General features: G+C 39.7%; 3 protein-coding genes across 6 annotated transcripts; 2 read left to right on the top strand and 1 right to left on the bottom strand.

Annotated features, from left to right (window-relative positions):
- Positions 1-6,364: 6,364 nt before the first annotated feature.
- On the top strand, positions 6,365-39,479 carry BNIP2 (BCL2 interacting protein 2). 4 transcript variants are annotated; one of them, XM_028142021.2, is made up of 12 exons: positions 6,365-6,606; positions 10,978-11,084; positions 12,186-12,253; positions 12,675-12,851; positions 14,499-14,675; positions 17,947-18,049; positions 18,855-18,986; positions 20,116-20,202; positions 20,323-20,421; positions 21,464-21,499; positions 23,992-24,039; positions 39,416-39,479. In XM_028142021.2, the coding sequence occupies exons 2-12, from the start codon at positions 11,035-11,037 to the stop codon at positions 39,432-39,434; spliced, it is 996 nt and encodes a 331-aa protein (XP_027997822.2). In that variant the 5' UTR covers positions 6,365-6,606; positions 10,978-11,034; the 3' UTR covers positions 39,435-39,479. The 4 variants fall into 4 exon arrangements, with proteins under 4 accessions (XP_027997822.2, XP_054572166.1, XP_054572167.1 ...); XM_054716191.1 differs by lacking the exon at positions 39,416-39,479 and adding an exon at positions 20,551-20,683 and having other exon boundaries at positions 23,992-24,004; XM_054716192.1 differs by lacking the exon at positions 21,464-21,499.
- On the top strand, positions 39,446-44,764 carry GTF2A2 (general transcription factor IIA subunit 2). The gene is made up of 4 exons (XM_008139175.3): positions 39,446-39,533; positions 40,681-40,785; positions 41,696-41,822; positions 44,469-44,764. The coding sequence occupies exons 1-4, from the start codon at positions 39,462-39,464 to the stop codon at positions 44,492-44,494; spliced, it is 330 nt and encodes a 109-aa protein (XP_008137397.1). The 5' UTR covers positions 39,446-39,461; the 3' UTR covers positions 44,495-44,764.
- A 7,921-nt stretch (positions 44,765-52,685) lies between these two features.
- GCNT3 (glucosaminyl (N-acetyl) transferase 3, mucin type) lies at positions 52,686-54,393 on the bottom strand. The gene has a single exon (XM_008139263.3). It carries the CDS (start codon positions 54,391-54,393, stop codon positions 53,062-53,064), a length of 1,332 nt encoding a protein of 443 aa, XP_008137485.1. The 3' UTR covers positions 52,686-53,061.
- Positions 54,394-72,089: the final 17,696 nt, after the last annotated feature.

The following is a 72,089-nucleotide window of genomic DNA, read 5'->3' on the forward strand; positions in this document are numbered from 1 at the left end:
CTAATAAAAGTGTAATATGCAAATTGACTGTCACACCAACACACAAGATGGCTGCCCCTATGTGGTCAAAGATGGCTGCCCCCATGTGGACACAAGATGACTGCCACAAGATGGCCAGCAGGGGAGGGCAGTTGGGAGGGACCAGGCCTGCAGGGGAGGGCAGCTGGGGGTGACCAGGCCTGCAGGGGAGGGCAGTTAGGGGTGACCAGGCCTGCATGGGAGGGCAGTTAGGAGTAACCAGGCCTGCAGGGGTGGGCAGTTAGGGGTGACCAGGCCTGCAGGGGAGGGCAGTTAGGGGCAATCAGGAAGGCAGGCAGGCGAGCACTTGGGAGCCAGCAGTCCTGGATTGTGAGAGGGATGTCCGACTGCCCGTTTAGGCCCAATCCCAGTAGGATCAGGCCTAAATGGGCAGTCGGACATCCCTCGAGGGGTCCCAGATTGGAGAGGGTGCAGGCTGGGTTGAGGAACACCCCCCCCCATGCATGAATTTCGTGAACCGGGCCTCTAGTAGATAGAATAAACTTGCTTAATTAGACCTGCTTTCTGATGTAGCTAAACTTTTTCCAGCCCAGTAAAGAACCCTAACTTCTCTTTCAGATAATTGTCAGCAACACAGCAATAAATATCAACACGAAGCAGATTATTATTGTAGATCACGCAGGGAGAACAAAGGGTAAAATATTTAATTGCAGCAGTGTTTGACTATATTCTGTGCAGTGAGAAAACCTGAAGTCATTTTCAAGGTCCACCATTTCTTACTTCTTTTCAGTTGGTTCAAGTTTCTAAACTTTCTAAATCTCTGTTTTTCAGCTAATGAAAAGATTATAGGATTCCACTGAGTCTCCTATCTACCTACTCCAGGACTTCTGTGAGGATCAAATGAGATGAGGCATGGGAAAATGCTTCACAGACATTTGGTTAAAGTGTGAAATGTTTCCACCTAGCTATAAAGCAAGTTGTGTTCCTGGGTTGAAGAAACTCCAAGTAGGCTAGTCGCTAGGAAGAGGAAGCCGGGCATTGCTACGTGACATCATTACCCAGCGTCATTACCCGGCACCCACAGCCACCGTTTCTAGGCTGACCATGGGGTCTTGGCAGCATTGGCTGTGATTTTGTGGGCTGTTGCTCTGGGGTGGTGGTGGGGCCTGTGTCCCACTTGTGGAAAGCCAAGTGTTGCTTTGTCAGTGCCAGGTCCACACTGCTGTTTCTCTGTAAATGGCCAGTGCATGTCTTGGCAGCTCTTGCATTGAGCGTCTGCCCCCTGGTGGTCAATTTGTGTCATAGTGACCAGTCAGACGGTTGAGGGACACTTAGCATATTAGCCTTTTATATATATAGATTACTGGCCTTTCACACCCACTCATCCTCTCACTGTTTGTGCTCCAGGCATGATAAAATGTACAGTTCCTAGCAGACTCTTTGTATTTGTATATGCCATTCCCTTTGCTTGAAAGCTCCTCCTCTTATTACTAGAGATAACTTCCTTTAGAAAATCTTTTCTGACCCCACCTCCCATCCCCTCAATCTCTTTAACTACATTCTATTTAACTGCACCTTGGAAGTACCAAGGTCACCTCAATCCACCAAATTGTTGAGTGTCTTCATTTGCCCCTCTCCCTAACTAGTCAGTGAGCTCCCTGAAGGTAGACATTTTTTACTGTACCCTCAGGGCCCAACAGTATTGACTCACAAGTGTTATTCAATAAAGGTTTGTCCCGCCGAAACCGGTTTGGCTCAGTGGATAGAGCGTCGGCCTGTGGACTCAGGGGTCCCAGGTTTGATTCCGGTCAAGGGCACGTGCCTTAGTTGCCCAGTGGGGGGTGTGCAGGAGGCAGCTGATCGATGTTTCTCTCTCATCGATGTTTCTAATTCTCTATCCTTCTCCCTTCCTCTCTGTGGAAAATCAATAAAATATTAATATTAATAAAAAATAAAAATAAATAAAAATAAAGGTTTGTCCAGTGATGGCTTGTGAATGGAAATAAAGGTTTGTCATAAGATTTGTGAATAGGAATTTGAATGAAGTGGGTAAGTTAAGATAACTCTGAAGCAAACATTCATTTGATTGAGACCTAGTACAGTTCAAGAATTACTGAAATATTTAATAAATGCTATTGGCAAACTATTTAATCAGTTTAGTAAAATCAGATTCCCTACCTCATTCTAATAAGCATAGATACACAATTCCAATTGGATTTAATGTTCATATCTTGTAAAGATGAAACAAGAAACAACTATGACTAATTCTATAATTTTAGTGTGAGGAAGGCCTATTCTAAACATAATACCAAAGTCAGAAACCACAAAGCATAAGTTTAATGGTGGCTCTGAACTAATCTATCACTTTCCAAATGATACATACCTTCTACTTAGGGTATAAAAGCTATACTTTTTCCCTCTGAATTATTTTCCAAAATTTAAAAAGTCTAAATATCTGACTATTCAAGAAGATACATGGAAAAAATAAATGATTATTAAAAATACACTAAAGATTATCCAAAAATCTGGAAACACAGGGAAAATAATCTTTTTTACACTTTTATCAGATTACAGCTGGACCAGTTATTTAGAGGCATTTCACCTAAGTGTTGAAGGAAAATATATTGAGCATATTATTTGAAAATGTTAACTAGTATATTGTTTGAAATGTTAGTCCTATGTTTCTGACTTTTTAAATATCCTATTAAGTGTCATTTAACTGTAAAAAAATGGAGCAACCTAAATGTTCAATAAGGAATTATTAGTACATAAATTATCCATACTAAAAATTTTATTGAATTTTATATGACCTGAAAACAAGTTCATGATATACTAGTATTTTGAAATGAAAAGAAAAATTAAATTAATAACTATTTGTTACAAATTATTTCAATTTTATAAAAACACATATGTGCTATTTATGTAGAAATGTATACAAAAATCTGAAAGGATATACATAAATATATTTAATACTGAATATCTTGTTTGCTTTACTAGGTGTACCAGTTAAAAATGCGGATTTTTTTCAATACTGTAGACGGAGTTACACATATGTTGATATATATATGATTTGATATGTATGCTATTTTGTTGTATTAACAGCAGGCTTCAAAACGTCATATGTCAAATTTTCTGAAGGTGTTAACATCATAGATATATTTACACTTAAAAATGTCGAATTTCGTGCCAAAAAAAAGAGCATTTGTGGGAAGTTTTAATTCATTACTTTATTTTGAACAAAAGCACTGCTGAAAGTTATCGTATACTTTGGGAAGCTTATGGTGAACATGCTCCATCTCAAGATACTTGTGAACGCTGGTTTAAATGCTTTAAAAGTGATGATTTCGATGTGAAAGACAAAGAATGTCCAGGTCAACCGAAAAAGTTTAAAGACCAACAATTATAAGCATTATTGGATGAAGATGCATGTCAAACTCAAAAACAACTTGCAGAAAGATTAAACAGTGCTCAGCAAACAATTTCCGATTGTTTACAAGCAATGGGAGAGATTTTAAAGGAAGGAAAATGGGTGCCACATCAGCTGAAAGAAAGACAAATGGAAAACCAAAAAGTCATCAGTAAAATGTTGCTTCAACGGCACAAAAGGAAGTCTTCATCAAATTGTGACTGGCGATGAAAAATGGATTTATTTTGAGAATCCCAAACGCATAAAATCATGGTTGATCCAGGTCAACCATCAACATCGACTGAAAGGCCAAATTGCTTCGGAAAGAAGACAGTGCTCTGCGTTTGGTGGGGTCAGGAGGGTGTGGTCTATTATGAGCTTCTAAAACCAGGTGAAACCGTTAATACTAATCACTACCGACAACAAATAATCAATTTGAACGATGCTTTGAACGTAAAACGACCAGAATGTGACAGAAGACACGGCAAAGTGATTTTGCTTCATGATGACGCACCATCACACACTTCAAAATCAGTTAAAGACATGTTAAGAGATCTTGCCTGAGAAGTATTAACCCACCCGATGTATTCACCAGACCTTGCTCCTTCAGATTACCACTTGTTCTGATTGATGGCACACGCACTTTCTGAGCAGCACTTCAAAACGTACAAAATGGAAAATTGGGTCTCTGAATGGTTTGCCTCAAAACAAGGAAAGTTCTATTGGGACGGTATCCACAAATTACCTGAAAGATGGGGAAATGTGTAGCTAGCAATGGACATTACTTTGAATAAAGCACTTTTGATGTTTCTCTTGAAATTATCGTGTTTTCTTTGATTACAAAATTCGTATTATGAACCGGTTAATAACTAATATGCATTATTAACCGGTTAATAGCTAATTAATCCACATTATTAACCGGTTAATAGTTAATCCACACTATTAACCGGCTAATAATTAATCTACATTTTTAACCGATCAATAGTTAATTTACATATTTAACCAATTAATAATTAATCCGCATTATTAACCAGTTAATAGTTAGTCTGCACCATTAACTGGTTAATAATTAATCTGCATTTTTAATCGGTTAATAGTTAATCCACATTATTAACTTTGTAATCAAAGAAAACACGATAATTTTAAGAGAAACATCAAAAGTGCTTTATTCAAAGTAATGTCCGTCGCTAGCTACACATTTCCCCCATCTTTCAGGTAATTTGTGGATACTGTCCCAATAGAATTTTTCTTGTTTTGAGGCAAACCATTCAGAGACCCAATTTTCCACTTCTTCATACGTTTTGAATTGCTGCTCAGAAAGTGCATGTGCCATCAATCGGAACAAGTGGTAATTTGAAGGAGCAATACAACAAAATAGCATACATAACAAATCGCATATATATCAGCATATGTGTAACTCCATCTATTTAAAAAAAAATCCACATTATTAACAAGTACACCGAGTATTTGTAAGTTTCTAACGTTTCAACTATAAGTATAGGTAATTCATGAAATGGGGATAAGAAGACAAGAGTAGAAGGCCTTATTCAAAACCAAAGCCAACACTAATTAAGCTTATTAAACAATAAAGTTACTGAAATGAAAAATAAACTACAGATTGTGAAATCATTGTATATTATTTCAAATTATTTCCTGCCACCCTGTGGAGAATACTACTCATTGCAGGATTGAAATAAGCAAAATCTGGAACCATGAAAAGTCTGTAAACGCAGATGAAGTTACAGGAGCATGGCCCAAGAAGTTGTTTAGTTAAAACTGTTCATCATTTGATCAGTTTTGTTTTCTCTGCCAGCTATTTAACAAAATTTCTAGGAGGACGATAATAATACCTAATAATATATGATTGCAATATACCAAGTACTGTTCTCATATATAGGGTAGCTAAAGTTTACAGTTGTGAGTATGCAAGACAGTTTATTCTTGTATTATTTGCCATACAAACAACTGTAAACCTACTTTTGTTCACCCCTGTATATATATGACTTTATCTCACAAAAATCCTACTAAGTAGTCATTATCTCCCTCCTCCCCCCCCCCCCCCCCCCCCCATTTTATCAACAGAGAGTTTAACCACCTACCAACAGTGAGTAAATGTTAAAGCAGTGCAAACCCAAGAGCTGCATTTTGGATCAATGATTTAAATTTTTGAGCTTTTCAGTTACTCTATGCCCCACCACTCCCTAATGCTTTGCCCAAATAATAAGACTGCTGGGCCTTTGTAGGGATTTAGTGATTTTTCTGAGAGGGATTATGATGTTCTCCAAACTAATCCTATTTCCTTGAAGTTGTAGAGCAGGTTTGCTACTCAAAGAATGATCCACAGACCTGAACCCTTTAGAGAACTGTTTGTTACTTGGTCTGCGGCAAGAATAGTACAGAAATTGAGAGTAAGCTTTTAGAAACCTTTATGGAAATTAAACAGGTAATTGATGGGTACTGGCTCTAATGATAAAATGTTTATCTTATTTTTATCTTACCAAAGCATGGTCCACAACTAATTGAAAAATTTAAAAAAAGAATAAATTGATCGCTTCCTACATTCCAGTTTGAGAATTTACTGTTTCAAGGCTGTTCACCCTCGAATTTTACCAAACTCTGGATTCTTCTGAGGGCTAGTTCCCCAAAATGAGGCCTCAGATACTTTTCTTCCCTTCATTTTATCCACTTTATAATATACAGTTATTGTAGCGATCAGTAATGCCAACATAAAGAATATAAAAAATGGCTCTTTGAGATGCTAGCCGGCGTCCAGGCGCAGGTCAAGGTTGCGCCTACAGCCCGGAAGGGCCGCACAAAAGGTGCCCCGCCAGCCCGGCAGTAAGATTGGGCGGCCGCGCGGCGCATGCGCAGGGTTACTCCCTGAGGGCTGAGAGGGTAGGGGGCGGGACTCAGGGGTTTCAAGATAATGCCACGCCTGCGCCTGCGCCTCCGCCCGCGCCTGCGCCTCCGCCTCCCCCGGGTGCGGCGCCGGCAAGAAGGTCGGCAGGTAGTCACTTCCGCTGGGGCTGCCCTCTGCATCCGGGTCAGCTACGCCGCTACCGCTACAGCTGCATCTGTGGCCGGGGTCCTGGGCTCGAGTCTACACTGCGGTCCGAGGGGAGCGGGCTCCGCTCGGCGCTACCTTCTGCGACCTGGCCGTCAGCCCCACGTCGCCGGCCTGGAGGGGCGAAGAAGACGAGGGGGCCAAGGCTTCCTCCGGGGTGAGTTTGGCCCGGGAGGGCTGGGCATGGTGGGTCCGGGCTGGGAACACGCGTGGGGGCGAGCGTCCGAGGGTCGCGTGCCCCGGAGGGCCAAGGAGAGAAAGCCCGGAGGGCTACCCTTCGTGGGGGGTGCCAGAGAACCTGCCCGGTGGCGCTTCCCGGGTCCCGCCCAGCGTCGGCCCCCGCCCTTGGCTCGGCTCCTGTTTGCTTTTGCCATCCTTGCACCTCCACCCCCTTTTCCGTTTGTGGGGTTGTGCACCGGCTGGAACCTACGGTACCTCCTCCTAGGCCCCCCCCTGCACACACCCCGGTCTGAGTCTGGTGACTGGGCCACGTCGGTCCCCTATTTGTGACCAGCCTCGTCCCGGTGCAGAACAAAGAAACTTAGACTTCTGATGTGCCTCCTACCTTCGGAGAGGAAACACGGAAGCGGCATCTGTAATCAGAGCTTTAAGAGACCTTCCTACTTGAAAAGCCGGGTTTCTGCGTGCATTCGGACGCTATCTTTTGCCTAAATAGCTGGCGAAAAATGGTTTTGGTGTCCTGGGTGCATTTGATGCCACTGGAGATCTAGGTCAACTCATGTTAAATGAAAACTTTATTTGGTTCTATTGCGTTGCTTTGAAACTTCCCTTGTCTGTTCCGGGAACTCTTTTTTTTCTGCCAAGAGCTATTTGGATATTTATAACATCATTCGAGGGCCACACAAAGTTGTCAACTTAAAAATTAGCCAGCTATATTTGGTTATACATTTAATTAACTCACCCCTAATGCCTTGGCAGGGTCAGGCCAAATGATTTCCCTGGCCAGACGTTCCCCACCCCTGGAGGTGGTCATAGCGCCTTCTACATAGTTGAAGTGTGTGATTGCATGTTTCATCCTCACCTTTTTTTATTAAGAGCTCTATTTTCCCTAATGCTTAACTTCTTAATTTTTTTAATTAAATGTCTTCTTTCTCTGACAGTTTGTAATTCGCAATTTGTAAATGGTAAGATTCCTCAAAATTGTAACTGAAGCTACCCAATTTAGTTACCCTGCAGACTATATTCTTGATGATCTTACACTCCTCCTTATTTCTTGTCATTTTACATTTTCTCTGAACTCTAATTATTAGTCTTCATAACCTTCTCTATTGCAGCCTCCTATTGTTGGGCTTAGACTGGAAGCATTACAGGTCCCCTTCTGCAAACATGTCGGTATTGTTGAAGTCCTTAGGCATTGCAAGACCTTCGAAGCTAAGTGTAACCAAATCTGGCATTACAGGCTTATTCTGTATAAAGTTGCCAGTGAACTGGAGACACTGCTGTGTTAGAAACAGTCTAGGTCTGGGAACCAGGATGTAGTGTCATTTGCCTCATATAGATGATAAATCTAGGATAATAACACCAGTGTTTTAGACCTCACAAAATTGTTGGTTGGAACATATGAAATGATGAATGTGCAAGTGGTTAGTAAATGTGAAAAGCACTCTTTGGGAAAGCAGTTGTGTTCACTCCATCAGGAGTAATGCTGGTAGAAGGAGCAGTGAGGAAGGAAGGCGTTTAAGAAAGGAAGTAGTAGTATGTTTAGCCAGATCTGATAAATTAACCTTGGCTGGCAGTGGATTGAAAGATGTCTTGTTAATCTTACCTTCTGTAAAGCAGAATACTAGCATAATACGATGATAGTAATATCCCAAAATTATAATATTTGTAACTATGAGAAAGTGTTAGAGATCAGTTATTAGACTTTAATCCTTTTAAAGGTCTCAGCATGTGTGTTTTATAGGTGGGATAATTATCCTTTGCTTTATTTTCACAATTTTAAGAAAGATCAGCAGCATTATAATTTTTCTTAAATTTTGTGTTAACATTTCTGATAGAGTATCTCATTTCATTCTTTGTTTTAATGGACATATAATTGACATAGAACATATTAGTTACAGGTGTACATGATTTGATATTTGTATATATTGTGAAATGTTCACCACAATTAAGTCTAGTTAATATCCATCACCACACACAATTACAAAAATTTTTTTCTTGTGCTGAGAACTTTTAAGATCTACTCTCATAGTAACTTTCAAATATATAATACAATATATATATTAATTGTGGTCACCATGCTGTACATTACATCCCCGGAATTTATAACTAGAAATTTGTGCTTTTTGGCCCCCTTCACTCATTTTTCTCACCGTCCCATTTCCATCAATCTGTTCTCTGTATCTGTGAGCTCAGTTTTAATTTTTTGTTTTTGTGCTGCTTTTTAGATTTCCACATGTAGGTGAGGTCATACAGTTTTTGTCCTTCACTTAACATAGTGCCCTCGAGGTCCATCCATTTTGTTGCAAATGGCAAGATCTTCTTTTATGTGCTGAATAATATTCCTGTGTGTGTGTGTGTGTGTGTGTGTGTGTACACGTGTACATTCACATATACATACCACATTTTATCCATTCGTCCATTAATGAGCACTTAAGTGGTATCCATATTTGGCTATTATAAATAATGCTGCAATAAATATGGAAATGCATATATCTTTTTGAAATAGTAGATTTTATTTCCTTGGGCTAAATACCCAGAAGTGGAATTGCCGATTCATATGGTGGTTCTACTTTTAATTTCTTAAGGAACCTTTATACTGTTTTCCAGGTAGCTGCACCAATTTACATTCTCACCAACAGTGTACAAGGATTCTTTTTTCTCTACGTCCTCCCCAGCACTTGTTATTTCTTGTCTTTTTTGTACTAGTCACTCTTACAGGTGTGAGGTGACATTCTGTCATTTCATTCTAAAAAACCTCTGTTACCTTGCTTTCAAGGAAGCAATGACAAGAAAGCATATAGGATTTTTCCAGGAGTGCTTGGTGATCTTCATAAACACATAGGATGGCCTAAATTATTTTCCTGTAATGCTAACAGTGTTGCCAAACTCATAGGAAAAGTGAACATAAATATTTAGAATGAATCCCTTTCATTTAAATGAGGAAGTGAAAAGCTTTCCTGGGCATTTCCTTCTGCCCACTGTAATTGATTTTAGCATAGATGTGGTTACTAGTACCTATTCCAGCAGCAGTGTTGAACTACATAATATTAAAGTTACCATGTAAAATTATAATTCAGTCAGTTCTAAATATGATCTTAATATTTAATTTTTGCTTATACTGCTAAGTTGCACTGGGGAAATCCCCTTCTTGGTTGTAAAGGAGGAAATCCATTATCTCCTTGATTTTTAACCTCACTAAAGTGAACGATTGTTTTTAATTTATCTCTATGACCTCCACTCATAGCTGGCAAAAGTAATGAAATGCCCTAACTAACATAAGTGTGTTGATAAATCAGGTTATTCCTGTTGCTTTGGGTTATTTTATTTTTATTTTTTAAAACATATTTTTATTGATTTCAGAGAGGAAGGGAGAGGGAGAAGGAGAGGGAGAAACAGAAACATCAATGATGACGGAGAATCATTGACCGGCTGGCTGCCTCCTGCATGCCCCCTACTGGGGATGAGCCTGCAACCTGGGCATGTGCCCTTGATCGTAATCGAACCCAGGACCCTTCAGTCTGCAGTCCAGCGCTCTATCCACTGAGTCAAACCAGCTAGGGCTGCATTGGGTTATTTTAACAAATAGTCTCTTAAAGTATTATTTCCTCATTCCTTTTTCCCTCATTCTAATTTACAAAAATGGGAAGCAGCCAGTTAAAGTCTAAGTCAGCAATATCCTTCAGTGTTTGTGCTTATATTGCTCCTTTCTTGTTTGTTTCCTGTTATTAGAGCTGCTGATAAAGTGCTTCCAAGAACAGTACTCTCTCAATTGTTTTAACTGTTTTTATCTACCTACTGTACTTTTCCTCCTAAAGTTTGTGATGAAATGTTTAAGAGTGAATATATCCTTCTCTCTCCTCCCCAAACTAAATAGCCATGTTTATACACTCTGCTGTATTAATATCACATGATTCAATATGACCTTAAAGTAAAAATTGAATGAATTGGCTAAGAGAGCTGAAATACTCAGGCTCTCTATATTTAGAGGGGCTGTTTTCTAATGATACAATTGTTCAAGGGGTAACACAGCTAAAAGACACAGTTTGTCTTCTAGACTCACAACCTGGGACACATGCATTTTTGCAATTAAAAACAAATATGAAATATATATATATATATATATATATATATATATATATATACACACACACACACACACACACACACACTGATTATTTTCTATTCAAATTTCTTTTTAAATGGTAGTTACAATCCAGTAAATTGATTTTATGACCAGACCATTGAGCTAAAGCTAGAGGTGTGAGCTAAAATGTAAGATTATTGTACCTTTTCAGCCAATAAAAGGTAAAATGGCAAGTTGTTATAAATTTTTCTCTTTTCACAGGACATTGGCTCTCTGGATTATCGGGAATTTGTAGTTGACATTGAGTCCAAGCTGAGGATGGAAGGTGTAGAACTTAAGGAAGAATGGCAAGATGAAGATTTTCCAATGTGAGCAGTGCTTATAAATGAAAATAAATGTAGAACAAAACTTCAAACTTTCTTTATTCTGATGTCACCTATTAAATGACTATTGGGCTTAATGTTCTGCTTTTAATCTTTTAAAAAATGTATTAAATAAATAAGCCAGGCTTTCCCAGATCATGTGACCAGCTACCTTGACAGATTTGCATTTGTATTTACATTTGTATTGGCACCAATAGAGTTGATAGAGAAAGAGCAAAGGCAAACCTTTTTCTTTCCAATTTTATTGAGAAATAATTGACATACATCACTCTAAGTTTAAGACAGACAACATGATGGTTTGCAGATCTTAGGTTTAAATGATGTTTCCATGCCATCCTGGTTAGAAAACCATCCAGTGCATAGTAAGGTTCCTTAGCAGTTGAAAGGGACTGGTGAGACTGAGTCATACTGAGTCATTGCATAGTACATGATGATAATAGTAATGTGGAAATGCTAATACTCAAAGCAATTACCTGAGTCCCATTGTGAGCTATGATTTAGCTTCATCATACATTATTGTATCATGTATCACATTAAATTCATGCATTTGAATTATATTTGTTTTGTAGGTTTATAATTTTTATATTTGTTTTATAGTTGTATTTAAGGGCAGTTACATAAGGAATTTATATTTACTTTTGTGTTACTGATATAAATATGTAAGTCAACTCTGACGATCTGAAAATATTTTCTTTAAAAGTGTTTTATAAAGTCAATTTTCTACATAATTGTTTTTATAAGCTTTTTTTTTTTAATCTTCACCTGAGGATATTTTTCCATTGATTTATAGAGAGAGTGGGAGGGAGGGGAAGAGACAGAGAGACACATCAAGTGAGAGAGACCCATCAATTAGTTGCCTTCCACACGAGCCCCATCAGGGCTGGGCGTGGAACATGCAATCCAGGTATGCCCTTGACCGGAATTGAACCCTGGAACATTCAGTCGGAGGGCCAATGCTCTATCCACTGAGCCACACCGACTAGAGCTATTTTTAATAGAACTTGGGACTTGAAAAAAAAAATTTTTAAATTTCTTACTTAAAAATTTTTTTAAGAAATTTTTTTAATTTCTTACTTTGTCTTCTAGACCATTACCAGAAGATGATAGTATCGAAGCAGATATATTAGCTGTAACTGAACCAGAGAACCAGCCTGGTAAGAACTTGACACTTTTAGTTTCAGTAAAACGATAGAGTGTGCTATTTTTGAACACATTTCTTTGTCAAGGAAAAAATATACTTGGTGTTTGTTTCATCAGAGGGAACAAAAGATAAGTTGAATGTTGAGGAAAGAATTTTTGGAATACTTTGGAGGTTTTTGGAAATTTCTACACTAAAGGGATGAGAGTAGATCACTTTTGGTAGTAGAGGTGACTATGAGATCTGCCTCTATTTAAAAAGATGTAACTTTGCTGGGATGTACCATCTTGCCATGATGTAGAAACAGCCATGATCAAAATCCAGAGTTGTAAATTAGTGCTTTGAGGTTGTGTTTAATTTTATTTTTCCTCAGGATGAAGTGGTGGACATTTAAACATTCCTTCTAATACATCTTTCGCTTGGTTTACCCATTCCAGGCTCACTAGAAGTTAATGGAAATAAAGTAAGAAAGAAACTAATGGCTCCAGACATTAGCCTGACCCTGGATCCTAGTGATGGCTCTGTGTTGTCAGATGATTTGGATGAAAGTGGGGAGATTGACTTAGATGGCTTAGATACACCATCAGAGAATAGTAATGAATTTGAGTGGGAAGGTAAATATTTCATTGTTTTTACCTAACTTTTATTAATGAATGTTTGTCTTTATATACATTTGTGTTTTTTGTAATGGCATTCTCATAGGATAATTGGAAAAACTTAAAACTTGACAGTTAAAATGAATGATTAAGAGATTTTGTTGAAATGTGTTATTTTTTATAAAGTTCTTTTTTTCCCCTTTTTTACTAAGGTATGAAATTTTGCTAACACTGAATATTCTCAAGGCTTTCAAACTATTTTTAGTAGATTACACAGGTGGCTTTTTTTTTCCTCAATTGCTGTGAAGTTACATTTTTTACATGGTCGCTCCCAAAACATTGCTTGATAATTATGGCATAGTCTTATGTCCACTAAAAAAAAAAAAAGCTTTGAAGAAACATAATTTAGTAGATGTGCTAAAAGTAGTTAAGAGTTTGCAGAGAGAGATTCCTAAAGGGAGTTTTTTGAGGATGATTTTTTTTTTTAAAAATAGGTTTGCTGATATTGCTGCACTTTGTAAACAACCAGCTTGAATTAATGTATACTCTTCAGTTTTATATTCCTCGTTTGTTATTTGAAATCCAAAGGAATTTGCATGTGTTTTGCTTCGCGTGCTTTCTTTAATTAGATAATTGTTGGCTACAGTGTCTTTGTATATTTAATAATTTATAGGTATATACCATCTTTAAAATTATTTTTACTTCAAAGCAGTATTTAGCACTAAGTATATTATCTACAGTGAAGGGTAAGATCCTTGATGTGCTGTGCCTTTTGTTCCTTTTTCCTTCCCTGTTTATTGGTTCAATAAGCAGTCCAGTAAGAAGCAATATTTTATAAAGATACTGAAATAGTTTTCTGCCTATGTGTTTTGTTTCTTCTTTCTTTAATGCATCTCTAGTCATTTCCTGGAAGGATATTTTCCGTTAACTGCTTTATCTTGGAAACAAACAACTAACATGCAGTAGGTTTTCCCTCCCCCCATCTTTTGGTAAGGACTATGATACTAAAATTTTGAAAATCATTACAGCATTAAAAATCATCTAAAATACAATCTTGAAAAATAAATTACACCTAATCATTGGTGCTTATGCTTTGTCTAATGTCAATTTAAAATATACTTTTGCATGTATACTTAAGAATATTATCAATAAATTTCTGCTTTAAAAAACTGATCAAATGAGCAATAATCATTGACTAGTTAACCACTTTCTACTGATATTATAATGTTTGGGGAATAATTTATGTGTTCAATAACAACAAAAAATGATTGGCTTCCAGATAATTAAGTAACCTGTAGTGTTGATAACTGTCAAGGACAGTCTTATTATAAACAGAATCTGGAAAGGCATTGTAGGGCCAGTGTACTAAGATTTTGATGTCTGTATGAATTATCTTTTCTGAACTTACAGATATACCTTGTACTGTGATTAGTGCTTTCTGAATTAGGCAATACAAAAAAAAGAAAAAACCATGATTTCCAAAAGCATAAAATGACTTCATCTGAAGAGAAAGCCTTTCCTTCTATTATGAAATATTTAATATTCCACAGAAAGTATAATGAAAAAGTCTCCAAACATTCTAATTAGATAGCAGAGTGGTTAACATGTAATTTTATTTTGTGGTGTAAGTAACATTTGGAATTCAAAAACCTTTTATTTTGACAGATGATCTTCCAAAACCCAAAACTACTGAAGTTATTAGGAAAGGCTCAATTACCGAATACACAGCAGAGGAGGAAAAAGAAGATGGACGACGCTGGCGTATGTTCAGAATTGGAGAACAGGACCACAGAGTTGATATGAAGGCCATTGAACCCTATAAAAAAGTTATCAGTCATGGAGGTAAGAGATTGTTCAGATTTTTTAATGCAACATCAGAAACCTAATTGCTTAAAGAAACTCTCCCTTGAGATAATATGTAATTTTGAAAAAATAATAAATATTTATCATGTCATTTTAGTAACATAACAGGTTTAAACTAAAAGAATAAAACCATCATTTAAAAATCATTAATGCATGCACTATTGTAAGTTCAAAAGTTATAAGAATATGCAACGAAAATTCTCCCTCCCACCCTATCCCTTGACACCATCCCCAAAACTGAGACTTTCTCCCCTTTTGTATCCATTTATCATTTATATGCAGTGAAATGTTCCAAACCATTTTTGTAGCATTTGCAATTTTTTTCAGCTTCATTGAGATATAATGGACATACAACGTTGTATTATAAGTTTAAGATGTATAGCATGTTGATATGATACACTTGTATATTGTAAAGTGATCACCACCATAGCCTTAGCTAACACCTGCATCAGATTACATAATTACTATTTCTTTTTTGTGGTAAGAACATTTTGAAATCTTAGCAATTTTCAAATACATAACACAGAATTACTAACTATTGTCACCATGCTATACATTAGATCTTCAGAACTTACTCATTTTCTAACTGGAAATTTGTACTCTTTGACACATCTCCCCTTCTCCCGCAGCCCATAGTAACCACCATTCTAGTCTTTTTTTCTGAGTTTAGGTTTTTTTAGATTCCACATATAAGTAATATATTTGTTTTTATTCTGTCTGACTTACTTCACTTAAAAATGTTCTAATCTTCAGTGTATAGTTCAATGAGTTTTGACAAATACCCATATAACCATATATACCCCTATAGCCTACACCCCTAGACATACAGAATATTTTCATACTCCCGCCCAAGGATTACCTCTCCAGTAACCACTATTGTAAAGTCTACCCTCTGGTTAGTTGTACCTGTTAATAGAATTTCATGTAACTGGAGTCATATGGTATACACTCTTTGGTCTACTTCTTTTGTTCAGCATAATGTTTTTGAGCTTCATCCATGTAGTTGCATGCATCCATAGTTTATTTCTTACTGCTGAGTGACTTTGCCTTGCATGGATAAGCCACAATTTGCTTGTCTATTTTTCTTTTGATGGACATGTTAGTTACAAATTTGAGCTATCATTATTAAAACTGCCATGAACATTCTTATACAGTCTTTTGTGGATATAAGTAAAACCTGGCTTTTTAAACTATGATTCTTAATTTACCTTAAAACCCTGAACAAGTCCTAGCTGGTTTGGCTCAGTGGATAGAGCATCTGCTTGCGGACTGAAGGGTCCCGGGTTTGATTCTGGTCAAGGGCACATGCCAGGGTTGTGGGCTCGGTCCCCAGTGGGGGACGTGCGGGAGGCAGCCAATCCAGGATTCTCTCTCATCATTGATGTTGCTACCTGTCTTTCCTTCTCCCTTCCTCTCTAAAATCAATAAAAATCTATTTAAAAAAAAAAACAACAAAAAACCCTGAACAAATCTTTCATCTTTACTACAAAGTAGAAAACCAGTTCATTCCACATTTTTATGTAGGTTCTACTTTACATATTTGTGGGATATACAAAAATACAAGGCTTTCTGTCCCTTCCCCTAAGAAATTTACAAGTCAAATAGGTAAAGCTATGAAGACAATTATAACTTCTGTCAGTCTGTCTTTGCTGTATAGAAGTTTACCTCGGCATTGTGCAAATAGTGCTAGAACGTTAGTGCTAGCCAAAATGCAACTCACTCTGTAGAGCATGTCATGTTACCTGAAATTCTCCTAATGAAGGCAGGGAGCCATATAGGTCAAGCTGATAGGTTTTTATCACGTAGAATTATTTCCACTTAATTTATTCTTCACCAAAGGCACCCCCTTGCTTATTTGTATAGTCTTCATTCATCTGAGAGCAAATCACTTGAATATTTGCAGTTATATTATCCTGCCTAATTTAATCTTACTCAGATGAAGAATTAAAAAAAAAAAACCACCACAGGATAATCTGGATCGGGAAGTCCACAGACATATTAATTCAGATAGTTCATAGGAAGCAGGTTGTGAGACCTAGTTCATGGCTTAAACACAGTATTTTTCAGAAATAATACTTTATTTTTCTTAAAGGAAATAATTAGGGCTATTGTATCCTACTGAATTTATCACTATATTTGTGACTAAGGGATTAAGAAAGATAAGGTTTTAATGTATTTGAAATGTTCAAATCTTTTTAGTGCATGTTTGTGAACAATAGAAAAGAAAGTTAAAGCAAAACTGTTATTGGATATACTTAATATCTAGAGATTACAATTCAAAAATATACATTTTAGCTCTTTTTCTAGAATTATGTCAGAGATGTGATGTTTTCTTAGGTATTAATACCCTAAAATCTTCAAAACATTAGGCAATATTGAACATAACTCTTTTTTATTTATTTTGTTTTTGTTTTTTACATTCTCACCCAAGGATATTTTTCCATTTATTTTTAAGAGTGCATGGAAGAGAGAGGGAAAGACAGAGAGAAATATTGATATAAAAGGAACACATCGATTGGTTGCCACCTGCATGAGCCCTGACCAGGGCCCAGGCCGGGGAGGAGCCTGCACCTGAGGTACGTGCCCTTGACTGGAATCAAACCCGGGACCCTTCATTCCACAGGCTGACGCTCAAACCAGCTAGGGTGAAAATAACTCTTTTTAAAAAAGCATCCACTTTAGCTCAGTTGCTGTGGCTCAGTTGGATGAGCGTCATCCCGTGCACCAGGAGGTTGCTGGTTCAATTCCCAATCAGGACACACGCCCAGGTTGCAGGTTCAGTCCCCAGTATGGGGCCTGCAGGAGGCAACTGATCGATGTTTATCTCTTCAATGTTTCTATCTCTCTCTCCCTTCCTCTCTCTGAAATCAATAAAAATATATATATTTTTTAAAGACTAAATAAAGTACCCACTCTAACCTAAGTTGCATAAGAATGTTTTATTGCAGATATTGTTGTATCGTGTCTGCTTGGGTTATATCGTTATTTTTGTTTACTTGTTAAAACAAGACTGGCTTTCTGATTATGCTGGTTTAAGTGGGTTTCTGTTTTTAATGCCCACCCTTTCCTCTTCAAATGTTATTGTTGTCTTTTTGACAAGAGGGTATTAAAGATCTAAAAAAACCACAACTTTTTGATCCAAAATTTTGTGGAAGGTAAACCACTTATACTCTAACAACGATACAGATGTCCTCTGAAAAATCTTCAGAGTAAAATCATGCTGGTGATTTTATCTTTGGTTTCTTTTCAGGATATTATGGGGATGGATTAAATGCCATTGTTGTGTTTGCTGTCTGTTTTATGCCTGAAAGTGGTCAACCTAACTATAGATACCTGATGGACAATCTCTTTAAGTATGTATATCTTCACAAAAATGTTTGGACAGAATTCCGAGTTAATTAGATGTCCAATTTAAGGAAGTGAAGTTTAGCTGGGTAAAAATTATAAATATCCCAAGTCTGGTTGTTTTTAAGTACTTACTCTTTAGCATTATGAAACTATTTGTTTTTCAACTTGACTGAAAAAATTGTTATTTTAAAACTGGAAGGAATATTTCACATTATCTGTTCCAGCTTCTCTATTTTATAGTTGAGGACACATTGAGGGTAAAGAAGTGACTTTTTTTTAAATTTCAAAATTACATGACTAAATTACATTTAGCCCTGAAAAACCAAATGTAACTAAGCTGACTCAGTTCTATTGTATTTCCACAAAGTCATTCTTTTTCTCCAATTAGTGCAGTTTTTTAAAAACTTTGTTGTGGAAAGTTTCAAACATATACAAAAGTAAAGAGCAGTGTATTGAATCTTTGTATGCCAATCAATCAATTCCACAGTCATCAATTTAGACTTCATTCCCACAATTCAAACTTGCCCTGCTGTATAATTTTGAAGCAAATCCCAGACATCATATCATTTCATCTATGAACATTTCAATGTGTATTTCTAAAAGGTAACTCAACCAATGTTATCTCAATAAATGTAATTAATTTTAAAAATAAACTGAAGATAACTTTTTAAAAAAATAATCATTATACTAACACTGTTAAAACTTTAATTGGTTTTTCTATCATTGAGGGGAGGGAAGGGAACTGTATAATTTGGCTAACCTAGTTTGGTTCACAAAACTGTTATTTAAGGTTTTAATTTGCTTTTACAGGTATGTTATTGGCACTTTGGAACTATTAGTAGCAGAAAACTACATGATAGTTTATTTAAATGGTGCAACGACTCGAAGGAAAATGCCTAGTCTGGGATGGCTCAGGAAATGCTATCAGCAAATTGATAGAAGGTACTATAAATACAAGTTGAAAGCTAGTCTGAATAATTTTTATAATGGCCTTATTAGATTATTTTCTGTTGGCACTTAAAGGCCATGTATACACTTCCTAAATTACATTTATTAATTTCATAGAAAGTTTCTATTTTCTCAATACAGTATTTTTAAATGTTATGAAGGAAGTTAGTTTTGATTTTATAAAGAATAACTAATTCCTTAAAACAGATTTATATAATAGCTCTTTGTTTCTCCTTATTTATACCATGTTGAACATTTTCCAGTAATTTACGTTTTTGGGAAAGGTTAGAGAACTTGGTACATTTTCTATTTTATTACATTCTGAGTTTTGCCTAACATATGTTAGCATATTTTATGTTACAGTGCTTATTTAGCTGTAATCTTTCTTTGGAATGAGCTCTAGAAGTGCATTCTATTGGCAGTTAGTTAGTCATCCATGCTAATGGAAGGAACTTTGTTCCTCTGATTGGTTTGATTTGACCATAACTAATTCGAGCTAGTTTAATCAACTCAGACCCACTAATAGGTTTCTCTTCATACCTAACCATGACATGGACTAGTTCTTGTAATTTCAAAAAAGATCCATAACAATCACTTTATTTAAGTGTGAAATATGTGTGATAAAAGTTATTTGGTCATTTTAAATTATCTAGAATAATGCCTTTCATTTTTAATAAAAATTTTAGACTTTGTAAGAACGCATGAGATCTAATTTATGCTGCCCATTACTGTGGTGATCTCCACCCCCAACTTTTTGCTTGCACAGTGCCTTTCATGGTGTTGAGGAAATTAGTACCAGTTTCTCCCCAGTCCTGAAAAATGTGAACAGTTTACTTCTGTATTCAGTATCAGCCTCTACCCTTGGGTGGCAGAGTCCTGAAGACAAGTGCTATACATAAATGTAGCCAAATGAAGTAAAGTTTATTTCATACCAGTAGGAGGGACCATCACAATTCATGAGTGCATTATCTTGTATTTGAAGGAATATCACATCTAAATGAAAACACTTAGATGAGGGATTTTCAATTAATTTTTGTTTAAACTTCCATATACTTGCTGATTGCTTAACTTCTAACATTAGAATTTGTAAAGCTTGTTAAATTTTTCTTTTTTTTAACTCCAGGTTACGGAAAAACCTAAAATCTCTAATCATCGTACATCCCTCTTGGTTTATCAGAACACTTCTGGCTGTTACAAGACCATTTATTAGGTAATTTTTTGAATGCCATTGACACTTTTAAAAAGCAGGAACACAAACTCCTTGTATGAATTTCTTGTCAGTGCTGTTGGTCAGAAATATTGAGGTAATTATTTTTATTTTCTTCCATAGCTCAAAATTCAGCCAAAAAATTAGATACGTCTTTAATTTGGCAGAACTAGCGGAACTTGTCCCCATGGAATATGTTGGCATACCAGAATGCATAAAACAGTATGTTTTGTTTTCTTTCTTTAATTGTATTGGATCTTTATATTTTGATGTGCAAGAGGTAAATATTTTTAATACTCATTTTTTCTCATTTCATAGATTGTAAGTATTTTGTAACTTCTCTTGTTTTAGTAACAAAATAAGAGAAGAACAAGCTAGCCCTGGCCAGTGTTGCTTAGCAGTTAAAAGTGTTGGCCTGAGCACTGAAGGGTCTCCAGTTCGATTCCCGGTCAAGGACACATACCTGGGTTTACCTGGGTTGCAGGTTCAATCCCCATCCTTGGTCAGGGTGGGTGCAAAAGGCAGCCAACCAATTGATCTCTCTCTCTCTCTCTCTCTCTCTCTCTCTCTCTCTCTCTCTCTCTCTCTCTCTCTCTCTCTCACTCCCCTTCTCTCTCCCTCCCTTCCACTCTCTAAAAATCAGTAGAAAAAAATATCCTTGGGTGAGGATTAACAAAACAAAAAAAGAAGAAGCCATTTCCCAGCACCTTCCCCATAATTCACCATTTTCTTCAGTCTGTCAATTGAAGAAATGGGAAGAATTATTTCTGGTTATGATTAATTTATATTTATAAAGACTGGCTTACAGTCTAAGAGATGATTTCCTGATTGGTCAGTGCTAAAGAACATTCTCCAAATTTGGGCATGCTGCTCTCCTAATTTGAGTAAAAGCTTGTTATGACATTGAATAATATTAATAGAGAAATAAAATGTTATTTAGATCAGCATAGCCTTAATACTTTCCAGTGACTAGAATTTATTCTGTTTACCAAATTAACTTTTATCTAACTTTTAAAAGGTCTTGGTAGAGGCTTTTAATGTAAAGTACTTGAGTATCACGGTGCTATAATGTAGAAAAAGTGTCTTTGTTAATCTGAGATTTTAGTCTGTTGAATGTGTCAAAGCCAGAATTCTTCTATATTACTGTATTAAATATTTTTTGTTTTGCCTGCAAACCTAAATGATTTTATTTTAAGTGCCTTTTTTGAGTTTTTGTTTATCTTTATAACATGTGTATTTACTCAAATAACTTTTCCCTACCAAGGTATGAAGAAGAAAAGTTAAAAAAGAAACAAAAAAGGTATATGCACACCTTGACTGGGTTGCATCTAGACTAGTCCATTTGCATTGCACAGACTAACTCTTCCTTACCGGTTGGTTAGCTTATAGACAAAGATAATAGCATTTGTAAATATAAATACACCCCAGAATCTAAATGCAGAGTGAATCCAAAGTTCCTGATGCTGCCTGTGGCTTGGATTTACTCTGTTTTAGCAGCATATATATTGCCAATTAGTAATTAAAGGCCACAGCCTGTGCTCCCTCCTTTTCGGTATAAATACTGATAGTAAACCAGAGGAATTACTAAGAATACAATTTGAAAAATCAATTATTTTTAATAATTTATCATTTTTTACCATATTTTTTTAATCTGTAACTTGTGCTTTTAAATTATTTGTGCACTTTTTAAAGAAGTTATTTTACTTTTCTGGGGTTAATGATTATATTTAAAATGCACATATTCTTTGACTAACCAACATTGATTTCTTTGTATGCTTAAATGGCCTGCTAACCAGTCAGATTCTACATGTGATAAAATACCTAAAAGATCAATGTACCATTTAATAGTTAAAACACCCCGCTTTCCATCTTAAATTTAATTTTGAATACTTCTGCTTTGAGCATAACAAACTATTATCTATTAATACCTTGGCATAGAAGATGAAAGGCAAGGGTATAAAACAGCTACATTTTATATAGTAATTTTTAAAAGTGTAGGATTTGGATCTAACTTGGTAATGGACTTAAAATATTGATAATTAAATTAGCAATACAGTTTAATGCAATCTTTCTTAAGAGTTAGAGAGATTTATGTAGTTACCATTTTGACCATTCTAAAGAACCAATTGTAAGTAACTGGAACTTGAACATTCTTAACTTGGGACATATTTTGTCTCTGTTGAGCAAAAATTCAGTTGACCACGTGTTAGAATAATAGCTTTACATTTCTATATGACACTTTACAGTTTATCGAATAGTTTAATAGAGATATGGGCAGTGATTTTTAGATCTTGCTAATTTCTCGTTCCTTTCTAGGCATTGGTGTACATTTGCTAGATAAGGGGCTGAAATTAAAAATATAATCTGTAATTGTAGAATATTTTGAAGCCAGCTGCTTCATGGATTTCAAAATGAATTGCCTTTATTGATGAAATCTGCTGTATTTTGCCTTTTTACCAAGTTCTTAGTATTTAGTTATCAGATTTAGGCATCAGAAAAAAGAAGTGGAACTGTACTTTTTATTTAAATGTATTGTTTGGAACCTAACACTACTATTTTATCTTGTTGGTTGTTGTGGGTTTTTGTTTTTTTTTTATGTTCTCTTTTTTTTTTTTTTTTTTTTTTGTTTAACCTTAATAGAATCATTATGTATGTCTTTTAGGCACTTCTTAGTTTTTATATAAAGCTTAACCTTAAAAAATTCATAAATGTGTGTTAGCTTGAAAATGATAACATTCAAGTTTTAAAAATAGAGGGGCATGTTTTTAAAACCAAAAGTTATCAGTCTAAATGTGGGGTAGCTTACCTAAAGTGAAATCTCTATGATGAGTGAGTACTGATGAAAAGGACAGTACAAAACTGAGCATTGAAGTACAGTCATGCGTCACTTAACGATCGGGAGGGATGTGTTCTGAGAAATGTGTCATTAGGCTGTTTTGTCATTGTGTGGACATCCACAAACCTAGATGGTACAGCCTACTGCACATCTAGGCTATATGGTGTAGCCTATTGCTTCTAGGCTATAAACCTGTACAGTATATTGCTGTACTGATACCGAACATACTAGGCAGTTGTAACACAATGGTAAATGCTTGTCTGTCTCAATAATTCCAAACATATCAAAGGTACAGTAAAAATATAGTGTAAAAGATAAAAAAGGGTACACCTGTACAGGTCAGCTATCATGAACGGAGCTTGCAGGACTGGAAATGAGTGAGTGGTGAGTGAATGTGAAGGACTAGGACCTGACTGTCTCATGTGTGATATGGCCTTACAGTGTCACTAGGCGATAGGAATTTTTAGCTCCACTACAATCTTGTGGGACATTTGTCATATATGTGGTCCATCCTTTACTGAAACATCGTTACCTGGCGCATGACTGTAGTGGCATTTTAATATACCACTTAACAAAATCATTTTTGAAAGAATTGTTTTTCTACCACTCGCTTTTTACTTAGATCCCTACACCAGCTATGTTACAATCCAACATTTCAGTATGCACTGTTGTTCAGGATGTAAAGTTCAGTAATTTGAGGTTATATGCATTTGTACATAAATATTTTATAATTTTTCAAGTAACAACAGTTAGGTTTCTTGTCAGTATTCTCTTGACTTTAAAAATTATCTTTCCTTATTGGGGAAATGTTTGGTAACCTTTTTACTGTGTCTGCTTCTTGGCAAAGCTTTGTTTTTAACAGAATAATATTCTATGCTAATAGTAATCATTATTTTTAAGAAGAAAATTATTCAGTTGCTAGTGTTTTATTATCTATATTGTTTTTCATTAAACAGAGTTGATCAAGAGCTTAATGGAAAACAAGATGAACCAAAAAGTGAACAGTAAGTTTGGCATGTAGTCCAAACAAGACTGAAGAATGTGCTGATGAAGCAGTGCTCTTTTTTGCATTTATAATGCATTTACTGGCCCTGATTTTTATGTAACCTGTTACAAAATCGACTTGACTTTTTCTCAATGGACTTTTGTATAAGGGACTGTTCACTACTGTTTTGGTTTGCAAATCTCTTGAATTTAGCTCTTTACTAGCTAATGATATTGTAATCATTTTATATTTTATATTGCGAAAAGGAGAGAACCACATTTTATATAAAGTGGTTTTTGCATTTGTTTATTGAATGATGCGTCTTCTTCAGTAAAATATTTATATGCCTAATTGGTCAAGGAAAGAGATAATATATATTTTTATGTTTTGAGCAATATTTTTTAATGTATACCTGTCTTTTAGAAGAATATGCAGATAAATAAGACCATGATTTTGTAAAGTGCATGTTAGAATTTTTGTGTTTTATAAATGGCTAACTACATTTCTAGGGTAACTTAAAAAAAGGAAGTGGCTCATAGGGTTAGGGACAATTAAACTGGTTCTCATGAATACCCAAAGGTCATGCATATAATCTAAGTAGGTTAGTACCATCCTAAGCTTTTTAAATCACTTAACATATATTGTTCCTTAATTCAGAAGCACAATTATAAGTGTAATGCACACTTTTTCCTTTTTAAATTTAAAGACAACTTTAAAAGCCAGTTTTAGAACTGGAAAATTTAAGAGGCTAAGAATTGAGGTTTGTACATATATGTATATATGGGACATTTTATTTTCTGGCCAAAAGACAGACCTTTATAAAAACCTTAGATTTGTTCACTAATGTGAAGTAAGCTGTGCCCAGGGTATCACTGTTGTGAATTTGTGTGGGTGCAGTGTAGTATTCGGAGAACGTGATGAGTTATCCACTGTCACTACTTTTTTGTAGAAAACAGGAGCTGCTTTTTAAATTGCTCCCAATGTGGGCACTTTACCAAAATACTTCCATATCAGTTATTTGGACTTAGTAGGTAGTCAGATACAGTGTGTTTTCACATTTCCTATAAGTTAAGCTATTTTCTAAATCTTAGAGCATCATTGTATTCTACTGTTTTGGATGACACATTTGATATAGCATATAAACTCCTTGTTTAATTTGGTAAATACCTGGACTCTACATTGAAATCAATTGTACTTACGCCTCCAAAAAGAACTAAATTTACCCACAAAGTCATCCTAAGAGAGCCGATGGGTCTAATGTTCTGTCATATACTTGTGTGACTCATTCATTTGGTAAACTCCTAATTTGAGGGTCACATCACATTCCAGTCCTTCTTATAAGGTAATTTACAAGAGTGTCCTGGAGTGGCATAATTGAAGTGGATGAGAGCTAAACTTTAAGGATTTATTCTATCCTGGACTGAAGACACGTGGCTTTTACCATTTCCACTTTCAGTATCAAGTTCCTATTACAAAAGGGAATTTTTCTTTACTTTTTGTCCTCTTTAGTCATAAACTTGCATGCTAACTTAAGTCCAATTAAGGGGGATGCTGGAGGATTCCCAGGATGAGATGCCCTCAGTTGCCTCCTAACTTGACTTGGATCCAGCAGCTACAGGCAGATCCCAAACTAATGTCACTGTAGTGAATAAAATCAAACCCTTATTACTTGCTCAAATGTTAGAAACACTTTGTACTGAAACACCAAATTAACATTAATTTAGGTATTCCTTCTGACTTCACTATATAACGATTATGAATAAAGGATAACATTGAATTTCATTGTGATTAGAGTCTATATTTGTAGAGTGCTTTAAGTAGCCTTTTATCTACAAGTGTTCATCTGGCTCAAAATGGGCTGAGCTTTATTAAAATGGGTAGTTTTCCTCCACATCAAGTACCCAGTTCAGTTTCAACTTTATTGTGTTTATTGACTTTTCCTTTTGTAAGCATTGTTTCTAACTACAGATACAACTTGTTACAAAAATGATGTGTTCTTTAAATAATTTTTAAAAGTAGAATTAGCCTGTATTCTATTAGAACATTAAGATTCAGAGGGTACAGTGATAACACTGGAATATAACAAAAGGGATGTGCTGTGAATCACTAGATTCAAAGGATACCTGCTCTAACCTACACCTTAATGGAATCTTGTGCCCCATAATAAATGTTTCATAATTTTAAGACTTAAGTAGGTTAGAAGAAAAGCATTTATTAAATTTGTAATTTGTAGCTATGTTAACATTTCCCCAAAGCACTCAATTTTAATTTTACACTGCTGATCAAGATCAAAGTACATATATTATTTTATCTTTCTGCTGGGGTCATGGATCTAACTTAACTGGTTTAATTTGATGAATCTTTCACTTTTTGTGTTATACTTGGGCTCTGAGTGCCTTTTTTTAGTCAGTAGTTTCTCATATAAAGTAATTTGTGTTCTACTTGGTTATAATCCTAAGTACCACCAAGGAAAGATGCTATATTGACCCCATAGTTTAAGCTTAATAGTCTTTAATTCTGGAAATCGGGGAATATGTAATAAAGAAATATGATTGCAGGTAGTTGGAAAAGATAACAAAACAAGGAAGTAAAAGAAAGAAAACTATGAAGGGGTAAAGAGTTAGCTGTTATCTAAGATGCCACTGAACGTGTCCTTTTACAGGAAGTACTGGAAGCTGTTGGTACCATTTTGTGTATCCAGCAGGAAAACCTGCATGCTACACACAGAATATGCGAAGGGGGGAAAGGCTGATAATACTTATAATGATAAATCATATTTTCTTCTGCTATGTCCCTTCATACAGAAGCAAGTTTGAACAAAGAGGGTCAGCAATTTATAGTGTGCAAGTTAAAGTTTAGGACTAGGTTATTTATCATATGTCATGGTTGGTAAATATTAATGTAGTCTTCCAAAATAGACATCACTATTTAGTAACTGCACTGAATACTGAAATCTGCTGATTCACAAGTATATTTTGTTAGATAGGAATTCTTCAACTGTAATTCCAGAATTTAAAAAAGTAAGAGGTCTGGTTTTTGATAGAGACTTTGTAAATGGCTCTATAGTGTTGCTATTTAGCTGTTTTTATATGAGTGCTCAGGGAATTTGAAAGTGATTTAATGCAAGCAGTGGCTTTTTAGATTTCTTCAATAATAGATAAATTAGCATTAGGATGTGTCAGATAGAACAGGCCAGTTTCCTAATGAGATTGGTAAGGTTGTATATAATGTGACAGCAGCTTCATTCCCTTTTCCTGTGTCATATGGAAAATTGCTAATATGGTTCAACCAGAAGGGAGGAGAGGTTAGGCTAAAAATAAGAGATTGCTACCCCATTCTTTGTTTTCAGGCCTATATTTTCCCTTCATATTCAGATTTTTGAGAAATGGATTATAATTCTCAGAAGGATGGGTAGAAGAATTACTGTACTTACAGTAATAGACCAGTTCTATTAGGTTTTATCTTTTAATAGGGAATAGGAATTATGTAATTTGAGCTGCTGAGAGAGTAAAGAATTTAGACTTGCATAGGAAAGTCAGCAGGATAGGGAAGTAGGAGACTATCTACTCAATGTTCCAAGCACAGAAGAATTACCCACTGGCCTTTAACTCCCCTCTTCCTGTCCCAAGATTCTGAATGAATTCGAGTTAGACCTATGGTGAGTCCCTGTAATGCAATTTTCCTTTAACGTCCTAAATAGTAATTGAAAATAAGGTAATGTGTTGAGCAGTAAGAAGTGACACTAAAATTTGAACAGAACTGTAACTTTGTTATATATGACAGCTACTTAATTTCTTACGTTTTGAGAACTACTTTAAAAAATGCTACAAAAAGTTCACATGAAGCACTTAATAAATCAAAGACCAGATGAAAATCAAGGTTTAATGCTTTCAAATTAAAGAATTACAGTAAGCTGTCCATTTCAGATAGCTGTCTGATTCTGTCTTATAAGACATTCTACAAGAAGCTAAGACATTGCATTTAAAATTTTTGTTTCAATATTCTTTTTGGATAAGGAGGAACTTGGAAAACATAAATTAGCTACTCCACTGCACTTTTTGTATATGAACTTTCTAAAGTTTGCCCCTTAAACAGTTTATTTACATACACCTATCTAGTAAATATTGGTGCTGTTCAAGGCCACTACTTGCATAGCCCTTGGGGCATTCAAATAGAACAAAATTCAGGGTTTGTTCGATACTAACACACTTTGATATGTATTTCAAAAATTCAAATATTTTTCTTATCGCTGGTTCACATGTTGCCATTTAAACTAAATTAATGTACTGTGATCATTTTACTATTCAGATGCTATTTACTACTATTCAGATGCTTTTGCCTAGCTTAGTGCTTTCATTTTACAGTGTTTGAGAAATTCAGTTCTGATTGATGGTTGTGTGTGCAAGATGTTTATGTGGTCCCTGTTAGAAATACTAGGGTTGGTATTGATTTACTAAGGAGATGTAATATTTTATTAAGGAATACAGTAACTTGTGTCCTGATCTGTTGCACATCGTATTTTTGCAACGTTAATGAATTTAAATAAATTAATTGGAAAGTTTGTTTTTGTCTCATTTTATCACATTTTTTCCGTCTTCCTTTATGCTACTGGATTTTTACACTGAGTTATCTTGTCTTTCAAATCGTTTTAGACCGTTACTCTCGATTCTCTTCCTATAATCTGGTGCTACTTCATATTTATTGTCCAGGGGGGTGCTTTTAATTTTAATACTATCTTTTTTGTCTTTGTTTTTTAAATAAATTCCCAGATTTTATTAAAATTCTTTAAGATCTTTTATAAATATTGACAAGATCTGATTAAATTGAATTCCAAGCGGGTATTATAATTATGTAATGAAGGTTTTGTGTGTTTTTTTTCAATTACAGTTTGCATCCAACATTATTTTGTATTAGTTTCAGATGCACAGTATAGTGGTTAGACAATCATCTATTTTACAAATTGTTCCCCCATTAAATGTTATCTTAACTATAACCAAAATTTGTGTTTCATAGTTTAGAATTCTTTCAGTTAGTGGGCAATCCAACGATGAAATCAGTTCAGTAAGTGGCTGAAACATGGTACAAATGACAACCTGTATAGCTTATAGACCTACTTGGAGGATCCATCTAGTAGTACTTATTTTGTATTTACTCCTTAATCACTAGTCAGCCACTTAATGGCAAACAGCTGTGCACATTACTGATGCTTTTATTCCATAGGACAGCGTTTGGGATTACATAGACTCAAAATACAGGGTGTCCCCAAAAATGTATACACACCTTGAATAATTATTAATTCCAAGGGGTTAAATCTAAAAAGAAACATCAATTGAGCTATCAGTTGTTAAGTGTATACATTTTGGGGGACACCCTATATAAGAGTATTTGTCTTGCATTGGGAACAAATATTAAATACAAATTCTCCCAAATTAAAGTTCTTCATGGATCACAAATTGAAAGCTTTCTGGGCTAAATTAATTGCAGCCCTATTTTGAATGGTAAATAAATTCCTGGTATAATTTTAAGAATTTGTCTTAAGTTTAGCACTGCAAGGTTTTAAACAGTATTAACCCTGAACACATCTCAGGCATAAAATATGACTGCCTTGCATTTCCTAATTGTGCATCTTACAGTGGAAAAGGTTATTCTTAAAAGTTACAATTCCCTTATGAACGATTTAGTAAACCTGGTGAATTACTGGAAACGGTTACCTGTCCACGGGCCCCACGCCCCTCCTCTCTCCACAACTCCGCCCTCCCCTCGCAAAACTTGTGTAGCGTTCGGGAGGAGTTGGTGGGCGGGGCCTTCCTGGCCTCGCCGTGACGCCACTTCCAGGTTCTGCGAGCACTTCCGGGTCGTTGGCCTCGTTCTGCGGTTTCTGCTGCGGCCAAAGAGGTGGTGGGGAATAGGTGATAGGAGCCGCCTTCTGGGCTCCTGGCGGTGCTGATTCTGTCTGCTCCGCGGCGGGAGGCGCCTTCCCCACAGGTACGAGCGAGCCGTGCCCGCGCTCCCTGCCCCGCCCCCAGTGCCGGGGCTGCGGTCGGGTGGGTCTTTTCCGAGGGCTGCAAGGAGGGTGAGGCCCTTCGCCCTCGAGCCCCGGGTCGACCTGTTACCGACTTCAGTGCCGGGACGGCCCCGCGGCGGGTACCCGGGAGGAAGGCGGCGGGAGGCTGTTCTCCCCCGGCGCCCGCCGAAAGGTGCTAGGGGAGGCCTGCGCCCAGCCCCGCCCAGGTGTGGCCAGGGGAAGGTCTTACCGCGTCCCCGGTTTGGGGGTGGGGGCCCGAATCGGAGCGCGCGCCTTCGTTCTTGTGAAGCCCGCCTTCCAACTTCATGCGAACTTCGGCAAAGGAGTGCATTTAACTGGATAGTTTGATCAAGGACTAGGACTTTGAGTTACTTCCAAATGAGGGACCTTCTAATTTAATTTTCCTTAAACTGCAAAACGAAAGAGTAGTAGATTTGTATGGCTGATAACATATCTACAATATTTCAACATTGCAAAGGAATTTTTAAGATCTAAAATCATTAAAGCAAGTAATGGTATATATTATAGAAATGATCACCACCACCATAGTTTAAATTTGTTTTTCTTTGTGGTGACTTTTCAGAACTTTCTTAGCAACTTTCAAATATGCAATACAGTATTCTTAACTAGTCAGCACGCTATATGTTCGTGATTTTCAACCGGTGTGCTGCACAATTGTAGTAATTAGTTTATGTGTGCCATGAGATGAAAAGGGTTGAAAATCGCTGCTATATATTATATCCCCAGGACTTACTTTATAAATGGAAGTCTGTAACCTTAGGACAATTCCCCGCCCCGCCCCCCCCCCCCCCTCCTCCCCCCCCCAACCATCACTCTGTTGCGTGTATCTGAGCTTAGTTTGCTTGTTTTGGGGTTTTAGATTCCATATGTAAGTGAGATCATATGTCTCTCTCTGACTTACTTCACTTATCATAATGCCCTCAAGGTCCATCATGTCGCAAATGGCAAGGTTTTAGTCTTATGTTATGGCTGAATAGTAAGTATTTTATTGTGTATACGTCAGGACCTCAAATAAAATCGTTTGATTACAATGTTGATGAAAAAAAAATTGATTCCAGGCTAACACCACTATTTGTGTGGAGTTTGCATGTTCTCCCCTTGTCTGCCTTGGTTTCTCCAGGTGCTCAGGTTCCTCCCTCATCCCACAGATGTGCACATTAGGTGAATTGGCCTGCCTTCGTTGTCCCAATCTGAGTGTGTGTGTGTGTGTGTGATGTGTGTGATTGCACCCTACATGGAAAGGTGTCCTGTCCATGGTGGGTTCCCACTTTGCACCCCAAGCTGGGCTCTTGCCACCTGTGAACTGGTGATGTTTTGTGACTAGAAATAGCCGTTATGTCTTTTCTAATGCCAATACTGTGCAGTTTGGTTACAATTGATTTGTAATATAGATCAAGAAGCTTGATACCTTCAGCTCTTTTTCAAGATTGTTATATAACTTACAAAGTTATCACCTCAGTAAGTCTAATGCTCATATGACACCATACATAGCTATTACAATATTACTGACTATATTTCTTACATTGTACTTTACATCTATCCCCATGACTATTTTTATAACTGGTAATCTGTACATTTTAATCCCTTCACCCTTTTTTACTCAGCCCTCTAACCCCTCTTCCATCTGGCAACTATCAGTTCTCTGTATGAATCTGTTTCTGTTTTGTTCATTTGTTTTTTAGAATCCACATATAAGTGAAGTTTAAATGGTATTTGTCTTTCTCTGTCTGACTTATTTCACTTAGCACAATACCCTATAGGTCCATCCATGTTGTTGCAAATGGCAAGATTTCATTTTTTATGGCTGAGTAATATTCCATTGTACATATATATGTACACATCTTCTTTACACATTTGTCTACTGATAAACACTTAGGTTGCTTCCATAACTTGGCTATTGTAAATAATGCTGCAATGAACATAGGGTGCATAAATTTTTTTGGAATTCGTGTTTTGTATTTTTTTTATATAAATACTCAGAAGTGGAATTGCTGGGTCATATGGTGGTTCTATTTAAATTTTTTAGGAACTTCCATACTGTTTTTCATGGTGGCTGCACCAGTTTACAATCTACCAACAGTAAGTTATTTGTTGGTAGATTGTAAACTCCAATCCTCACCAACACTTGTTATTTGTTGATTTAATTTCCCAGATGATCAGTAATGCTGGGCATCTTTGCATATTTCTATTGTTCATATGTACATCTTCTTTGGAGAAATGTCTGTTCAGGTTCTCTGCTTATTTTTAATTGGATTATTTGGGGTGTTAAGTTGCATGAGTTCCTTATTTTTTTTATATTAACCCCTTATCCTATCTAATAAAGAGGGAATATGCTAATTGCTGCCCCGCCCTAAAAAATGGCGGCACCCACAGCCAATAAGGTGGGAATATGCTAATTGACTGCCCTGCCCTCAAAGATGGCGGGCCCTGGCTTGCCGTGCGCCTGCCTCCGGAGTCCCCCAGTCCCCTCAGCCACCCAGCCACCCAGGGCCGGCCCGAGGTGCAGGCAAGCCTCGGATGGCGGCTGCCCAACCTCCCAGGGCTGCCCAAGGCTCAGGTAACCAGGGCTGGCCGAGGCTTGTGCTGCTGGCAGTGGCAGCAGCAGACATACATACATACATACATACATACATAAATACATATATGACGCCAGAGAGTTTACTGCCTGTGTTTTTTTCTAGGAGTTTTATGTTTTTGGGTCTTATATTTAAGTCTTTAATTCATTTTGAGTTTATTCTTAATATATGGTGTAAGAAAGTGATCCAGTTTCATTCTTTTGCATGTATCTGTCCAGTTTTACCAAAATTTATTGACAAGACTGTCTTTATACCATTGTATATTCATTCTTGCCTCTCTGTCATAGATTAATTGACTATATAGGTTTGGGTTTATTCCAGAAATCTTGATTTCTGTTTCATCTGTGGCAGCAATTTTCAACCTTTTTCATCTCATGGCACACATAAACGAATTAGTAAAATTCAGTGGCATACCAAAAATATATTTTTTTTGCTGATCTAACAAAAAAAAGTATAATTTTTTTAATAAATCTTTATTGTTCAGATTATTACAATTGTTCCTCTTTTTCCCCCCAGGTATAATTTTTATTCATTCACACCAGACAGCTATTGTATTGATTGTCGTCGTTTTTTTGTTTTTGGTTTTTTTACTTGACAATCTAAGAAAAGAGAAGTCAGTGTCCCTAACTAAATAGTCAGGTATTGCATGTTTTAATAATTCTTGTGACACACCAGTTGAAAATTGCCGTTCTAGATGCCTGGTTAATTTCAGTGAACAAAACAGACAAAAAGTCCCTGCCCTGGAGAAATTTACATTCTATTGAAGGATGCAAAGTAAACATAAAATAAGTGAATTATATAATATGTTAGAAGGTGATGGTGCCATCAAAAAATATAGCAGGAATAGGGGATTGGGAAGTTCCAGAGTAGAGGTGGAAGTTGGTTTTTAAACATGACAGTTTAGGCCTCCTTAAGTGCTATACTTGAAGGAATTAAGAGAACCAAGTTGATACTGGGGAACAGTGTTCCAGGTAGAAAGAACAGCCTTTACAAAGACTTATATAGGCTGGAACATGTCTTTTGTAGTCTAAGAACAAGGAATCCCATGTTTCTGAGAAGGGTTTGAGAACAAGGGAGAGATGGTAGATAAACTCAGAGAGATTATTGTAAGGACTAGTGAAATGGAAGCCATTGGAGGTTTTGAACAGAGAAGAGTTATTTTCTAACCTATATTTTAAAAAATCACCTGCTGCTGAATTGGAATTAGAGTGTAAGGGACAAGCATGGAAGCAGGGATACCAGTTAGGAACCTATTTCAGTAATCCAAATGGCAGACGATAATGGCACAGACCAGGATGGTAACAATGGAAATGGTTGGATTCTGAATGCATTTTGAAAGTAGAGTTTACAGGATTTACTAGGGATTGAACTTGGAGATGAACTTGGGGGGAGGAAGGGGTAACTTCAAAGATTTTTGCCTAAATATGGAGTTATATAACCTGAGATGGGAAAGACAATAAACAGAGATGTTGAGTAGGCAGTTGGATTCAGCAGTGAGTTCAAGGGGAAGGTCTGTGCTAATAAGTGAATTTGGGACTTATCAGCAATAGCATTTAAAACCATGAGACTGAATGTTATCACTAAGGAATGAACATGGAAAGCAGCAGAGAACCAAGGATGGTATCTTGTGACATTAAGTGTTCAGGGAGAAAGAGGATCATCCAACAATATTGAGAAGTATGAACTGGTGAATTTAAGGGAATAAACGAACCCAAAAAGGAGGGTGTCCCAGAAATTAAGCCCAGATCCATTATCAAAGAAGAGGGAGTAATCACTGTGTCAGATGCTAAAGTCCGGTGAAGGCTGGGATGAGGATTAGCTTTAGCAATGCCATTGATGGCTATCACCATCTGTTTCATTTGAGTGCTGGAGGCAAAAACCCCTGAGGAGAGTTTAAGAGCAAATGGGAGAAAAGGAGTGAGAGACAGTCACTATAGACAACTCTCATCTTTTGCTGCAAAGAACAGAGAAATAAGAGGATGGCTGATGAGGGAAGTGGGCTGAGACCTTTTTTTAAGATGGGGAAGTACCCACCTGTTTGTTGATGGGAATGATTCATAGAGATGGGAAATTTGATGGTGAGGGAGAGAAGGAATGATTGTATTGTTGGAACAATATCCTTGAGTGTTGGGTAGGTCCTAGAAGGGATAAGACCTGATGCACAGGTAGAAGGACTGTATTTAGACAACAGTATGGATCAGCAGTCACCAACCTTTTGGACCTCACGGACCACCAGTGGTCCACGGACCACCAGTTGGCGACGGCTGGTATGGATAGTTCGACTATTAGTGAAAGGCAGGTAGGATATAGGTATTGGTAGATGATTAGATGTAGTTTTGAGGGTCCAAAAGTTTTCATTGCTTCAGTTTCCTCAGTAAAGTAGAAGTCTTTGAATCCCACTTAAATACATTTATAATATTTGATATTAGCATTTTGACATATGACCAGGTTTATTCAGACTAACAAATACGGGAGTTGGCAAAAGTAGGTTTACACGCTACAAGTAAATAATACAATAATCCTATCTAATAAAAGAGTAATATGCAAATTGACCGTCACTCCAACACACAAGATGGCCACCCACATGTGGTCAAAGATGACTGCTCCCATGTGGACACAAGATGGCCGGCAGGGGAGGGCAGTTGTGGAAGATCGGGCCAGCAGGGGTGGGCAGTTGCGGGGGGACCAGGCTGGCAATGGAGGGCAGTTAGGAGCAACCAGGCCAGCAGGGGAGGGCAGTTAGGGGTGACCGGGCCGGCGGGGGAGGGCAGTTGGGGGCAACCAGGCTGGCAGGGGAGGGCAGTTAGGGGCAATCGGGCCGGCAGGGGAGCAGTTAGGCATCAATCAGCATGGCAGGGGAGGGGTTAGGGGCAATCAGGCAGGCAGTCAGGCGAGTGGTTGGGAGCCAGCAGTCCTGGATTGTGAGAGGGATGTCCAGCATTCCTCGAGGGGTCCCAGATTGGAGAAGGTGCAGGCTGGGCTGAGGGACACACACACACACACACTGTGCTCGAATTTTGTGCACCAAGCCTCTAGTCTATATATATATATAAAGAGCCAGGATACGTAATGTCCAAAACAACTGAAGGGACAACCAAACGCCAGGCTGCATGCGTAGCAGGCTCGGGTGGGTGGGGACTGGCGAGCGAGCGGGCTGAACTGCTGACCTCTTGGAGAGAGAGAGAGAGGTGGGGCTGATCAGCGGCCACCCCAGGATGCTGGTGAGGCCTGGAGGGGGGGGGGGCGGGGGCAAGAGTTGATCAACTCTTTCCTCTCTCTTGCTCTTCCCCCCACCCCCACCCCCACCCCCCCGAGAGGTCAGCAGTTCAGTCCACTTGCCAGCAGCCTGGGGTAGCTGCTGATCAGGCCCGGAGAGGGTGACTGGCATAGAAACTGACCGATCAGAACCAAATCTGGGTGAACCACAAGGAGCCAATGGCTGCCTAGGAGGCAGAGCTTCTGACACTGACTGGCATAGAAACCAACCAGTCAAAACCTAATCTGGGTGAACTGCTTAGGCAGAACCTAAGGTGGGGGCTGAGGAGGTGTTTTAAGGGCAATAGCTGTTTGGTGTAAGGTGTAAGAAGGCGGTTCAGTTTTTTAATGACCGGTTTGGCAGTATAGTTCATATGGCTGGCTCTCAGTCCAGATATAGGGATTATGTATTTTTTGTCTGCCAAGAGCATCTCCTCCCACTGAAAAAGGCTTTTCATCCCCATTTAAGCAATCATATCCTATATAATCTATCTATACTAATAAAAGGCTAATATGCTAATTAGACCGGGTTGACTGGCCATCTTCCAGACGTCCATCTTCCTTCCGGACAAAGCCATGGTGGTTGGGGCCAAGGCAGAGGCAGTTAGGGGCAATCCGGCTGGCAGGGGAAGGCAGTTGGGGGCGAGATCAGGCCGGCAGGGGAGGGCAGTTGGGGGAGACATCAGGTTGGCAGGGGAGTGGTTAGGGAGTGACCAGGCTGGCAGGCAGAAGCAGTTAGGGGCAATCAGACAGGCAGGCAGGCAGGCAAGCAGTTGGGAGCCAGCAGTCCTGGATTGTGAGAGGGATGTCCGACTGCCCTCGAGGGGTCCCAGGTTGGAGAGGGTGCAGGCTGGGCTGAGGGATACCCTCCCCCCTCCTCTCCCCCCCCCCCCCGCCAGTGAACGAATTTTGTGCACCAGGCCTCTAGTTAATAAGTAATGATACAAGGATAAATGGTGTTTCACATACTCACCACTGTAAACTTACTTTTGCTGACCCTGTATATTGAATACATACTGCATTGTTCTAGATGGTAAATATATAACTTCATGGGAAAATCTATGTTAGTGGATGGAAACAGAATAAGCATATAAAATGTCAGCCTCAATTAATGATATGAATAAGAATAACATAACATAAGCAGGCAGGGAGATAATCCTTTAGTTGGTCACAGAAGTCCTTTCTGATGAAGTGACATTTGGGCAGCACTCTAAATCAAATGAGGGAGTGAACTATGCAGGAACCTGAGAATACCGTTCAAAGCAAAGAAAACAGCCAGTGCAAAGGTCTTAAAGCAGGAACATCTTGCTATATTGAAGAGCAACAAAGGACCAGCCTGGAACCAGTAAATGAGGAAGTGGAAAAAGAAAAGTTCTGAGAGAGAGTGGAAGAGGGCCCAGATCATGTAGGTTTTGCTATCCATTAAAAGAACTTTTTTACTCTGAGATAAGATGCTGGCATTGGGACTTTTTAATAAATGAGTGATGTGGTTTGATTTTATGACTTAAAAGGCTCAGTGTGGCTACTCGGGGGGTGGGAGGTGGGGTAGGAACAAAGAGACCCCTTACTGGGCTATGACAGTAATCATAGTGACAGATGATGGTGACTTAGTGCTAGCAGTGTAGATGGTAAAAGTTGTCAGGTTCTAGCTCTATTTACTAGTAAAAGGAAGAACTGAAAGGATTGGCTGTCATGGGATGCAGAGAAAGAGGGAAGTTAAAATGGATTATAAGGCTTTGGAGCTGTCTACTGTTGACTGAGGTGGGCAAATTGAGGGCAGAAAGCTTTGGAGGGGTAGTATCAGGAATTTGGTTTTGACAAATTTAATTTGAGTCATCTACATATATGATAATTCCACCCAGTGCCAAGTAGGCAATTTTATTATATATAGCAACAAGAGGAAACTAAAGCAATAAGCATGGAGAAGACATAAGAAGCCTCCAGGTACTTAGAAGTTGGGTTGCTGAGGAGGAACCAGCAGAAAGAAAACTAGAAATATACAGTATCCAGTGAAGTGGGGGGGAGAGAAGTGACTGTGGGGTCCCCCCCCACACAAAAAAACGAAAAACAAAGAAAAGGCTTCAAGAAGGCATAAATGACCTAGTATATCAAATGCTCACAAGGTGTGTGGTGTGAAGATTGATAATTGGCCATTTTTGCTGAGTTCTGACTGATGATTAGTCCTTGATTATATCTCCTCCTGTCCATCTCTAAACTGAAAGTGCCATGAGGTCAGGGATCTTATACCAGGCATGCAGCAGAAGCTCAGTAAATATTTGTTGAATCTATACTACTGCCACCTTCTTCCTTCTTGGAGTCCTCATCCCTCATTCCTTTCTTTTAAAAAAAAATCTCTCCTGGGGAAATTTTTATTGATTTTTTTAAGAGAGAGTGGAGGGGAGGAAGGAGAGGATGGAGAAAAGGGAGAAAGAGAAACATTGATGTGAGAGAAACATTGATGTGAGAGAGACATATTGATTGGTTGCCTCCTGTTCGAACCCTGACTGGGACCAGAGATGGAGCCTGCAACTGAAATACATGCCCTTGACGTACCCTCGGGTCTATGGGCTAATGCTCTAACCACTGAGAAAACCGGCCAGGGCCCCGCCTCTCTTTCTAATCTTGCACTCAAGTACATTCTTCATATGGCTGCCAATTTGCATGACCTTTCCTGCCTAGAATGCTTTAGTAGCTCCCCATTACCTTCGCTATGAAACCCTGCACTTCTCCAGATAGAACAAATCCGTCCATGCCATCTTTTTCGAACTCATCTTTTACCACTTCATACCTGTACCCTAATAATATAGAACAATTTATAGTTCTCTTTACAAAATATTATTTTATCCTTCTCTGGCTTTAACCATTCTATTCTTTTAGCCTGGGATAACTTTCCTCCTTTGCTTGACTAAACACTAGCTTGAAGAATAAGGAAGCTTTTGTGAACCAACTCATTCAGTCCATAGTCAGCCTCCATAGTACATTGTATATCTGTAGCACAGTTCTTACTCTCTTTTGAATTTAACTTCTTTATATGTCTGTTAGAGTATCATTTTTAAGGTCAGGAATGTATATTTATCTTCCTCTCGCTAGTACCTATCACAGTGCTATCTCTTCTTGGTAAGTGCTCTATAAATACCAAATTTTAAGAGAAAAGGAAAATGAAGGGGAAGGCATGCAAATGTGATCTGAATATTGTCTGAATCAGTGACTTGACAGTAAGGGGGAAGAATGGTACATGGTAAATTCTAGGCTGTCAAAAGGTAAACTTTTGAAAGAAATGATAAATATGTACATTTTAATAATTGTAATATCTATGCTTTGTATAAAGGAATATAAATGCCTATGTCAAAATAACATAATTTGGAAAATTATTTTTAACTATTCCTTGTAATTCTAAAATTATTATATAGTAATTTTCAATTTCTAAGAGTTCTGATCATATATGTTAGAATATATAGACTTTACATACATAATTTATAGTGTTTTTTCTTTTTAATACTTTTATATTAAATTTTTAGGACATCAATGCAAGACTGAATAAGAAAAGTTCCTTCCTTCTAAGCCATGGCATATCAGTTATATAGAAATACCACTTTGGGAAACAGTCTTCAGGAAAGCCTCGATGAGCTCATACAGGTAAGAGACTAAAAATCAGCATTTTTATTTAAAGGAGTCTATAATAATTCTTGTTAGTAGCCCTGTGCACAAATCCATGCGCCAGTAGCTCCTTGCCGCCCTCCAGTAGCTCTCTGCCCGCTGCCCCATCTCCCTATAGCTCCCCCGCCCCACTTCCCTCACCTCACCCCTCATAGCTTGCTGCCCTGCCCTCTCCTGTAGCTCTCCGCCACCCGCTTGTAGCCAGTAGCTCACTGCCGCCCTTCTGTAGCTCTCTGCCCGATGCCCCGCCCCCTCTCCCCATAGATTGCTGCCCTTTCCCTCCTGTAGCTCTCCGCTGCCCGCTTGTAGCTTGCTGCCTCACCCTCCTGCTGATCCGTGATCTGGTGGTTACGAGGTCAGTCGTTACACTTCACAGCATAACAACCATTTGCATATTACTTCTTTATTATATAGGATTCCAGGTAAAGAGGTTCAATATCATAGATTATTTGGCCCAGTAAATCAGTATTCAGATTAATAATCTCAAATTCCTGTGCATTTATACCATCCTACTATGGATCATAAAATGTAATGATTGAATGATATAGTTGCATATATCTGAATTTTCAAATATTTTTGTTAAAGATTAGTGTGTTGATTTTCTTCTCATATATATAAGAAAGACATATTCTATGTAGCTTTAAGATAAATTTGAAAAATTTTTTAAGTTTTTTGAGATTTAAATTAGAATTTTAATTTTAAGAGAATTTTTATACTAATCTCTCATATTAGAACATTAAGTATTTCCATTGCTTTTATATATTTAATGAGATTTATTAGATTTTTTAAAATGTATTATTGGTCGTATGTTTTTTATTTAAATGAAACGTGGTTGCTTCCGTTTATCAAATGCCTCTTTCCAGATACCATAAGGAATGATAGTCAAAGTTTTGTCCAGTCATTGTAACATCACTGCATGTTTTCTTTTCAAAATTATGTTGTGTCAAGATAATGCAAGAAAATATTGTCAGGCTGATTGCCTAATTGTCAGTTATGGCAAAGGAAAATAAGGGGTGTGAGCTTAGAGGCTCTGGTTAGCCTCAGTGAAATTTTTTCATGATAATTCGTGTTTTTGTTTATTTTGTCTTTAATGCTCTTCTAATGTATGACCTTTACTTTTCCTCAGTCTCAACAGATCACTCCCCAACTTGCCCTTCAAGTTCTACTTCAGTTTGATAAGGCTATAAATTCAGCATTGGCTCAAAGGGTCAGGAACAGAGTCAATTTCAGGGTAAGGATATTTTTTCCAAAACCTAGTAGCCTGTACCAATGGTTGTTTCAACAGTGTTTTTTAGGACCCCTACATATTTATTAGTCATGAAAGGAAGAAATGGCTCAATCAAATTTTGTGGCATGTTTTATAATAACAAAATTATATTTTTACTTAGTACCTTGATACTAAAGTTCATCCATTTAACGTGAGATACGACGTTTATTTTAGATTTTTTTATTCCATTGTTTCACAAATTAGCCTATGTATGTTTGGCTACCTTCCCTGAAGAATTAGTGAGATTTCAAATGCCTAAAATATTATCTGCAGGTTTGAAGGTAAGTGACAGAGTAATCCATTAAGGTTATGTTTTTCAAACTCCTGCTCCTAAAAAAAAAACTCATTAGAAGAATGTCAGTTACACAGGACAATAATATTGTAGTCTTATTGTAATGGCTAATACAGAAATTCCCTCAGCTAAGTCACAGAATTAAAAATTAATGTTTTTTACAGTTGTGGAGAATTAATATACACAATAATACATGTTCTTTTAAACAGTGTTTACATAAAAATTCAAATGAACTTTCATAATTTAACCACATGAGGGCAGTAGAAATACAGATTCAAATTTTCTTAAGAGTTCAAGTAGGCAATACAGCTTTCTTCAGATTTCAGGTAAGCAATTTACAGACTTACAGTGCTGAAAATAGTCTGCTCACAGAAAATTTAAACTCTTCCCTTGGCAAATTTATCTAGGGATTTTTTAAAAATGGTTAGGATGAAAATTATAAAGAAAATATTAAGCAAGGTAAATATTAAAGAATTATACTATTTTAAGAATTTTGTACTTGGTGGCTGAGTCTCAAATTGCTTTGGAGGAAAATGTGAGGAAAAATGACTTCATATTATGTCTAAATGTTTTGTTTTAAAGGGCTCTCTAAATACATACAGATTCTGCGATAATGTGTGGACTTTTGTATTGAATGATGTTGAATTCAGAGAGGTGACAGAACTTATTAAAGTGGATAAAGTGAAAATTGTAGCCTGTGATGGTAAAAGTAAGTGTTCACCTAATTACTGTGAAAGCAAAGCTACTTGAAATCTTGTTTTTATGAGTCTTTAGAAAATCTTCATCTGAAACTAAGGTGGAAAACTGTCAATGATCCACTCCTAGAAAGAGACCTGGCTTCTCAGCTAGATTCTGAATTCCAAATTTCCAACTAACTTTAGTATAGATATTTCATGTGACACATAGACTACTTCAAGATTGAGTTGGAGGTGTGGGGAGATTTCAGCTACAGATTTGAAGTATTTATCAGGCTTTTTCACCACCACCTATTTAAGGAAGCATTTAATTTTGACAGTTTATCCTATGGTTTCTGTGTTGCTGGATAACGGTACATTTTATATTTAAAAAATGGTTATTTAAGATTTTAACCATAAGAACCTTATCAATTATAATAGTAAGTATCCATTTCTAATCTGTGCTGGTGTATTTTCCACAGCCAACCAAGGGACTTGTTCAGGTCTTTCAATGCTTCAAAAAGTATACATCTCTGCTTTCTGTTCCATGATTAGTTTTTCTTTTGGCTAATTGTATTTTAAATATATAGTTAATTTTACTTTATCATCTGAACCATTTGTTTAAAGCAGCTATTCCTGAAATTAAATAGAGAAGACTGTCCATAAAGGGGAGTTTTAAAAAAGCAAGAGACCTCCGAGGGAAGGTAGGGGAGGGTGGGGGTAAGGAGGAGAGATCAACCAAAGGACTCGTAGGCATGCAAATAAGCATAACCAATGGACACAGACACCAAGGGGATGGGGGGCGGGCAATGGGGAGATAAGGACACATATGTAATACCTTAATCAATAAAGAAAGGGGGGAACAAGAGAAAGATAAATATGTAGAAAGTAATACCCTACATTTCTCAGGTTATATGTTGGGGTTTTTAAAGAAATAATTACTGAAAAAAAATGTAGAGACAATAAAAGCATGCAAAAGAAAAACATTTGTAACAACATTTGATGTTATCTGAAGATAACATTTTTAATGATTTCTTGTATAACCTAGTCTTATATTTTTACAGTAATATACGTATGTATGTATACACATTTGCAAATCATTTTCAAACATAGTTGGTAACTCTTCTCTTAAACCTGGTTTTTAATGGCTGCATGAAATTATACCTTTAGCCCTTTTGAAAGAAATGGTCTCTTCCAGATGTCAGAAAGCCTCTGAAATTAGCAATGTTACAATGACTTGTACCTTGAAACTAGCAATGTTACAATGACTTGTAGAAATTTTCTTTCCAAAATTAAAGGTACACGTCATTGTAACATTGCTAGTTTCAGAGGCTTTCTGACATCTGGAAGAGAACATTTCTATTACTCCTGTTTAAAGCCAATTACAAACCTTAAAAGCATATGACTTTTTAATATAGTCATCAAATACATCTTTTTTGTCATTTCAGCAGGAACAATGTTATTTTATAGTTACTGGATCACAAGATAACATTTCTATATTTCAGATAATGTATATTTTTGTTCATTTTTTTTTATAATTTAGGCATTAATTTATAACTCGTAGATCTATCAAAATGAGGTAGCCCAGTACTATTCTGTATAACTTTTGTACTGATGGAAATGATCATTGTCTATAATTTTGTTAGGGCAACTGAGAAATCTAATGCTTTAATTTTTCTTTAACTTTATTAGTTAACTTTAAGTAATTTGAATAGCTATAAGTGGCTAGCCAGTGGCTATCATATTGGACAGCACAGATGTAGACTAGTAAAGTGTTGTTTTAAATCATTAGAAACATAGGGAAAAACCACAAAGTCAGTAAAGAAGGCCTCTGAGTAAACTTATGTATTTTACTTACAGGGGCTCCCAGTTTCTGGTGGTCTTCAAGTATATTACTCCTGTTTAAAGATACAAGTTATCTGGTTGTTGTTTTTTTCACACTTAACTGGATGAAAAGAAGCAAATCAGCCTCAACTATTACAGTGGCTCCTGAGGAGCTTGCCCTTCTACAACACATTGTAGTAATCTTCCAAGGAAACCTTGTTGAGTATTCAAGAGAAGCTTAGATTGTGTGCCATTACTCTGTGTCAGCAGAAAATAATACAATTTTAGAAATTTTCTTTCCAAAGTTAAAGCAAATGGTTTGGCATTCAGAAGTTGAAGTTTAAGTAATTAAGAAAATACACCATTCCTTAGGTATCAGATATATGTGGTGCTACTATGAAATAAGCTCATTTTTCCTAAAAGTCAGCTTTCTGAAGTAAAGTTAAGTTCCTAATAGAACAGCTGAAAAAAGTGATGGTGGCTAGAATTTTGGTCTGTTTCTCACCAGGAACTAAGTTATATAATTCTCTTCTGATTATATGTTATAGCCTTTGTGGTATAAAATTTTGGGATAGTAAAGGACCTGGAAAAAAAATATATGGTTATTAGCAGTTAATAAATCAAATGTAGTATGTGGTTTTTCTCTAGCATAATATGGAGAGCTAAGCATTTTGTTTTACTTCTGTCTTAAAGGGAAAGTTCTCTTAAGTCCTCTAGGTATTTCCATGATCACCTTCCCCTCTTCTTTCCCCCCCCCTCAAACCATAACCACGATAAGTTCTTGTTTTATTTCTAAGGTATTATTTTAAAAATGAAATTGCTCCTTGAATTTACTCTTTCTCTCCTCTGTTTCCTAGATACTGGCTCCAATACTACAGAATGAATAGAAAAATGGCTCTTTTATGCCATCTTCTGTTATTATTCATCACTTTTTAAAGAGAAGCATAGAAGAGACTTTATTTATTCTAGCATTGCAGAAACGACTACACTGTGCTATACTATCAGAGAATCCAGTAGCAAGATGCTTGTAACTCTGTAGCCTCTTATATTACCTTTATTCTACAGCATGAAGAAACAGACTTTTTTTTAATGACAAATCAAACGTTGTTGCCTTCCTAATAATATTCTTTAATAAATTCATTTTAAAACTCAATGTGGGTAATAACTGGTAGAGCTATTAAGCTATAAATATGAAGATATTAGATAAGCATTTTGAAAGAGCACCATGTTCCTTGCAAAGGAGGTTAGGAAATGCATTCATTTCAATAAAGTCAGGTTAGTTTTATCAATTTTAACAGCTGCTAAAAGCATCAGCAGGAGCAAAACCAATTCTGGATTGGAATTTTACTTAGAAAATCCCTTTTCTAAAAGTACAAAACCAAAAGTAATCATCACTGTAAAAAAAAAAAAAATACTAAGTACAACTGAATTAGGAAGAGTTAGATAATCATTAGACAGTTTCCATAGCCACAACAAAACCAAGAAACTTATTTCCAAACATAAAATAGTCTCCACAAGACATGTAAAATATTTCTTGAACTGGCCATATTGGTCAAGTTATATACATTTTTAACTGATCTACATTTTACTAGGTATTAGACTTAAGAAGGGGGAAAGTTTCTCTTGTTTGTCAATCTAGGACTATATAAATGAAGACTGGTATTTCTGAAATATCACAGAGGGAGAACGTTGCACAAGGTAGCTGAGCAACTAGCATTTAGCAGCTGCCTACAGGTGAGTCAAGATCAACTTTTTTTTTATTGTTTTTTGGATCAGCTGTTTTTAATAAAGACCTGGCCCTATTTAATACTTAGAGTAGACTCTTGACTGCCCCCATCCTGTAGTGAACCCCAATTCAACCCTACTTCAATGTGCTGAAGCTACCACATAGAGATGAAAACTCATTTTCTCCAGCTGAGAATAATAGCAGTGATCTTCAGCAAAATGACTTTTCATAAACCTGTTAAAATGTTAAATAGTTCTTTATAGTAGACATAGTCCCCCTATTTTCAATTGTAGAAGCATGCTGTGTAATAGATGTGTGTTTTCTATTTTTTATTTATTTGTTTATTCATTCCAGAGAGAGAGAAACATTGATGTGACAGGAAAACATTTATCGGTTGCCTCCTGCACACACCCAAACTGGGGATTGAACCTGCAACCTGGGTATGTGCCTGACCAGGAATTGAACTTGTTGGTGTACAGGATGACCAACTGAGCCACACCAGCCAGGGCAATAGATGTTATTTTTAAGCAAACAATGCTCAAATCTGATCCATATAGCAGCAAGAAATAAGACTTTATTTATAAGATAGTAACCAACATTACATTATTTGGGTCAGACCAAGTGCTTAATCTTAGATATATTCTCCTGGATAATCCTCACAAACCTGAAAGAACTTTGTTCCCCTTTTACAGATTTTGAAATTGAAACTTAAGTTACAAAAGGTTACAATAATTATGATTTTCTTAATTGCAATTGGTCAAAATAAAGGTCTTTTACTTTGGAGGTTCAACATGGGATTTAGGAGATAGGTATGTTACAGTAAACTTAAAATTCCTATTAAGGAATAAGTTATGATTTAAACTTTTCCGTTATTAATAATCACTGAGAACTTACAGAAGTATAGGGCTGGAGTTTGTATTCCTGTTTGGGGATTTAAAAACTTTTGAATGATGTTTGTAGATTGTGCTTACAATCTATTGCCAATCTCCGCTGGGGAAGCAACTCATTGACCCTGGGTGAGGAGTTTCTTGTAAGATAGGGTTGCCTGGCTTGACCTACTAATAGTAATAGTGACTTAAGCCATTCTCTGGGCGCTCCTGCGGTGTTACCTCAGCATCGTAGTGTAGTCCTTGACACTCGCATTAAAACTCATCCTTGCAGCTCATTCTGTGTCCTCTACTCCAGTATTCTCATCCTAACCTTTACCAGCCATCACATGGTCAGCTCCAGTTAAATTTGAAAAAGAAACAAAGTCAGAGCTGAGTTTTACTTAAGGCTTTGGCTATGCAGTTTCCTATATTTTTCATGCCTTTCAGAATCAAAACCCTACCCATGCTTCAAAACTGAAACCCAGTTGTTATCTGTCACCCGCATTGATCTCTTTGCTGTTGACCTCATACGAAGAAATTATTTATATACACGAAAGAAAACAACAAAGGACAGGAAGAAGTTGGGTCAGTGCCAGTACTCATACAGGTAACTGGTATGTAATGCCCAGGGTTTATACTGCATTCCATCAGATGAAACTGGTTCTGAGACGGATTAGCCTCATACCCACCCCTGCTTTTGGCTGGGTGGGAGCACAGAGTCTTAGCCAGGCATTTCCTTCTGTCAGTTCTAATTACTTGTGTTCACATCACACAGCTGACACATGCATTGTGGTGTAGAGCTAATTTCCCAGAGTGACAGCAAGAGTTCACACCACTTTGTGCTCTCCCACCTGCCACAGGCTCCAGTGATAAGCTTACTTGCCTGTTAGTGTGGAAGAAGAGAAAATCCATCAATTGTCTACTGTCAGGACTAAGTACAAGCTGGGCTTTTTGTAATGAAGAGTCAGTCCTCTCCACATGCATTACTAAGTGCTATTTTAACACCCAAATACTGGGAAAAGAATAGCCTCTGGGTTTAATGCCAGACTGTTCATTGTTAGGCTTGTTTATTGTGAGCTATCTTCAGCTAATTTTATTTCTTGGTAGACATAATCACAGTGTCATAAGGTGTACTACATCATTTTTTGGTGAGTCATAATTAAGTCACTAATAAAATTTTGAGATTTTAAAATATATATATTTGAGTATATATTTCAACTGGGGAAGCAATTTGTAGCATAGTTATAAAATTTGGACTCAATAAAACTGCAGGATAAGAGAAGGTACAAATATAGAAGATTGTGCAGCCTTTGCTTTGTCAATCCATTCTAAAAATGTACTCTAATTTGTTCATCCAGCTTTTTTTATTTTAATATTTTTAAATGAATTTTTAGAGAGAGAGAGGAAGGGAAAGATGCATGGATTGGCTGCCACGTGCATGCTCCCGACCTGGGATCGAACCCATAAACCAGGCATGTGCCAGCAATTGCACCAGCAACCTTTCAGTGCACCAGACAACACCTAACCAACTGAGCCACACTGGCCAGGGCCAGCTCTTTTTCATATCTATATATATAAAAGCCTAAGCGACCATCACAACCAAACGGACGACCAAACAGGCTACGTGGGGCGACCAGGTCGGCAGCGGGGTTAGTGAGGGGCGACCGAACAGCAGGCTGTGTGGGGCAACCAGGCCTGCAGGCGGGGGGGCAGTTGGGGGCAACCAGGCTGGCAGGGGTGCAGTTAGGGGTGACCAGGCTGGCGGGGGGGGGGGGGGCACCCAGGCCAGCAGGGGAAGGGGCAGTTAGGGGTGGTCCAGGATTGTGAGAGGGATGTCCGACTGCCAGGGATTGGGCCTAAATCGGCAGTCAAACATCCCCCAAGGGGTCCCAGATTGGAAAGAATGCAGGCTGGGCTGAGGGGACTGCTCCCCACCCCCCATGCTGTAATAATAATGGAATCTATTATTTTCCTAGTGCATAGGTAGGTGTAGAGTTTGCATGGGGTGTGGAGCAAAGCATCTCACCTTGACGACATACCAAGATTTAGTGGGATTAGCTTAACCCTTTGCACTCGCTTTTTTCTCAATTCCTTTATTCTAATGCTAACCGTGTTGAGTCACACTCAACATCTGAGTGCAAAAGGTTAAAAGAGCATTGTGCAGAAAGACTATCAGTATTCTTTCTTGAATGCTCTACTCATTCTCTTGATTCTGTGAATTTCCTAAAGTTCTGTTACAAGACAAATTGGCTTCAAAACTGGTTCTTTTGCCCCTGGATAGAGAACTGAGATTGTTCTTACCATTTCTGGACATTCATGGACAGCACTGATCCCTTTTCTGAAGTAAGAGACTGAACACATACTCTGTGCTTTTCTCCCTCTGCTTTTACTCATTTTATTCCCTCAGATGAACCACAAAAGACTCCAAATAGCTAGAGCAATCCTGAAATAGAAGGAACAAAGCAGGGTCATCATGTTTCCTGATTTCAAAGCTACAGTAATTAAACAGCATCATGTTGGCATAAAAACAGACACATAGGTCAATAGAACAGAATAGAGGCCAAAAATCAACCCACACTATGTGGTCAATTACTTTATGACAAATTTATGACAAAGGAGCCAAGGATACATAGTGGGGAAAGGATAGTCTCTTCAGTAAACGGTAGTAGGGAAACTGGACAGCCATGTTGCTGAGTGAAACTTGCTATCTTATACTGTACACAAAAATCAACTCAAAAGGGATTAAAAATGAATGTAAGACCTGAAACCATAAAACTAAGAAAATGGGGTAAGCTCCTTGACATTCAGTCTTGGCAATGATTTTTTAAATTTGACAACAAAAGCAAAAGTAAGAAAGACAACATCTAACTAAAAAGCTGCACAGCAAAGGAAACCGACAAAATTAAAATGAAACCTATGGAATGGGAGAGAACATTTGCAAGTCATATCTGGTAAGAGGTGAATATTATCCTGCTATCTAACAAAAGAGTAATATGCAAATTGACCATCACTCCAACATACAAGATGGCCAGCAGGGGAGGGCAGTTGTGGGCTATCAGGCCAGCAGGGGAGGGCAGTTGGGAGGGACCCAGGCCTACAGGGGAGGGCAGTTAGGGGTGACCGGGCTGGCAAGGGAGGGCAGTTGGGGGGAACCAGGCCAGCAGGGGAGAGCAGTTGAGAGGGACCAGGCCTGCAGGGGAGGGCAGTTAGGGGTGACCAGGCCTGCAGGGGAGGGCAGTTAGGGGTGACCAGGCTGGCAGGGGAGGGCAGTTAGGGGAGTGATCAGGCTGGCAGGCAGAAGCGGTTAGGGGCAATCAGCCAGGTGGGCAGGCAAGTGGTTGGGAGCTAGCAGTCCTAGCTTGTGAGAGGGATGTCCTGCTAGGATCAGGCTTAAACGGGCAGTCAGATATCCCTTGAGGGGTCCCAGATTGGAGAGACTGCAGGCTGGGCTGAGGGACACCTCTTCCTCCTCCCTCCCTGCCCCCCTCCCCCCCGTGCATGAATTTCGTGCACCGGGCCTCTAGTAAAATATAAAGAACTCATATAGCATATGTGTATATACAACTCAATAGCAAAAAATAAATAAATAGGGGCAGAAGACCTGAACTGACATTTTTCCAAAAACAACATAAATGGCCAACAGGATTCTGAGCTGGTTCTTAGATTACACTCATCTTCAGTGACTTTCAGCAGCTCTGGGCACAGTCATCAACCTCTTCCCTGAAGCACTTTCTCATCCAGGCTTCCAGAACACTACCTACCTCATTTCCCTTCTACCACCTCAAACATGGCAGGTGTGTTCCTGCTTCAGGGCCTTGCCAAGTCTCTCCTCTTGGCCTAGAATGCTATCCCCCAGGGGTCCTCATGGATCATTCCTTTGTCTCCTTCCGATCTTTACTCAGATGTCACTGTTTCATTAATTGCATCCCTGACCACACTATTTAAAAATTTAAGCATCCTCTTTCCCCACCCCACTCTCCTAAGGTTTCTAACACACACACACACACACAATTTACTTGTTTATAGTCCGTTTCAAGCTAGTATGTGAAGAACATGAGAGTGGAAATATTTGTCTGCTTTGTTGATTGCTATATATCCCCAGGGTCAAGGACAATGCCTAGTAAGAACTTAGTTAATAGTTGCGGAATGAATAAATGATTCACTAAATGGAAGAATAAATCTTCAGTTCAATAAAGTACTTAAGGCATATAATGTATGTAATGGTTCTTAAATATATATATTATTTCAGAGAGGAGAGAGATAGAGAAACAATGATGAGAGAGAATCATTGATGGGTTGCCTCCTGCGTAGCCCCTACTGGGGACCAAGCCCACAACCCTGGGGGCATGTGCCCTTGACTGGAATCGAACCTGGGACCCTTCAGTCCATAGGCTGATACTCTATCCACTGAGCCAAACTAGCAGTTCTTTCCATTTTTAATTCAAATACGTAGTCTCCCCAAATAAGTTATGCTGTCTGTTCCCAAACAAGATTAACTGCCTTTTCTTCCTTTCTTAAAAAGAATTCACTCAAATAAGAAAACAAAAATTATAATAGTCAGAGTGTGCATCAAAACAGTTATTAAAACAGAGTTTACCAATAGTCCACAAATCAAAACTAAAGAAGTAATTCAGCCCTAACTGGTTTGGCTCAGTGGATAGAGCGTCGGCCTGCAGACTCAAGGGTCCCAGGTTTGATTCCTGTCAAGGGCATGTACCTTGGTTGCAGGCACATCCCCAGTTGGGTGTTCAGGAGGCAGCTGATTGATGTTTCTCTCTCATCAATGTTTCTAACTCTCTATCCCTCTCCTTTCCTCTCTGTAAAACAATCAATAAAATATTTTTTTTAAAAAAAAGAAGTAATTCAAACCTTGAGAAGTAATACATGCCTGGTTGCTCGACTCATTTATAAGATTTTTTCCTTTCCAGAGAGAGGTTAAAAAAACAAATATGACTTAGAGGGAAGAAAAAAAATCAACAAATGTGTTCACTTAATTATATGATTTCTAAAATAAACTACACAAATGTGGGAGAAATTGGACCCTTCAGATAGGAAGACCTTATGTTATTAAATAAAGAGCACTTGAATGTATTTCAAGGAAAAAAATAAATGTCAGTACTTGGAAAATTCCAGAAACTTCTTCCCCCAAAATGACAAGTTCACAATTCAGTTTATTTATATAAAAAAGATAATTTATTTCACATGAAAATATACAGAGGAAGTCAACTATGAGGCCAAAGACCCAGCCAGGTTCTTTCCTCAGAATGCGTGCATTCCGGGAAGCTTTTCTGCCCACTTCCCACAGCAGTGAGGGTGTCCGTCAGCTCCCCTGCTGGGAAGAGGCCTTATGGAGACTCATCTGCGGAGCCCATGACTATCCGTCAGCCATCTCGGAGGCGGGGCTGGGGGCAAGGTGAAGAAGACTCAATAGTATGATGCAGGTAAATTGGTAGTGGCAACACCCATTACCAAAAAGTACAACTTTGCCAAAAGCAGTCACTATAAATAGAAAGTTCACTGTCAGACAGTGATAACTACGTCAGAGTACATGGGTTACAGGGAGAGTTGATTATGAGAGAAACACTTGATTGAGACATAATCAGAAATGAAGAAACAATACCATGACATATTAATGGGAACATCATTCAAATTATACAAATTAATTTGTATTTAAATCATTTTTCCAAAGCATATTGTATGCAGAAGATCAATAGTGAATAGCCTTCCATAATGCTATGACAATTATCTCTGGAGATTCAGAGATCATTGTTTCACTGGGTAACATTTACAGGGAGTGGAGGCAAATACACACACACAAAAATTGTCTCCCCACAAGGAAATGTATAAGCCAAAGAACCCCAAATGGTGACTCTTCCATTCACATACTTAAAAGAGTTTTCACTCAAAAAGCCTAAATGTGAAATAACCCGATTTCCTGGTTTATATAAACAGTCCTAGTTTATTCTTGTTTTCCCACATAATTTTAATAGTACAGCCACCCTCCCTCCTGTAAAAGTGTTCCAGTTTGGACAATAAATTATATGGTGACCTTACCTAAACTAGCTATTACCTTTGTTATAGAATGTTGGCTGTGAAGCCAGCTAAATTAGGGTTGTAATTTTCCCATAAAGATACGGTGGTCAGATTAAATCACCCTGCCTTTTCCCATACAGAAGAGTCACGAATCTGGCAATGTAAACAACATGAGGAGGGCTTTCAACAATGATAGCATCAGCTCTGTACCTCTATATTTTTTTTGAATTTGCTGTTTATACAGCCTGCCATGATCAGTAGGAGACTCTGGCCAGCCACGAGGGATTTTAAATGCCACCAATAGTAATGAAAAAAAAGTATCACACTTTTATCTTATTTCTGGCTTCTCAAACAGAAAGCGGAGGTAGAGGTTTGAATTAGGAGCTATTTATTTTTAAGTTAATAGTACAAGAGAAGGCCCTATTTCCATCAAACTCCCCCTTCCCCCTACCAAGCCTAGAATTATTAGGAATGGCATCTCCACAGAATGGAAAAGCTGGACACCAAGCATTCAACTGAAGTCCAGGGTCCCCTGTCACCCTTCCCTCCCTGGCTCTCCCAGATAACTAGTTCTTATGCTCACTCTGTGAGAAAGTCAGTGCAGGGGCTACTGGGAGTGGGGTGAGCTAAGTCAGTGTTCATCCGGGATAGCAATTTGCAAGGCAACAGAGCTACTTACCCACACTCCAATAGCAGCCCCCTAACCCCGCGGGATGCGGTGGATTCCAGAGACCTGGTCTCCCTCCCCGCACTGTCCCAGCACAATCTGGGCATGTTTGCACATGTTCTTGCCCCACATTTCAGTGTGAGGTAGCAGTTCTCTCAGTGTATCTCAGAGTTCAGTCTGTAGATGGCCTTATACCGTAAGTATTCTTCTAAGCACTGAAGAACATTATCATCCACCTTTGGGTCGAACTTGTTGGCCAACAGGTGATGGTTCTGAAGAATCCAGTGAAGGTCCCCAATGCCATAAATACAGATAGACCGCTGGTGGGTTCCAGAGCAAGGTGCATAAGGTGCCCCCATGCTGATGTTTCCTTCATGGCCCTGCCATTTTACCAGCCTGGCAATCGCAGCCATGTCTGACATGTGAAACTTGGGGTGGTAGGGAACAGAGCCAGGCATCCATGGAGTACGCTGAAGCGTGGCCCAGAGGTGTTCATCGGGGCTATAGGTATCTTTTGCCCACTCAATCAGTTGCCGGGCTTTGGGGTTCTCGAAGACCTGCTGGACAAAGCCTCGAGAAGCCACAATGTAGGCATTCCCCGTGAACATAGGTACATTATTAGGGGGAGGGTCCTTCCTCTCGTTAGTTATGTATATTGTGTCTGTTACCTCATAGTGATATTGCCAGCGAGATCTTTTGTACTCAGTAGGGATCTCGGACTCCATACTGTTCTTCCCATTCAACATCTTGAGGGCCAGGACCATCTCGGCATTGGTCTTTATAGGAAAGTCTGTTCCGCATGTATTCAGGAAGTATTTCCAGGGCACTGAGCTCTGGAGCAAGTCTTCCATACAGTTCAGGTCCGCCTGCACCCTGGACCAGGAGGCATAAACCACCCGAACCAACTTACTGGCCAGGAAGACATTTGGGAAGCATGAAATAATTGCCCTGACTGCCTCTTTGAAAGTGTCTGGGGACTTCTCATCCACGTGGACACAATATACGTTCTGAGGGGCATACACAGCTCTCAGCAGCCTCTCAAAGTTTTCAATCTTCTCGTGGACCACCATAGAGTATGCAATAGGGAAGTCTAACTCCTCTTTGCTGAGTGGGTACTGTATGAACTTCCTTTTGGCCTTAAAGTACTCACAGTCTCTGGTCATGTTGATGTAGTCAGTGTCTGTGAAAGGCTCCCGCTTCTTCTTGACCTCCAGCCTGTCCAGGAGAGCCTCAATCACTGCTTCCTTATCCCCTTGGATGATTCTGGAACAGTTGATGGATCTCCTTGCTGTCAACTGCAGGGACTTGTACAAGATGTCCCTACAGTGCTTGCTTCGAAAGTCCCTGGACTCCAGATCCAGGGAATCAAAGTCGCATTTCAATCTGAGAGAGAATCTCAGAGCAACAATGGCCAGCAGCAAATAGCAGCCCAGGGCCCACAGGTAATGCTGCCTGCAGAGTTTCTTCTTCCGCCAAATCACCTTCATGGTATCAATAGAGTTTGGGCCCAGGAAAGGAAGAGAAGGTTGGAATCCTTGGACAGAACAAAATGCCTTCGATTACAAACTAACCCTGAATGTGTTCCCAGGAACAGCAAGTCCAACTCCAAAGTGATGGCAAAATAAATTTCTTCTCTAGACAAATATCCTCAGTCAAGACCTACCTAGGAACTTCTTACGCTTGGGTTACTAATGGAGGTCTATTACCTGACCCTACAAACTAGCTGCTCATGCTACAGTCAGGACCTAGCTCCACCTCTACCCCAGGAGAAAGGGAAATGGAACCGAGGACCTGCTGCTGTAGAGGTGGAATTAGTAAGAGGAAGTCCCTACCCTTTATTCCCCATTCTTCCCTCCACCCCTTACCACTCTGTTTCTAGCATAGCTCTTATTGGGACCTAGAATTTCTGATAGGTCTAGAGAGAAAATCCATGAATTTCAGACTCTCAGTATCAGTTGTAGAAATTCAAAAGTCCTTTCAAGTACATTTCTTGCTGTTATTTGGCAATTTATATGTTAGGATGTTTTCACCAACTATAAGTCATTGATTAGATGTAATATCTAACCACCCTTTTATAAAAATATTCCTTTACCCTGGCCAAGTAGCTCAGTTGGTTAGAGCACCATCCTAATATGCTGAGGATAGGTTGCAGGTTCAATCCCTAGTCAGGACACATACAAAAATTAACCAATAATTGGAAAAATTAAGTGGAAAAACAAATCTATCTCAACTTCAATCTCTCTCTCTCTCTCTCTCTCTCTCTCTCTCTCTCTTGCTCTCTCCCCCATCCCTCCCTTCCTATCTCTCTCTCAAATCAATCAATAGATAAAATTCTTTTTTAAATAAAAAATGTTCTTACAAAATTGTATATACTCCAAAAATGCATTTAATCATTCATATAGATAACACTTAATCTATCAAAATTTAAAATATTTTTACACACAGACACACACAGGGCTATGCATATAAAATATTTAATGAGTGCTTTCTATATGCCAGAAATATTTTTTTACATTGTCCCATTTAATCTTCACAACATATCTAAAATGAAATATTAGGCCTTTTCTAGATAGGAAAACAGATGCTAAATAACTTGCAAATATCACATATTAAGAAGCAAATCTGGGACTCCCTCACTCTTCCCACACACACACACACACCCTCGTTTTTTTGTCTATAAGTTTAATACTTATTCCTCCAAACCACAGCTACTTTTCAAAAACAATACAGGGTACTGAGTACCATTCAAAGAAAACCAGATACTCTAGATAAAAATCCCTAAAGGGAGAGAAAGAGAAACAAAATGTGACACATCCAGCAATGATTGTTTTTCCCCTTTTGCATCCTCTTTCTAAGCATAAGTTTTGTGTCCTCTTTAGTAATAATTTTTTGGGAATCTAAGAGGAAGACATGATGAAAGATTAAGAAAATTCTCACCTTTAATAGCTTCTTTCTTACTTAGGGTAGATCTCTTGCCACAGTTTGTTTCTGTTTCCCAGGGAAGATTGGTTGGGTTCCATGGAAGCAAATGTGAACACCATATCCCTTGGTCTTCTTTTAACCCCTCCAAAATATACTTTCTGATATTCACAGGGCGGCCAAGAAACTGTCTCCGGCCCTCCTTAATTTCTGCAGAGTAGAGAGCAGCAAGTGGCTTTATCATTCACCTTTCAGTTTCCTGCTCTCAGATATGTCATTCAGGAGCATAGTCTCGGGTCATTCAGGGAGGTGAGTAAGGCAGGAAAAAATGCTGTCACTATCTGAGAAGGCAAAGCAAGCCACTAGTTCAACTAGGACAGCCCAGTTTATATCCATGCTCTCCTGCCAGAAAACAATTCATAAAAACCTGTCAATGGCTCATAGAAGAACTTGAAAGCTTCCCCACCTCCACCTCCACCCTCACCTAACAAAGAATCATAGAAGCACACAGGTAGTTCCTCTGCCTTCTTGTAGCCTGGAGTCCAAGTGTCGCTCCTCTTATGTTCCCTGAACATTAAAAGAGTAAAGCAATAAAAAGACAAGGATTGTTTCTTTTGTTTTTTGCTTTCACTTTAAAAAAAAAAAAAAAGTCAATGAAAACTGGAATGTATTCTTCAGATGGCAACTACTTGAAAAAAATTCATTTGCCTATCTTTTCATGACTGTTAATAAAAATTCATTTGCCTATCTTTGCATGACTGCACACTAGAAATAGCCACAGGGTTCCAGAATGTAGATCTTCCTCATTAATACCTGTGAGTCTAGGGTTCATTATAGTCTGAAGAATGGAAAGCACTCTGGGCAGTTGGACCTCAGTGAGAGCCCCATGAGCTGATCATGGCAATGCAGGGTGGAAAATGCCTTTTTCAAAGCCACTGGCATTGTCACTGTTTGCCCCATCTCCTCACCCCCAAACCAGCCCTCCAAAAATGTAGCATCCTGGCCAAAATATTTGAAATAGCAAATTTAATATAAATAACTTAACTAGGTATAAAGTTAAGTAAATAACTGAAAAGGTGTGTGTGGTGGGAGAGGGAGAGGGCACTAAATTATTAGGGAAGTAGCAATTGCTGGAAGTAGCTACCAACCCGAGGCTGAACGAATGAAGGAAAAAAAAGGGGGGGAAATATTAAACTTAGAATTTGAGAAAAAAAGGTGCCAACAAGCTGAAACTCAGAGCTTTGATGGGGACTGTACTACTATTGCTGCACTGAGCTCAGAGGAAGGCCCCCTAGGCTGAGATCCAGACCTCGTATGAGGTGGCTGGTGTCTCTGTCGGCTGAGTTTACAAACCATCACTCCAAAGCGTAGGCATGGTGATGCTCAGAGGCAGGAAGTAGATAGGAAGCAAACAGGAAGTCCCGCCTTCAGCCTCACCATCTCTCTCCAGCGCCCCCTGTTGGCAGAGCCTAGTAGTTGGCTGCTAGCAAAGCACAAGAGTCCCCCATCTCTGCACCGCAAACCTAGTCCACGGGGCTGGACTTCCTCTGAAGGCAATAGCATAATGACCAAGTGTTGCTGTCTTCCTACAAGAACTATTTATGCAGACCCGAATATAGCATAGGGGGTTCTTTCTTTCTTCCTTTCTTTCTTCCTTCCTTTCTTTCTTCGTTTCTTTCTTTCTTTCTTTCTTTTCTTTCTTTCTTTCTTTCTTTCTTTCTTTCTTTCTTTCTTTCTTTCTTTCTTTCTTTCTTTCTTTCCTTCCTTCCTTCCTTCCTTCCTTCCTTCCTTCCTTCCTTCTCTTCCTCCCTCTCTCCCTTTCTCTCTCTCTCTCTCTCTCTCTCTCTCTCTCTCCTCCCTCCCTCCTCCCTCCCTTTCTCTCTTTCTTTCTTTCTTTCTTTCTTTCTTCTTCTTTCTTTCTTTCTTTCTTTCCTTTCTTTCTTTCATCTCCCTGTGTGTTTCTAACTGTAGATGAGGACAGGCCAAGGCAGGGAGCTATATAGAGTCATCTGCACCCCACTTTTATTGGCCCCACTCCTCTGCCAGCTTCTGTCACTCCGATTCTTAGTAACTCTCTTGTTGAGCTGTAAAATCTCTGAGGCAAAAATGATTCAAGGATAAACACCTGTTCCAGTATCTGAATCTAGAAAAATCCCATTTCTTTATATCTGACTTTTCCTTGATGCTCTCTTCAAAGTCCCACCTTCTTTCCCATAAAAACCACACATCACAGAGTCTCTCAATAAAGAGAAAACATTTGGAATATTTGGTTTACAAAGTAATCAAAAGAGGTATCCCATCTTAATTGCTAAATATGCTAACATAACATTAACAAATTGTGTATGTTTTGTTGAGATAACCTATATGTTAGTAACACCAAGTAAGTAGTATTAGGGGCACACCGGGGCTTTGGCAGGACAGAGGTGCAGGAAAGATTTCACAACATGAGTCCAGGTGACTATGAAGGTATGTTTATTAAAGCTAGGGACAGTGAAACAAGCCAGGTGACTATGAAGGTATGTTTATTAAAGCTAGGGACAGTGAAACAAGAAAGGTCTTAGCACAGAAGAAGCACGAGGAGAGAGCCTAGGCTGGGCTGCTTTAGCTCATTGGAAAGTCAGTGAAAAGGGGGTCTTGGGAACAGGGCCAGGGGGTTAACCTGAGACGAGCTGTCACTGCCCATTGCTCCCCTGGTTGCAAGTCTCATGGAGTCACTTAGAGTTTAGAAGTCTTTGTGGGAAGAAGTGGGGGAAGAAGAGGGAAAAGGGAATGGTGCAGGCATGCTCCCCAGAGGGAGAGCGTGTGCTGGGTTCTTTGTCTTCAGGATTCTCTCGCTCTCTTGCAGGTTGTAATCTTAGGAGGGATCTTAGGGGAGGGTTTTAACAGAATATTCATCAGTTTTCCAGGTGTGCTTCTTCAGGGTCCTGGTCTCTACTGATTGGTCAGTGCCTGGGCGGGGGTGGCTAGTCATTGCAACTGGTCCTAGTGTGCCTCCATGGTTTTGCTGCTTTTCTGGGCCTGGAGCTGAAATACAACTGAGGCTAGATGTTATCTCTAGGGAGGTGACCTGTATCTAGCTATAAATACCCCGACCTGCTCCTTCAGCTATCTGTCTCAGTTTACCTGTTCCACGTTTCCTGCCTCACTACTATGATGCTATTTTTAAAACAGCAAACTCTTCCCGCCCAGATCCCTGTCTTTTTCTCCAAATCATTAGGCCAATAACTTTGCCTGCATCCCTTGGGTTTTGAATTATAAACCCAGTATGTTTGCTGGAGGGTCTAAGAGTTCCAGCAGTGGAGAACAGAGAAACTAAGCCAGGCTCACTGGGGTGGATCTGGAAGAATCCAGTGGAGTTTAATGTTAACTTCGATGGGGTTCATTAACTCTCTAATCTATCATAATATCACTAGAGGCCCGGTGCACAAAAATTCATGCACTTGGGGGTGGATGGGTGGGGCCCTCAGCCCAACTTGCAGCCTCTCGCAGTCCGGGACTCCTTGGGAGATGTCCACCTGCCAACTTAGGCCTGCTCCCTGGGGGATCAAGCCTAAGCTGGCAGTCAGACATCCCTCTGGCAGCCCAGGAGCCTTTGGGGGATGTCTGACTAACAGCATAGGCTGTTCCCTGCAGGGAGCGGGCCTAAGCCATTAGTCAGACATCCTTAGTGCTGCCGCGGAGGTGAGAGAGGCTCCGGCCACCACTGCTGCACTGGCCAGCCATGAGCTGGCTTCTGGCTGAGTGGTGCTCCCCCTGTGGAAGTGCACTGACCACCAGGGGGCAGCTCCTCCTTGAGCATCTGCCCCCTGGTGGTCAGTGCGCATCATAGCAACCAGTCATTCCTGGTTGTTCCACCGTTAGGGTCAATTTGCATATTACCCTTTTATTATATGGGATACCCTACAGTCCAACAACAGGGTCAGAGGAGGGCCCAGAGAGCAGGGATCCAACCATTGTAAGCAGAATTTACAAATTGACATATGCACCCTTTTGCTTATTTTACTATGGAGGCATTTATATCTGGTGTCAGCTTTGCCCTCTCAGCTGTCTTTATCTCTGTCTTTATCTCAGCAGCAGGGAAATAGATATTGGCAGAATTCCAAGGCTGCCCAGAAGAGAAAGGTCATGGATAGCAAGGACAGTACCACAGACCAGAGAAGAGACATGACTCAGAGAGGCAAGAAGTGAAAATAGATAAGCAGGCACAAACTAAGTTAATGTGTTACTGAATGGGCTGAAGCTGGGGTTTGAAAGAGACCAGAGAGGAAGAGGAATGGGTGGTTCTTTAGTCCCTAACTTTATTTAGTGTTCATTGTTAGTGAGCTCATCGTGAAGATGGGGCTATGAGAAGTGGTTAAAAGATCTAATATGTCCCGGTTGGTATGCTCAGTGGTTAGAGCTTTTGGCCCTCAGAAACCATAAAAATCCTAGAAGAAACCATAGACAGCAATACCTCAGACATCTCTCATAGAATATCTTTACTGGCACATCTCCTAGGACAATGGAAACTAAGGAAAAAATAAACAAATGGGACTACATCAAAATAAAAAGCTTCTGTACCATAAAAGAAACCATCAACAAAATAACAAGAAAGCCCACTGCGTGGGAGAACATATTTGTCAATGTGACATCCAATAAGGGTTTGATCTCCAAAATTTATAGGGAACTCAACAAAAGGAAGATAAACAATCCAATCAAAAAATGGGCAAAGGACCTAAATAGACACTTCTCAAAAGTAAACATACAGAATGCCAAGAGACATATGAAAACATGCTCAAACACTAATCATCCGAGAGATGCAAATCAAAACAACAATGAGGTACCATCTCACACCTGTCAGAATGGCTATCATCAACAAATCAACAAATGACAAGTGCTGGTGAGGATGTGGAGAAAAAGGAACCCTCGTGCACTGCTGGTGGGAATGCAGACTGGTGCAGCCACTGTGGAAAACAGTATGGAGTTTCTTCAAAAAATTAAAAGTGGAACTTCCTTTTGACCTGGTAATCCCACTTCTAGGAATATACCCCAAGAAATCAGAAACACCAATCAGAAAGGACATATGCACCCCTGTGTTCATAGCAGCACAATGTACAATAGCTAAGATTTGGAAACAGCCTAAGTGCCCATCAGCAGATGAGTGGATTAAAAAACTGTGATACATCTACACAATGGAACACTATGCTGCTGTAAAAAAGAAAGAACTCTTACCATTTGCAACAGCATGGATGGACATGGAGAGCATTATGCTAAGCGAAGTAAGTCAGGCAGAGAAAGATAAATATCACATGATCTCACTCATTTGTGGAATATAATGAACAACATAAACTGATGAACAAAAATAGTTCCAGAGACAGAGAATCATCGAACAGACTGTCAAACCTCAGAGGGAAGGCAGGGGAGGGTGGGGAGAGTGGGTAAGAGATCAACCAAAGGGCCTGTATGGATGCATATAAGCATAACCAATGGACACAGACACTAGGGGAGTGAGGGCATGTGCTGGGGGGTGGGAGCGGCTGGGGAGAGGTCAATGGGAAAAAGAAGACATATGTAATACTTTCAACAATAAAGAATTTAAATTTTAAAAAAGAAAAGATCTAATATGCCCTGGCTGGTATTTCTCAGTGGTTAGAGTGTTAGCCCTCGGATCAAAGGGTTACAGGTTCAATACCTGGTCAAGGGCATGTACCTCAGTTGTAGGTTTGATCCCTGACCCCAGCCAGGGCATGTGCAGGAGGCAACCAATTGATGTGTCTCTCTCACAATGATGTGTTTGTTTGTTTTTTTTCTCTCTCTCCCCCCTCCTCCCCTTCCATTCTGTCTGAAAATCAATGGGAAAAAATATCCTTGGGTAAGGATTTAAAAAAAAAATCCAACATGATCAACTTTGTTTCCAATCAGGTTATAAGATGAAGCTCATGGTCAGCTGTGGTTTCTGGCTGGAAGGGGCGCTCTGCAGCCCCTCCTCAGAGCTCCGCTCGCTCTGTGCACCCAACACTCTCCCTCCCCCGGACACACTCCGAGTGACCTGGAGTAAAAGAGAAGATATTCAAAGAAGCAAAGAAAAAAAGAAAGAAACCCCACAGAACTCAATTCACGGCAATAAGTAATTATTACAGAGGAAAATTCTGAAAGTAGGCAAGGCAACAATCTTTACAGAAGAAATAATGCAACTTGCTCTACAGCAGAGAGGGCAACAACAGCCATGTATTTGTACCGCCTCACAGGCTGGCGGACATGCACTTGTCCTCATTGTGTCACGAGGGCAAAGACCGTGTCTGACTCTGCTTTGCCTTCCACAGGAGCTAGATGAGAACTTGCAGGTGGTAGATTCACCAGGAGTATTTCCTGAACGAACAGCTGCCTGAGAGTTCCGGGGCTGGGGGGGGGGGGGGGAGCAGTTGGGGGGTGGTATGGGTTGTCCTCTGCGTCCCGGAGTCTTGGAACCATAGTTCACTAATATTTACTGGAAGAAACGCATAGAGGCTCCCTGAGGTGAAAACACAATGACAAGAGTTGAAGCTAATTGAAATCCAAACAGCACTAAAGGGATTAATTTTGTTTAGGAAACTTGCTCAGAAGGAACCTCCCAAGAATGAGATTTGGAGGCCTGTTAATAATGAGATTAAGGTGCCTCCCATGGTGTCACTAGGAAGTAACTTTCTAAATGGAATCAATAACGAATGGTATGTAACTTGGCAGCATTTTATGCATTCATTCCATTTAGCAAGTGTTGATGGAGGAAGCTGCTATGTTTGAAAAGCTAGAGATACAAAGCTGACTAAGACAGTCCCTATTCTCAAGGTGCTCATAGTCTTGTGTGGGAGAAATATTTGAAAATAGATTATAATAATGCCATCAGGGCAAAAAGAAGTATGCATTGGATGTAATGGAAGCCCAGAAGTTGAAACTATGAAGGGAATGGTTAGAAATACAAGTGCCAACAAATGAGAATGGTCTTAGCTAGTGGTTACAAGAGGAACAAATACGAATTTTTTAAAAAATGTCCCCAGCCTGGCTCAAGGGTTGAGCATCCACGTATGAACCAGGAGGTCATGGTTCCATTCCCAGTCAGGGCACATGCCCAGATTGCAGGCTTGGTCTCTGGTAGGGGGCCTGCAGGAGGCAGCCAATTGATGTTTTTCTCTTACAGCAATGTTTCTATCTCTCTCTCTCCCTTCTCCTTCTCCCTTCCTCTCTCTCTAAAAATCATTTAATATCTTTTAAAAAATCAAAGAATCATAAGTATGAAAAAGGCACATGTTTGAGGGGAGTAAAGAAACACTACTCTGAAGCCAGCTTGGAGCTCAGCTTGGAGCTCTACTTCCCTCCTCTCCGCCGCCACCTCTCCCATCTCCACACCACCGTTTTGTTGCTTCTGATTTAAAAACACATTTCAGGGGAAAGTGAGTAAAGAAATGCACTAAAACATTAAGCGCAGTATTCAGGGTTGTATGATTGCTCCTGGTTTTCAGTTTCCCCTTTTTATCTCTTCAGTTTTATAATTTATCTAAAATGCATATGCTTTTTAAAAAAAGGTATTTTAGAATCATCTGAAGAAACAAAATAAACAAAGCTCTCTTTGACTTCAGAAGTTAACTATGCTTTTCCTTTTTTACCTCTTTGCAGACCTGTGTGAGCAGATCTGGTCTTTATTTTATTGGAGAAAGAAAGTAGATTGCGGTGTGTGTGTGTGTGTGTGTGTGTGTGTGCGTGTGTGTGTGTGTGGTGTACATTTATGTCTAACCGGATACTAGTGGAAATAACTTTTTATGAATGTAAAGTTGGATGTTATAATGAGAGCAACTTAATCTAAATAACGTTGGCATCACCTAACACTGACAGAATGTCGCTTCATCCACTCATCTTTTGGAGGAATAGACCGCATGCCAATATATGAAAACACAAACATGCATTATATGACAATACACAACACATTTCAGTTCTATTTTCTTAATCTTAAAAAAACAACAAACAAAAATAACTGCAGGCTCTTCATGCCATCTTTTTTGGTAGCAAATGAGAAAAGTATTTCTGGGGCCCTCTCAGTGCTGTCCTTGCCCATAAGGTCCTATGAACTGTGCACACTCTGGACCCCAAAAGTTTTATGTGTGTAATTATGGGGTCACTACCGTCTTTCAGGCCTAGAGCAGTGAGGCAATGTGCTGGGCCCTGGGCAGAGAGAGACTGCCTTCCCTGGTGGGGAGCAGAGCAAAGGTGAGGAGGGTGAGTGCAGGACTGTAGGAACCAGAGAGTGGAGTCCTGAGCAGGTGGGAGGCCCCACCGACTGAACTTGGCCCCCAGGACCTTTCAGCCTCAAATACTGCAGTTTCAGTTCATCAGAAGGGGCTATGTCTCTGAGCATATTTCCTGTCTGTGGCCGTGGCCAGGGGCATTCTGCAGCTACAGCCCGGATCGGGCCTGGGTATGTATCTGCTTCATACAATCGATAGTGGACTAGAGCCCATGATGGAATGGTTGTGGAATTCAAGGACCCAGGTGAAAATTCGAGCTCCCTTTATCCTTGGGAAGCTCTGGGGTCCTCTCTCTGCCTCTGTTATTTCATCCATAACTGGAACCATGCAAATGCAGCCATGTAGGAGCTCACGGGTTGGTAGGGAAGAGCAACAAACAAGCGGTAACAATCATGTGTGAAAAGTTCCAAGGGGACCTATAGCAAGTAGACCTGAAGGTGGGATTCCTGAAAGATACCCTGCAGGCGATGGCCTTTAGGCCAATACCTGATAGGTAAGCCGTTCGGTCAGGCAAATAATAGGGTTAGAGGGAAAGGCCAGGCTGAAGGTCTCAAATAACTGCCTGTTCTCAAGATCACATCTGTCCTTGCCCCAGTCCATTCTCAGGAGTTCTCCTGCTTTTCCCTTAGTTCCTGGAAACAAGCCAGCTCTCCCTCACTCTGGAGTCGGACTCGGGCTATCCCATCTGCCCAGAGGTGATGCCCAGCCTGCCTCTTCTAGGTCTCAGCTCGGCTCTGACTTCCCCTGGGCAGTCTGCCAGACCCCCTTTTCCTAGCTTTCATAACGTCCTGAATGTTCCCACACTCTATTCTCCACTATATTATAAGCTCCTTCATCAGGACAAGGACTGTGCTTTCTGGTCCACCTATTAATCTTTAGTGCTTCACAAATAATAACACACACTAAGACTCACTGCGTGTCAGGCACTGTCCTAAGCCCTTTACATTGAATCCTCACAACAACTCCTAGAAGTAACTTACTCAGATTCTGATAGGGACACAATCTATACCCTGACGGTCTGGCTCCACTCGCACTCCCTATTCACTCCACTCCACTCCAACTGTCCACACGAGGAGTACTTTCCTTGACAGGCCACCTCTCCTGGCACAATTCTAGGTCTGCTTTGCCTTCTTCCTGGCTGGAAAGCCACCTAGGATGCAGCCTTTCTCTTCACTGGGCCTTTCTCCACCCAAAAATGGGAGATAGAGCAGATCAAGTGTAAGAGTGCCTGCGATGTGCTCACCTCAGGCAACCCCGGTTCAGAGTCAGTTTGTTTAACCTCACACTCATCGCCTAGGGTACACAGTGTTTGTGGAGTAAGTGAGTGAGCAAGTGGATGAATGGATGAACCCTGCCCAACCCTGAAGAAAAGGAGAATCACTCAATTGTACGATATTAATCTGTCCACCTATGTATCCTCCTAGGAAATTTCCAGAACATATATCAATGGTGGGTCAACAAATATTATTTTGCAAAAAATTAAATAGCCTGGTAGTTGGCTCAGTGGTTGAGCGTCAACCTATGAACCAGGAGGTCATGGTTCAATTCCCAGTCAGGGCACATGCCCGTGTTGCGGGCTTGATCCCCAGAAGGGAATATGCAGGATGCAGCCAATCAATGATTCTCCCTCATCATTGATGTTTCTATCTCCCTCTCCTCCCTTCCTGACATCAATAAAAAATTTTTTTTAATTAGATATTTTACCTGCCCTTTTGAAACTTGCTTTTCCTCTTTACAATATATATTGAAAGTCATTCACACTTAGTACATTTTTATGAATGTAAAACAAGTTCTCTCCAATGCATCCCCTGCCGGCCATCCTGTGACAGCATGGGGGTGGCCATCTTGTGACAATGTGGGGGGTGGCCATCTTGTGATGACGTGGGGGCAGCCATCTTGTGATAACGTGGGGTGGCCATCTTGTGGAAGCTACCTTGTGATGATGTGGGGGCGGCCATCTTGTGATGACGTGAGGGCGCAAGGGCCACATTGGCTTTTATTAGTATAGATTATTAGAAGTATAATTTCTCGGTCACAAATTATGCAGCTTTAGAGGTTTTTCACTGACACTGAGAAGGGAAATGGGGGGTAGGAGGGGAGGCTTGCAACCTAGTTCAGTATCTGGTTAAAACTGTAGTCTTCCGCACTCTGACTGACTTGGGCTGAACTGCAGAACCTAACCCAGGGACCCACCACAGCTGACTTGGGTGGAGCTGCGGGGACCCTCAGGGGCCTGCTGCAGGAGGAGATATAGAGGCCAGAGCCTCCCCACGAGTTCAGTTCAGGCTTTGGATCCGGAATTCCCCTGGACTAGCAGATCTGTGAAATAAAGGTTAAGCTTTCCTCCCTCAGAGTGCTGGCTGATCGTTCTCCCATGCATTCTGCCACAACAACTCTACCCACAAGGTTTTACCTGCTCACTACAAAAGTACCTGTTTCCCCCTTGTCATCACCTAAAATTAGCTTTTGTTTTTGCCTTTCCACAATCAATAGATGGAAACTGATACCTCACTATGGTTCTCACCTGCATTTATTTTATGATTAGTAAGTTTGAGCCCCATTTTTCATGTTTTTGGCCATCTGCGCTTCTTAAATTTCCTTTTTGTTGATTATTTCTACCTATTTTTTATGGGATTATTTGTTGTTGTTTTTTAATTTGTAAGAGCCTTTTGAATTTATCAGTTATTTGCCCTTCATTCTGGTGTAGATATTTTATCCTAGTCTGTTGTTTGACTTTGAATAGATTTTATGGTTTGTTTTTTCCCCTAGGCTTAATGCTGCTATATAAAAGTTTGCAACTATTTGATGTGATCAAATTTATCTATATTTTTCCTTTAGCTCCTGAGATTCGTAAAATTTTATGGGTTTTTTTACATTTAAACTTTGGATCCACCTGGAATATATTTTGATGTAAGGAATGAAGTAGGAAGCCAACGCTTTTGCAAGGATCAAACAGCTGAGCTTTGAAATAAAGCTTTTAACCTTTTGGCTTGGCGCTTTGGGAAAATGCCAAATATCAGTGAAACTGGGGGAAAGGAGGAATGGGTACCGAACCTAAACAAACAGCTGCCGAGAAAACAACGTGTCACTAAGTTCCAAAAATACATTTGATTTTGGATATGTAGATACCAGTCAGTGATTTTGTGGGGTCAACCAGAACCTAATTCATAGAAGAGACAGCAAACAAGCCAAATCTTAATTGGTATTACACAGGAGATTTCACTACCTCTATCAGGAAGCCACATTCTAATCTTGGCCACATTCTGAGTGGCAGAGTCCATTACCTGGAGTGCTATTTAACTAAGATACTCTTGTGGGCTCTAATCAGGTTCCTGTTCACAATCAGATACAGTACATATTGTGGTCTGTGCAAGGTGCACAGATAAATGGCATTTAACGCCAACGTGATCCAATTATAACACGGGGAAATTTTTTTCAATTAAGGGACTAACTCACTTTTTGGTGCTGTTAGAGCCTCTCCCCCACACTCCCCCCAAAAAGGAGGGGTTAGTTGTGAAAGAAGACGGAAGTGCATAGAATTAATTATGAGAGTTTGAGGAAAAATCTGCCAAATGTCAAATAAATGGCAGAATACAGAAGCCAGAGCTCTCTGGGGCTAAGGCAGGCAAGACACTAACACCAAAGGAAAGCAGATGGGGACTGCTCTGGGAATGTGTTGAATGAAGCCAGAAAAGCTTGAATGAATTGGCGCTCCCTTCTCCGTGCCTATTAATGGAAATGTTTTCTGCCCTGCACTTTGCCATGGTAATGAGGAGGGAACAGGATAATATTCGGGATTTATGTACAGAGAGTCCTTGTTCAGGGTACATTCAACCTGATTACTAATGTCTTTTAAAAATACTCCCACGCTGTGTGACTTTCATAAGTTCCTTGGCTTCTCTGGGCTTCAATAGATAGGAGGCTCTTTATTAACCCTAACCCCTAAATCTGGAAAAAATAACAGCTTTTTCACTTCAGAAATTCTATGACCCTGCCAGCGTCGTGTTCAAGAATCCGTACGTGGATTTGTGGAGAGGCATTGTTGTGGAGCGGATGCGAGTGAACAACCACTGGAGCCCAGACCAAATTAAAATTTAGGGAGCCTTTATTAGCGGGGCGGCCGGACGACCCGGCGACTGCTCTGCCATTCTCCGCGCAGGGAGACCAGAGAGCAGCAGCGACCCTTTGTGTAGGACCGCTTTTTAAGCACATTAACCACATCCGGTTTTTACAGAACAAGTAACCCAAGACAAAACAGTTTTTCCCAAGCAACGTCAGGATCATGCCAATGACGACCATGTTATTCACAGGGTCATCCTGTTCTTCAGAAAGCTGACAGTGTTCTATGAAAGAAGGCTACATGCTGGGAAGGGGCCATGAGACCGTATCTCAAGGCTTGGCCTGGTGTCAGCACTGACATCTCTATCTGGGGCATAGTCCACGGCCTCAGTAGTGCTCAAAAATTCCCACTCTCCAACATTCCCCACTGGTTTTATGTACATGAGTCAAATCATTGACTCTTTTGGGTTATTGTTGGTGAGGGAGTTATATTGACCCATGAGGACTATAAGCTTGATATCTTAAGCTGGGTGTGATGAAGCCACGTCGGGATCCCATCGACCTTGACTGCTGTGGGGGTGGTCCTTTTTAGGTAGGAGTCAGTCAGAGTCACCAGGGTGGAAGGATGGACCGGATCAGAGATGCTTCTGGACTGCTTTCTGGGTAGACTGTAAAGCCTGTAAGAACTTGAGTAAAGATTGGTTATGGATTTCAGCTTTTCTAGATTGGGTTTCCATGTAAGCTGGCAAGGTGGGTAGTAGGGTTTGGAAGAGTCACTAGAATCTGTAGAGGCCCCACTGGTTTTATGGCAGCCTCCTGGGCTGCTTCATCTGCAGCCTCGTTCCCTCTCGCTTCTGGGGAGTCCCCTTGTCTCACATGGAAAGACTTAATTACATCTGGTAGTGCTAGTTGGCCCATTGTCCTTGCTCTGCTCATATCTGTCTAACTGCCTAATGTATTACCTCAAGGATCCTGGCTCTGAATTCTTTTAGGGAAAATGGACGTCGTTAGGCTCTTCTAGCTACTTCCTGCTGAGGCGGGTCAGAAGTTTCTCTCAGAGCCAAGAGATCCTTGCTGTCTGTCAGAGGGACAATGAGGCCTGGGCACAGAAGGAGGTGGGCTTGTGACCCGGCAGAGACAAACTGTAACAAATGGTCTGGTGGAAGGGAAAGAAAACCCTTCAGTTTCAATAACTTCTATTGAAATAGAATTTTTCTCCTCAAAATTACCCCCATGTTTATCAAAAGAGCCAAATCAAGACTAATTTATCTATTGTATTTAATTTGGCCTGATTGTTTGCATAAACACAACAAGGATGGTAACTGACTACCTTTGCCAGAATTTCATGATTGAATCTTCATGTGCCCCGTAGGGCCAGGAAGCCAAGCCATCCAGCTGCCGTCAGGGCTGCCTGTAGTATCTGCTGAGTTAGGTGAATCCTCACCTGTAGTGGCTCTACCTGGGCCCATGCCCTAGGTTTTAAGGCCCATCTCAGCCCTCCTACTCGTCGCGGCTCAGAGTGCGTGGGGGTCCCGCAGGGACGCAGAGGCGCCCCTATTGCTCCCCTTCTACTCTGACCAACCGCCAGTGATGGTAGGGTTTGGGCCTGATGCTCCAGCACCAGCTATTTTCAGGGCTACCAAGCAGGATACCAGGCTTTCTCCGTGGCACTCTTATTGGCTTTAAGTCTTCAGAGTTCAGGCAGGGCTCTTTAAAACATGATAATCCAGTCAAAGTTTCTGGTTAATAAAACTACTATTGGAAACCGGTCTTATTGTATTTATGCAAAGAAATGTATTGCCAAATTTATTAAGTATTGCCAAATTTCGGAGGACTTGTATAAGGAGAAAAATACACTGACCTGCTTTAAGATAGAATTTTCCTTGCCAGTCCTTTTTACGGACTTTTCAAAGTAATATTTTCTGAATGTATTATAACAAACAGTAACTGTTAGATTTCTTGTATCAGTCCCTCCCAAAGTACTTTGGCATAAGCTATTTACTCTCTGTTTAGGGAGGCAGAATGTAAATTATTTACTCTTCCTGGCTTACTGGCCTGTATTATTTGCTTTCTTTACAACATATCTCTTCTCCTTCTTACACCTACACAACCTTCTATTGAAACAGACACTTCTAAATTAGCCTTTAAACCTTCTTTCTATGTCCTTTAAAAATGCATAACCATGCCTCAGACCTTCTACTCAGTATTCCTTATTCTTTGAAACTTTAATCCTTTAATGAATCCTAAAAACTAAACAGCCAGAATTTCTTAGACCTTCTGTGATAAAACTAAGAGCTGGTAAAAATATTTCTTTTTGAGAGACAGATATTTTTAAAACTTAAATATTAAAGATATTATATCTGGAGAAACCAAGATGGCGGCATAGGTGAAACACCTAACCTGCAGCCGGGCACAACAATTTCAAAGGCACAACTAGAGGTCAGAACGGACATCGTCCAGAACCACAGGAGAGCTGGCGGACTGAAATGCCCACAGCTGGGGGGAAGGAGAAGGCCACGGGGACAATCGGGGGAGCCGTAAAAGCCTGAGGTATGGAGAAACTGGTGGAGACACGAGCACGCGCGCCTGCAGGGAGGATGGAGCCGGAGAGGAAGGGGCGGCTGACGGCCTGGCCGGCGTTCACTGGCAGGAAGAAGATAAAGGCTCCGGAGTGCGCTAAGCGCCGGCTCCGACTGCACTGAGCGCCAGTTCCGGGCGAAACCCTGGGAAGCCAGGCGCAGGCTGGGGGAATGAATCTGGGCTGTGGGGCGCAGGCACAGAGGAGCGGGGGAAGGCAGAGCTCCAGAGGCGCGCACGGGAAGGGGCGCAAAGGACGGACTGTTGCCTGCGCCACTGAACTGCCCTAGCGGGAAGGAGACATAAGCTCAGGACCGTGCTGAACCCCAGTTCCGACTGCACTGAACCCCAGTTCCGGGCGAAACCCTGGGAAGCCAGGCGCACGCTGGGGGAATGAATTTGGGCTGTGGTGGCGGAGGCACAGAGAAGCGGCGGCTCCAGACGCGCGCACTGGAAGGTGCGCAGAGGACGGACTTTTGCCTGCGCCACTGGGTGGCCCTGCTGGGAAGGAGACAGGGACGCCAGACTGCGCTGAGACCCAGTTCCAACTACACTGAACCCCAGTTCCAGGCGAGAATCTGGGAGTCCAGATTCATTAGGGGAGGGACTGGACTGTTTGGCAGTGGGCGAAACTCCAGGGCGCGTTTCTCTCAGAGGTGTTTGCAAGGAATACAGAGGGACACAGACACAGGAGCCTCATAGGGCGGGGCTGACAGGAAGCCAAGGTTGTAGGCTCCACCCTGTAGCTCCGCCCCAGCCAAGCTGAGCAGAAGCTTTTTCCTGCTGAGTGCCTCAGGTAGTGGCTGACCCACACTACATTGGAGACCCAGAAACGAGGGCATCTAGTGGTTGGTGGGAGATGACACCAGATTTCAATCACTTGCATAAGGGAGGCATTCTAGAGGCAGGCTCAGTGAGCGCCAAGGCATTGCTGCATCAAGACCCGGCCCACAAACATGTCTCCTGCACAGCAACTCTTCCTATATAGACAAAGAGGGTCCTCACGGCCAATTGGCCTGGAGGACAATTCCTCCCAGTGACACCAACAACAATCAAGACTTAACTGTACAAAGGAGGACCAAGATGGAGACATAGGGCGGCAGCCTGATCGTTGCCTACCACAACAATATTGAGACTACGACGGGAGAGCAGAGCAGACACCAGCCAGAAAGACTGGGGGGCTGGCTGAGCAGATGCTCTACAACTAGAATAAAAGAGAGGGGTACGCGGGATGATGCTGATGCCGGTGACCCAAAGTCCACACTTTAAGAACTATGGCTCAGGCGACACAATGGTGGCCTGGAACATGCTCGGCGCAGTTCCCCCGGCGGTCTCCGGCTAAGGGGACGGCTCCACTCGCTGCCGAGCACGGA

The sequence above is a fragment of the Eptesicus fuscus genome, chromosome 5 (assembly GCF_027574615.1).
Source record: "Eptesicus fuscus isolate TK198812 chromosome 5, DD_ASM_mEF_20220401, whole genome shotgun sequence".
Taxonomy (NCBI): Eukaryota; Metazoa; Chordata; class Mammalia; order Chiroptera; family Vespertilionidae; genus Eptesicus; species Eptesicus fuscus.

Coding starts and splice junctions, on each gene's coding strand:
- BNIP2 (XM_054716191.1), top strand. CDS start 11,035: ATGGAAGGTGTAGAACTTAAGGAAGAATGGCAAGATGAAGATTTTCCA. Junction 12,254..12,674: donor TGAACCAGAGAACCAGCCTG/GTAAGAACTTGA, acceptor TACCCATTCCAG/GCTCACTAGAAGTTAATGGA. Junction 20,422..20,550: donor ATACCAGAATGCATAAAACA/GTATGTTTTGTT, acceptor CTCTTGTTTTAG/TAACAAAATAAGAGAAGAAC.
- GTF2A2 (XM_008139175.3), top strand. CDS start 39,462: ATGGCATATCAGTTATATAGAAATACCACTTTGGGAAACAGTCTTCAG. Junction 40,786..41,695: donor GGAACAGAGTCAATTTCAGG/GTAAGGATATTT, acceptor TTTGTTTTAAAG/GGCTCTCTAAATACATACAG. Junction 41,823..44,468: donor TGTAGCCTGTGATGGTAAAA/GTAAGTGTTCAC, acceptor TCTGTTTCCTAG/ATACTGGCTCCAATACTACA.
- GCNT3 (XM_008139263.3), bottom strand. CDS start 54,393: ATGAAGGTGATTTGGCGGAAGAAGAAACTCTGCAGGCAGCATTACCTG.